At 45.2% G+C, this 72,089-nt stretch overlaps 1 protein-coding gene, 1 long non-coding RNA gene and 1 other non-coding gene across 3 annotated transcripts; 1 reads left to right on the forward strand and 2 right to left on the reverse strand.

Moving 5' to 3' along the window:
* Positions 1–2,945: 2,945 nt before the first annotated feature.
* Positions 2,946–19,120, forward strand: LOC120997851. The gene is made up of 3 exons (XR_005778237.1): positions 2,946–3,413; positions 18,266–18,269; positions 19,101–19,120. It is a non-coding gene; the product is annotated as an uncharacterized LOC120997851 (long non-coding RNA).
* On the reverse strand, positions 12,664–57,916 carry KPNA4 (karyopherin subunit alpha 4). Its single transcript, XM_040428170.1, has 17 exons — positions 57,605–57,916; positions 32,838–32,882; positions 31,951–32,040; positions 31,454–31,483; positions 31,162–31,214; positions 30,138–30,233; positions 29,975–30,060; positions 28,857–28,943; positions 28,509–28,678; positions 28,026–28,070; positions 27,807–27,938; positions 23,572–23,700; positions 23,014–23,118; positions 22,856–22,927; positions 18,580–18,742; positions 17,450–17,544; positions 12,664–14,533 (listed from the first exon to the last, which is right to left on the reverse strand). The coding sequence occupies exons 1-17, from the start codon at positions 57,671–57,673 to the stop codon at positions 14,435–14,437; spliced, it is 1,566 nt and encodes a 521-aa protein (XP_040284104.1). The 5' UTR covers positions 57,674–57,916; the 3' UTR covers positions 12,664–14,434.
* Positions 28,156–28,447, reverse strand: LOC121000221. The gene has a single exon (XR_005778845.1).
* Positions 57,917–72,089: the final 14,173 nt, after the last annotated feature.

The following is a 72,089-nucleotide window of genomic DNA, read 5'->3' on the forward strand; positions in this document are numbered from 1 at the left end:
CATTAATTCCGGATCCGGCCTTGCGGCAAGTGTTCCGGATTTTTGGCCGGAGCAAAAAGCGCAGCATGCTGCGGTATTTTCTCCGGCCAAAAAAACGTTCCGTTCCGGAACTGAAGACATCCTGATGCATCCTGAACGGATTTCTCTCCATTCAGAATGCATTAGGATAATCCTGATCAGGATTCTTCCGGCATAGAGCCCCGACGACGGAACTCTATGCCGGAAGACAAGAACGCAAGTGTGAAAGAGCCCTTAGTGAGAAGATACGGAAAGGGGACAGTGCTGCTAGTTGGTGAGGGGTAGAACGATGGAGATAATAATGCTGCAATGTTGTATTTGGTGTTTCTGGGGAGGTATCTTGAGCTGCATTTTTCACTGGTGAGGTTTCCACTCTTTTAAATGATCTTGTCTAGAACATTGGCCTTTAAAAATCTAACTTTTTGCCATGTAACCATAGAATACTTAGAGCACATTTTATGGGATTGTCTGCTAGTTACACCATTTTGGGAATCTACAGCGGTCCTCCTTTTGGTCGGCTATGGACTAGAACTCATTTTAAAAATAAACCCATTCTATGTCCACAAAAAGGGGTTTAGAAATTAAAATACCAGGCCATTTCTTCAGTTCTATTGACACCCTATGGCATCACCGTTGTTCTCATTCCATCTAAGTGTTGCTCCTTTCTGTGACCAGCCCATTCCTTGCTGCTTTGATTGACGGGGCTTGGTAGTGGCACACCAGTCTTAGGATACTTTCACACTCGCGTTTTGGCTTTCTGTTTGTGAGATCCGTCATGGGTTCTCACAAGCGGTCCAAATTGGATCAGTTTTGCCCTAATGCATTCTGAATATAAAAGGATCCGCTCAGAATGCATTAGTTCGCCTCCAGAGCGGACTGGAGACTGATCTGAGGCAGACACCAAAACGCTTGCTGTCCGCTTGACAAAACTGAGCCAAACGGAAAATGGATCCGTTACATTGTGTGCCAGGACGGATCAATTTTCTATGACACAATAGAAAACGGATCAGTTTCCCATTGACTTTCAATGGAGTTCATGATGGATCCGTCTTGGCTATGTTACAGATAATACAAACGGATCCATTCATGACGGATGCATGCAGTTTTATTATCGTAACTGATTCGTTTTTACGGATCCGCCCGAAACGCGATTGTGAAAGTAGCCTTAGCATAAACTTCCTTACCCCCCTGCAGCAATGCTCCATCAAATGCCCTACTATTGGGGTATTCTTCCCTAGAAGAAGCATAGCTCCATAATATGGCATCACTGGCCCATGGCCCATATTTTTAGATGTAATCAGACATGGGGGGACCTCTATGTCCCCATCCAGAAATCACAGGCACATGTAGATACGATAGGGCACCATCAACATCTATGGGAGTATTATTAAAGCTTTAAATAACTTATAGGCAGTAGTGTGCATACATATAAAACACCATATAACTAAATTTTACTTTTTTTTTTTTGTACGCGATTTTTGGTGCAACCATCTTGTCTGAGCTGCTGATAAAGAGGACACATCACCACATGTTCAAGCAAATTATTTTATTCCCTCCCCCATACAACCAATCTGGTATTATAACTGTTTTGTGCAGTTCTTGTTATGTTCCTGCTAGAAATTTGAGTAGCATGTATTGGGAGATACCAGTTTGGGGTGTGTCCATACACTCACACTGTCCAATCAGTGGTGACACTTTCAGACTGAGAGGAGACATCCCTTTGAGAAGGGGAACGGCAACACCCAGTGGTCAAGATGAAAACTACAGGATAGATTATATATACACACACACAAATAAAAATTTGATTTAAACGGTATGCCATTTTGCTGTTGACATTCCCTTTAAGTCCCCTTAGGAAACATTTTCCTCGTCTTAAGGCCCCTTGCAGACTAGCGTGAGCGGATTAGGTCCAGATGCGTTACGGATGCGTTCAGTGAAAAAAGGCGGATTCAGTGCGGGCACAATGCGTTCGCATCACGCATTGCAGCAGCACGGAAAACTCACTCGTGTGAAAGGGGCCTAAAAGATGGGACCCATGAAGCATAAACATGATGTAAAACCAGGAGTAAAAGTATTAAAGTACAAAAGATACAGGTTTGCAGACAGTTCTGTTTTGACTAAATATACTCTTTATTTTTGCCAATATTAACTCACATTAATGGGTAAAGTTTGTAATTAGCTCCACTGTCAAATAAAAGGAAAAAACATGGTTAATTGGGTTATCAATTTGAGATTTTTACAATGTGGCCAGTGGACATCATGACCAAGTTCACTAGATACAGCAACTATACACATGATATATTCTGCTTAGGTCGAGACAGCCTTCACAAGTATGCTTGTTTCATCAGCATGCCACATTAAAGGGCGCAATGTCCATGCAAATATACATAAAAGGTTTAGAATAGGGTTAAAAAGTCATCAAAAACACTAGATGCTAGGGCTGCCGGCTCGTGAGAATATCATACATACTCTATAACATAGGATTTATAGGTAGGCTATTTAAAAAGAGTAAGTGTTGAAATGGGTGGGCACCTATGAGATTAACATGGGACAGGATTATTGTGTTGTCGGCCATAAATAGAAATACTTATCTAACCTACTTAACTTGGAAAGTTTCATAAAACTATGGCCTAAATACAATCTATTTAGCTACACCTAATGTAACAGTAGAATCGGCTTACATCCCCAGTCTGGTAGTCGAGTAAATCAATTCCATCTACGCCATGTGGATTGAGAAGCCACACCCTACACATCCGCAGCAATTACTGCAGACCACCAAATCCAAACCTGGATTAAAGCCCCAAAAACGGATTTACTTCTACTTGCTGTTCCTTGCTCTCATTTTCTATCTTCAGACATTAGAAGATAGCATTATCCTGGTCTGAGCAGGCATGAGATATCCACTAAAGATAGTGGGATTTTCAAGAATTTAAACCTTGGATATATGGAATTGTGAAAGTTACAAGCCAATGGGGCATGGTGCCTGAAAGGACTGTGGCCCCTTTATTTTCAGATTAGGTAGATACCTCAATGACATATCTGTGAAAAAGTGCACAAATCCTATAATCTCCCCAAAGTAACATGAGAAGGTGTCTGGCACCCCTGGATTCTGTTTAGAGTTTCTGAAAGCAAACTCCATATTTATTATCCATGTTACAGAACGATTTAGCCAGAGTTTTGTCGGCACCAAGATTTTATCCCTCCAACTGGGGGTAAAAAACAAAACAAAAAACATCTTCTATCCTGTAATCTGAGCTATTCACATTGCTGCTATCGACTACCTACTGTGGATGACCAGCCTTCTCCCACTCATCCAACAGGAACTCCCAGCACAATATCAGTCAAGCAGCTGAATTCCATCCAATATGCAGCTTACATAGCAATTGCCCCTTCAGGTTATTCCTTGCCTGCCCCCCCCCCCCCCCAAAACCGCTGGCCACCGTTTGACAGATCGCAGCTGTACTGTATTGCCAAACTGAAAGTGCTGCCCACCCGCTTCAGTACGGGCTCCTCGGCAGCCAAGTGACTCTTCCCCCGCTTCCACCTCAGCTGCTATTGGCTGGGAGGGAGAGGGCATCACTGCCATTGGCTGCCTGTGTATTTCAGCCTAGCAGAGCCTGCAGAGGCAGAAAAGAATGCGCTAGGGGATTTAACATCAGAAAACATCGTTGCGCGCCCCTCCCCCTGCCACCACGCCTAGAGGAAGAAGGCACGAGGACAGAGCACATCAGAACTGTAAGTACCTTTTCTATCTGCGATGCACCACGAACCAGCACCCCCTGCGTTACATGCACCCCTGACCAGCGCATTCTGTGTTACAAGCAGAATAAGTAGTATTCGTTGCACACACCAACACCCACAGGGTTATTTCACAAAAGGGTGAAGAGTTTGGAGAAGTCAGGAGAAGTGACCAATATAGGACAACATCGCTGATTTGAAAAAAATTCTCCAATTACGCTTACTTTCCGATTCAGTTGTTCCCTTCTCCAAACTCTTCACCCTTTTGTGAATAAGCCTGTGAGCGTCTGTTCATTGGTCTTCTTTAGTGACATGTTTAACATATGGGGTTATTTACACAGCCCTGGTGTTTGCTGAAGCTGCTTTAAACTATAAAGAAAAGTTTGAGAGTGTTTCTCTCTCAGGTCTGAAGCAATACCGTGGACGAAAGGAAAACTCTAGAAAGCTTGTCTTTTAAGTATTAGGTTAGTACAATAAAAAGGTATCCCTGCATACCGCAATGCGCTCGTATTTTGTAATTTTATTTATATATACTTATTTAGTTTTTTTTCAGTAGTATGATTAAGTGGTGAAAATTAGTGCCGCCCCCCCCCCCCCCCCACATTTTTGACTGTGGTATGTTATGTGTCCCCCACCCCCTTATATATTGTTTCTAGAGTCACCACTGCAGCTATATCTCAAACCATGGAAAGTCTCTCCTGCAGTAAACTAGACTCCGCTTTGTTAAAAGGACAATACCATCAAGTATATTTACCACATTAACAGCCTGTATGTGCATGTTCTATGTACATTTTTATTTATAAAAGATGGGTAAATGGCTGTCAGATAATTTTTGATGTCACTTAATGTATTCTACTTCCTGCCCTGGGTCTTAAAGGGTTATACCCATCTCAGACATTGATGGCATATATCGCTAGGATATGCAATCAATGTCACAAAGGTGCTCACCACTGGGACCCGCTCTTATGTCCAGGACAAGGCCCCAAAAGCAAAAGAACACGCAGGACATGCCCTCCATTCACTGCTATTGGAGTTCCGAAAATAGTGAGTGCTCGATTATGTTCAGAATCCCTATTGCAGTGAACAGGGAGCGCACCGCACATGCACGGACAACTCTCACTTAACCACCATGGAACTGCCAGAAAGCACCAACCCAGCAATCTGATATTTTTGAAACTCCCATGGTGGTGAATGGGGGTTAGCTGTGCTTGCGCTGTGCGATCGCCTTCACTTTGGGGGCCCGTACTGGAGATCGGAGCGGGTCTATGGTGGGACCTGCACCTATCCGATATTGATAGCACATCCTAGCAATATGTCAATGTGAGATTGGAATACCCCTTTAACTTTCTCTTCAGTGACCAGAGAGGAAAGGGGGATTAGTGACTTAATTAGAACATTACACTGATAAATGCAATGCTCTTTTGTGGGCGTATTTATTAAAGGGAACCTGTCACCTAGAAAACACATAGTAAACCGCCAGCAGTACCTTATTGCAGCCTGTAGTACGATTATAGAGATGAGCGAGTTTCATATTTTGAAATTTGTTCACGCTTCGTTTACTGGTATAAGCTGAACTGTATTATGGATTCTGTTACCCCAGAACGATAATGCAATTCTATGACGGAATGCCTCTATAGGTATTCCGTTATGCATTCAGTCATAGAATTGCATTATCGTCCGTGGTAACAGAATCCATAAAACAATTCACCTTTTAGCAGTAAACCAATTTTAGAACCTGAAATTCGCTCATCTCTACTTATAAAGGTCTGTCTTTTCTGTACAATGCACCAAAAGTCCAAAAAGCGACCTTTATTCAACTGGCCGCGCTATGTAAACGATATTCTTGAAGTCAAGTGGGCAGCGGCTTTCTTAGCTGAAGTCAAGCGCACCCGCCCCCTTTCTCTCCCCTTAGCATTTGATTGATAGAATGTCCAATTCCTTCACCGCCGGGCGCTTCAGACTCATGTGCGCGTGTCTGAACATTGAGCCTCTAAACTCTCTCACAGCAGATTTGAACAGTTCACAGGCACCGGCATTGCAGGGACACCGCACACGCCAAAGACTACGTTTGAGCGTCCAGTAGTGACGGAATTGGAAATCCTATCAAACGTTAAGAGGCAGGAAAGGGGCCGGGGCACGATTGACTTCAAGAGTATCACTTACATAACACAGCCAATTGAATAAAAGTCTTTTTTCAGGTTTTTGGTGCATTGTACCAAAAATACAGTTTTCTATTCATACTACAGACTGCTGACGGTTTGATGTGTTTTCTAGTAAAGTTTAAAAAAACAAAACAAAAACCACTACCTTTCTGACGGAGTTGTCCCTTTAACACCAAGAAGAGGAAGTTGTGGTTTTTAATGAGAGAATATCCTCACCTTGGTTCACTTACAGTCCATTGCATCAGAACATCGAGTGTTCTTTTATTTGCCCCCACCTACCTTAACATTTAATGGACCACTGACATATTTACATATTCACAAAGTTATGGAAGGTACCTTAACTAGATGTATGGAACAAACTTCAGAAGTGCATCTAACCTTCGCATAAAGTGTTTGTGGAGTAGAAGCTACAACTGCTCCATGAACAGGAGCGATCCCCCCACCACAAGTGTTCTCTCAGTTGTCTTAAAGAGGTTTTCCAGTAACTTCTTTTTATCTCTGTCCACAGCCTGCTTTCTGAATCAGAAAATTCACACTTACAGTACCTACTGCATCCACGCTGTTGCCTGGAGTGTTTACCGCCAGAGCGCGCAGAGAAACAGCGCAGCGAGGAGCAGGTTACTATGAATTTTCTATTTCAGGAGCAGTTACTCAGTCAATTTCAGTTACCATTCTGCTGCATGTTAAAACAGATTTACTAGAAGCTGCTGTGTCCCTTGGAGGCACCATGTATAGACATGTCTATCTTCATGGGGCATATGTCTCATTTGGAAAAGATGAACCTCCTTTTAGCCATTCCAATCAGGTTAAAATATCTAACCAAATATTTGTCCATTTACCTACATTAAAGAAGTTATATCGTGAAACAAAACTATCACTATACGACTGCAACCCAACAGCTAGCGTGAAGACCACCACCATGTGTTAAGGTTTGGTCACACAATTTGTGGCAGTGCAGGAAGTGTGTGTGACCCAAGCTGGACTGTAAGGCCTTTGCAAGCTAGATATGCACACATCAGTCAAGTCATTTACAAACAACCATTTCTATAACAGCAATGGAGAGAACATTAAGACTTCTACAAATTAGGCTACTTTCACATTTGCGTTTTTTGCAGGACAGACATGGATTTTATTTATTTTATGCACTACTATATTCCGCAGCGCTTTACAGACATTAGCTTCCAACAGTCCCCAATGGGGCTCACAATCTAAGCAAAAACGCTTCCATTACAATAATACAACCGCATGCATCAGTCATGAACGGATCCGGTTGTATTATTCTGTCCGCGATGGGAGCGCAACCAAACGGAACTGAATGCATTTTGATGCATTCAGTTTTGTCCACCTTTACAATGAATAGGGACAAAACTGAAGTGTTTTCTTCCGCCATTGAGATCCTGTGATGAATCTCAATAGCGGAATTGAAACGCTAAATGTGAAAGTAGCCTAACTAGGATTTCAAAGAAAGCAACCGGTTGGACAGAGCAAGCTATAACTACAGGTAGCTGCTCGCCCCAAGTGAAAAATTGCATTTGTGCAAGATTTTGTAATTTCCCCATATAGGAGGGTAACTGGAGGGAACACAAACAACCTATGGTCTTGAAGGTAGAATAGTGGCGCCATTATATGTTTTACAGACTATAAGTAACCCTACTGTACATCAATGCGATTGTAAGGACTAGTCTGTAAATGTATAAGGTGTAGCAGTAGCCACCAGAATTGGTTTTATCCTGGTGTGTAAGGTCATTGTCTAGAACTATTCATTAGAGCCTGCAAAATAAAGCCGGGCAGAATTGATATACACATCAACTTGCAGAATCAGCTATGGGCCTAGTTAATAGGGTGACAAATTAATGTTCTTTACTGGTACATGCACAAACGTATTTTCTTTCCGTGTCCGTTCAGTTTTTTTGCGGACTACATGCAGAACCATTCATTTCAATGGTTCAGCCAAAAAAAATAAAAAATTAAACATGTCCTATTATTGTTCGTAATTATGCGCAAGGATAGTACTGTTCTTTTAGGGGCCAGCTGTTCTGTTCCGCAAAATACAGAATGCACACGGACATCATCCGTATTTTGTTGCAGATCGCAAAATACATATGGCCGTGTGCATGAGCCCTAATACTGAGAGATTTTCTAATATTGATGATCTTCAGGACATGCACACACTGCACCATCCATTGGATAGCGTCTGTGCTTAGTATATGGGACTGAGCTGCACCTACCGAACATGAACGATAAATATGATGTCACAGGAACAGGCCACAGACCAGTCAAACAGCTGATTGACAGGGGTCTCACGAGTTGGACCCCCAGCAAGCAGATACTGATGATCTATCCTGAGGATGTCAGTTTTAAATACTCAGACAACCTTTTTAATGAAGTTCTTCTGTAGCACCTATAAAATTTCTGCCAGTTAAAACTAGATAGTAGCACATATCCTTTTTCATTCTATTTTCTGTACATGATTATGGAAGCTGCCATCTTTCCAGAGCTGCTGTTTTCAGCCTTTAGAGATATGCTTTACAGGAGCTGCATGGGCCATACACAAAACACTGGCTTCCATGAGGGAGATTTCTAGACATCTGATGCGCAGAAGTCATTGTACAAGGGAAGAATAGATAAGCTTTGACAAACATCTATTGTCAAAGGTGACTCCTAGGTCATCCATATATAGGTGATCAGCCTCTTTGTAATAATCCTGCCTTTGATGACATGAATGCTGAAAACTGATCTCCTCAGACCAGAAGTACCACCCACGCATGCGCAGTTTACAAATTTATGCCCGGCTGACTGCAGGAGCCCGAGACGTGTTTGTGCAGTCTCAAGCGGCGCACCGCGCAGGCACCAGACTGGCATGATCCCAAGGAATGGTAAATATGTAAATCATAGTCAGGAGGGGACTGGAAAGAGGCAGGCATTGCTTGACTTGAAGCAAGGAGGCCGCTGCCCCCTTGACTTCAAGCTCACTGCAAACAGAGCACTCGGAGATATATATATAAAAAAAACATTTCACAAGTATGGATTGACGAATTTCTAGCTCACACACTATCAATTACAGACTGGGGGCTGCTATAAGGTAATGCTGGCAGTTTTATATCACTTTTGGAGGTGACAGGTTCCCTTTAAGCTTCGTGGCCAGTGTTCAAACTGCAGGATGTAGAGTAAAAAATTTTTATGTATAGCGCGATATAAAAATAAATAATCTCAACACTTGACTTTAACAATAGGTTGTTTTCTGATGACACTCCCTCTTTAAAGCATTACCCCCATCATAACATTTACAGCATACCCATAGTAATAAACATGCGTCGCTCTTTTCAGAACACCTATAGAAGTCAATGGCGTGAGTTGTGCATGCATAGCTAAATCTCCATTTACAGCATCCCACTTGAAATAGGTCCCAGAGGTATACCATGATTATGTCAAATGTTAAGATGGGGATAATCCTGTATTATTTAAAGAGGACCTTTCACTACTCTACAAACTAAAAACTAACTATATCAGTGGGCAGAGCGGCGCCCAGGGGTCCCCCTGCACTTACTAGTATGTCTGGGCGCCGCTCCGTTCGCCCGGTATAGGCTCCGGTGTCTGCGCTCCTTCTGTTGTACTGGAGTGATTTCTTGTATGAGGCGTGTCCCTTGCTGCACCGCTGGCCAATCGCAGCGCACAGCTCATAACCTGGTTATGAGCTGTGCGCTGCGATTGGCCAGCGCTACAGCAAGGGACACGCCTCATACAAGTAATCACTCCAGTACAGCAGAGGGAGCGCAGACACCGGAGCCTATACCGGGCGAACGGAGCGGCGCCCAGACATACTAGTAAGTGCAGGGGGACCCCTGGGCGCCACTCTGCCCACTGATATAGTTAGTTTTTAGAGTAGTGAAAGGTCCTCTTTAAAGACTATGGGCCAGATGTATCATTAGCTCAAGTCATAATAATGGAGTGAAAAAGTCACTAATTTTTGTGCAATCGCTAAAACGACGCAAAAATTAGCAACTTTTATTGGCTCTGCATAGCGCAGAGCCAATAAAAGTTGCTAATTTTTGCGTCGTTTTAGCGATAGCGATTGCGCGTGTCCCTTGCTGCCAGTTTTCTGAAAGTGGGCGTATTTTCTTATGTAAATGAATCTAGACATATTTACTATTGCGTCAATTTAAAAAGTCACAAAAAATCGTGCAAAAAAAATTGCGCAATTTCCCTCGTGAGGACCATGTTTATGCGACTTTCATAAAGACGTGCAACTTTTGTAAAGCCGCTTACTGAAGGATAAACTGCTAACGTCAAACCACATTTATCACAGTAATAAAGGACCATTAATAAATCTGACTTTGGACATATGTAAAAGTGGAGTAAGATGTAAGGCCTCATGCACACAGCCGTTGTTTTGGCAGCTCAGATGCGGACCCAATCACTTCAATGGGGCCGCAAAAGATGCGGACAGCACTCCGTGTGCTGTCTGCATCAGTTGCTCCATTCCGTGGCCCCGCTTTGCGGACAAGAATAGGCATTTATATTAAAAGGCTGTCCGTGCCGTTCCACAAATTGCGGAACGCACACAGACGCCATCCGTGTTTTGCGGATCCACAATTTGCAGACCGCAAAACACACCACGGTTGTGTGCATGAGGCCCAAGTGTACTGATAAATCTGGCCCTAAGTGCTCTTTTGGGGCCAATTTTTTTTTTAATGCTTGCATTTACTCATTTGGGTCTAAAAATAATTTTCAATTGGTCTTTATTAAAAATATTGAGCCGTTCTGTCCCAAAGGTTAACCGTTTTTCTAGCTGTGTGCATCCTACTATCACTTTATCACTATTATCAGTAAGATAAGGATTGAGCTTTGATGAGTGTTTATAGTGTGAGGAGATAAGAAATTGTTGATCCTGCCAGTAGAGCATCTCCGCTCTGTACAAAAAAATAATTCTATATTTTTTTTTATAAATACCAAATGAAAAAAAAAAGAAAAGATTTTTAGCTCATGAGTACAATGCACCATTAAAACAAAAATTGCCTCTAAAAAGGAGTACATAGCCTTTAAATGAACCGAAAGCACCAACTTCCGATAAAGATCACAGACCATAACTGTGGGTGCACATTGACTATATACTTTGGAATCCATGTACATAAACTAAATGGGTAAAAAACTTGCCTGTCAACCACCCCCCAAAAAAATAGTCCCCTTAAACATGGAGGCATATTTACTATTGCATATGTGCCAGTTTTGGGAGCATTTTGCACTGAAGAACAGCATGCATGCTTTTCATCACATTTACCAACTTTAATAAGCTGTTGGTGCATTTTTTGGAGCAAACTACATCAACTTATAAGCGGCATTAATTTAGGCCGGGTTCACTTCACTTTTTAGCAAGTGATGCAAACTAACCATAATTGATGCTCAAAATAACTGATCTGTTTTTTCCCCCTGCTCTTCTGACATCAGAAAGCTAAATAGTGATGTGAACCTGGTCTTACACGAGACCGTTTGGGCAAACAGAAGTCTAGCGTAAATCTGGCGCAGCATTTCAGATACTCCAAATTTATAAAAAGGTCCTTTCGCCAGAGTAGTAAATTTGTCTTGAGATTGTGATTCGTGTTCTTAGTGTAAAGTGCGCCACTATTAGTAAATCTGGCCCATGCAGGCAGCATGTTCTAGAGCAGGAGGAGCTGATGAGAGCATGGATATAGTGGTCGGAAAAGATTCATTTAAGTCTATGCCATTTCTATACTTAAGAGCCCCATATGGCCGGTCCTATCAATGACTGACAGTGTTCACTGTAAGACTGTAGACAGAGCCGTCCACATGGCAAGCAGATAAGCAGGAATTTTAATTATATGAGTTACACAGAATCTTTTCCAATAAAAAGTATATCAATCTGATCAGCTTCTCCTGATCTTTAACATAGTGTATACAACGTTCCCATTACAAAGCACTACCTTCTCTCCAGGATTGTCTTATTTATGGCCTATCCTCGGGATAGGTCATCAATATGGGGTTGGCAGGGATCCGCCTCCCGGCACTCACCGATCACTTGTTTGAGGAAGCCGCAGTGTTCACTGGAGCGCTCTAGTGAGTGCCACAGCCTCCATGCAGTTTACCAAGCACACTGGATAGCAGCTATGCTAGATACTGCAGCTCAGAAGGCAGCCCCCCACCGATCAGATAATGATGATTTATCCTGAGGGTAGGCCAGTATCAAAACAGACAGCCCCCTTTAATGAGCAGATATTCCTTGCGCTGTACAATGAGTCCATAAAATCTAAGGCTGGGTTCACACTTGAGCGTTTTACAGCGCGTTCAAACGCGCTGTAAAACGCTCAACACATGAAAACCAATGCTTCCCTATGGCCCTGGTTCTCACTTGAGCGTTTTACAGCGCGTTTAAACGCGCTGAAAAACGCCCTACGCTCAAACAAGTTCTTGAGCTTCTTTGGGGCGTTTTGACGCGCGTTTGTGGCCATAGGACACTGCAGTCAATCACACAAACGCGCGTTTACTATTGCAAAAAACGTGCATAAAAACACGCGACAAAAACGCGCATATAAAATATGCTCAGGTCTGAACCCAGCCTAAATGTTGTAGGTAAAGTTTTTGTGCATGAGAAGTTACTACACAATATCTAGTACCCATTTTTATTTTGCAGGCCCTTAAACACAACCATCATGAAGTAGGTTCTAAAATTTCTCTTCTGCAGAAAAGAAAAAAAAAAAAAAAAAGACAAAAAAAAAGCAATCAGAAATTGTGTCTTCAGGATTATTCTTTATTTCCCACGACAGTCTAGCTTGTCTTCTACATGAATATGTTTACAAGCTAGCTTCTGTTTCTAGATTTAAACTGTAACCATGTCTCAGATGATTAGGAATGCTGCAAAAATACTCTAATCCAACAAAGTAAGATTCACAAAATAATTGTATCCACTCTACAGTGTTTTACCAGTTATCTTTAACACAAAGGTAGATATTGATGCTAATGGTGGCTATAGTTCTAGGTTGTTCATGCAACACTTGTGCTCAGAGGGAAGGCACAGCATTTCCTACAATGAGCCACCTTATTAAGAGTTCTGGTATTTCTAGAAATCCCTGTTGCTTTTAATTTAGTGTGCATTACCTCAGAACGAGGCAGTCTTCCAATTAAAAGTCACTTGCATCTCCTCAATGCAAGTTTTAAAAAATACAAAGTTATCTCCCTAAAGTGGCTCAAAATAGATTGTTCATGGCTGCCTACATCTATAGATAAAAGACTAAAACAACGCAAGGGCTTAGGCAGGTGAAAGGTGTTGAAACCATGAATCAGTTTGTACATCTAAATCACACCTCCTAATAATCTGAACGTAGCAGTACAAATGCACCAAATATCGTTTGAGAAGTGTCCATATCATTTTCATAGAAAACAAATGTTTGAGAACTAATAGGATTGAACACAGCACAGTGTCTACCACAACTGAAACATCAGTACAGGACTCTAAATGTATCTAAGGAAAAAAAGAAAACTATGCTGCTCGTTGCCACATGCAAATATACTCATGAAAATGAAAGGATTGCGTGAAACCATCTTTTTTTCTGTATGGCATCTCATGAACTGGGGAGAAACAGAAAATAAGGGGGAACGTCTACTTTTCATGCGTATCTTTTTGTATACAAAATCAGCATTGATGATATGGAACAGTTTGCATAACATCGTACATTTATCTGGTGCAGGTGCACAGGGTTGCCTTCTTCAATTTCCTTCTTTTCTAAGCAACTTAAAATATACAAGCCATACAAGTTAAACTAAAATAAAAAAATAAAAAGGAAAGTAAAAAAAAAAAAAAAAAAAAAAAAAAAGCACACAGGCTGCAGAGTAAACCAAAATCTGCTGCTATAGCGGTCTTTGTTTTGATGTCCAGTGTAAGGTAACACTTATGAACTTAGTTTTCTAGGTTTAGGATCAACCCTCTGAAGGCGATTCAAGCTTGCATGCGTCCACATACAGCACCACACCCATACTCTCGTACACACGCCACTCCTGGACTGGGAGTCTGCTTCATGAGTGAATTGCCTCACATTTGTAAAAATGAGCCTAGCTCCACGACAGTGTCCGGGACATTCATTCATTGCTGTCCATTCATACGGAGCTTCTTAGCAAGGCCTGGGCTCATTCTCCTTGGACTTGTGTGGGCATCCTACCCATATGTTTTTCTTTAATGCTTACAAGGCTTGATGATGACAGTACTGCATTTTCCTCATTTGCTCTGTTAGATCAATGATCCCTCTCAGGCACTGAAGATCTTTGACCTGTAGCCCTTTTCCTCTGCACAACCTATATAAGCATTCGGTGTGAAGTTTTCATTACATTTGCCACTCATTCTCACTCGCACCCACTCGCCATCTTGACATCATTTGGTCTTTACGGTCATCCAAATGAAGTCCTCACATTTCTGTCTCCGATTAATGCAGCAGCAGATCCCATGAGCCAAGCTTGATGGATCAAACCAGTTTCAGCGCTGCACTGTACCTAACTTCCAACCATTCTTCCTAAAACTGGAACCCTTCTGCTGGTACATTGGCAGCCGAATTGAAATTGAATGTTCCACCTTGTATTGTCTCAGGAACAAGGCTAGAATCTTCATCAATCTAAGGAGGAAACAAAAAGGCATGATTACAGTGTGAACAGGCACAATTCATTTTCTAGTATTTGTAATAACTTCCAAGAAAGTAGATGCAGTTAAAGGGCAACTTTTGTATACATTTTCGTTAACCTGTCCCTAATGCCCTAACACTTTATGTAATATAGTTTTAATGTTTTTGTATTTTTACTACACTTTTCCCTACCTAAAGCACAAGTTTCGCTGTGCACTTAAAATCTACTTCTCTGTACACCGCTGACTTCTCAGCGGTGCACGGAGTACGGGCTGTACACATTTTATTGATGGGAGCGCAGAGCATTGAGTACAGGCAGGAGCAGCAATATGCAACCATGTGCTATGCCGGGATTAGCTGAGAGGGCTCCTGACTGCCTGCTTCGCTAAGCTAAGAGCTGACAAGCAGAACTCTTAGCTTAGTGAAGTGGGCACAGACAGGAGCCCTCTCAGCTAATCCTGGCATAGCACATGGTTACAGGATCTGTCTTGCTCCGCATCCCAGGACTGAAAGCAAACTGCAGCATGCCGCGGTTTGCTCTCTGGTATGAGAACAGAACGCATTTTGGAGCATTCCATTCAGTTACTTTTGCCCCCATTGACAATGGGGACAAAATCGGAAGTGTTTTTTTTTCCGGTATTGACACCCTATTAACGCTAGTGTGAAAGTAGCCTAACGGGGAGGAGGGGGGATGGAAAAAAAAAAGACCACCTAGTGCCAATTAAAATAATTTCTACAAGTGGCACACAGTGCCAATGCTTAAATTACAAAACAACTGCAAATCAGGCAGAGCGGACAAGAACCTAGATGACAGGTTTTGCACTATATGCAGCACTGGACCCATGTTTGCATTTCCAACACAGACCACATTTTTTGTGGTAACCCTTTTATCCATTGTTTGCCTTTAGTCAATGAACTTACCTCCGGAGTCAGATACAGGCGTGTTAATTCCTGTTAAATTCAATGTGTGCACGTGAGCCATTTAGTAGGGAAATTCTATTGTAGGCTTTACTGGGGTGTGATGGCAACAGAAAGCAGCACCTATATGATGCATCACAGACCAACTAAAGGGTCAGTTAGCTTGAGTGATTACAGTTTGAGTTTTCAAACAATCGTTCAAATTTGAGAAGTTACCATAGAATGGAATTGCATTCAGCAATCGATCCATGGAAAAGAAACAAATTTATTTATTGCTGGCGTTTCAGGAAAGTCTGCCAGACTGAAAGATTCTTAGTTGCCACCACATCCCCTTGTCTAAGCAGAAACCTGACAGTCATCACCAGTGTAAATGCTCTAAGGGTGAACATGCAATGATTGCAATAACGAGCATACAGCAAAAACTCTAAGGCTTCTTGGAAAGGTAGTGCAAGAAAAAACAGAATTGGTTTAGAGGATCGGGGTAATTGGGGGGATGAGCACTTCTATGAATGCCCATTCCAGATAACTACTCCATGTAAGGCTACTTTCACACTGGCGTTTTGGTTTCCATTTGCGAGATCTGTTCAGGGCTCTCACAAGCGTCCAAAACGGATCAGTTTTGCGCCAAATGCATTCTGAATGGAAAAAGATCCGCTCAGAATGCCTCAGTTTGCCTCCGTTCTGTCTCCATTCTGCTTTGGAGGCGGACACCAAAACGCTGCATCCATCTGATGAAACTGAGCCAAACAGATCTATCCTGGCACACAATGCAAGTCAATGAGGACGGATCAGTTTTCTATGACACAATCCAGCACAATAGAAAACGGATCCGTCCTCCATTGACTTTCAATGGTGTTCAAGACTGATCTGTCTTGGCTATGTTAAAAGATAATACAAACTGATCCGTTCTGATCGGATGCAGACGTTGTATTATCATGACAGATCCACACCAAATGAGTGTGAAAGTTGCCTAAAAAGGTGCTGCAGATACCCAGCAGATTATTCACCGGGGAGCGCTTCAAGCTGATTGCTCTGCGTAAACAGGAATGTGCTTCCATCAAATAATCAAACTCTGCTACTATGACCATTCATCCCTACAAAGAGTTATCCTCAGCAGAGATGACCGCTTTATGTAAATGCAGCCATCACCTCCGCCCAATGATCAGGTAATTATAGGGAAAATTGAAATGGCCCTTTAGGCTGGGAAGTAACACGCATGCAGTTTTATCCTGTTTTTCAGGCCAAAGCCAGAAGGAAAGGGGGAATGTAAAAGGACCCTTATTTCTCCTGCTGAGGCCATTTCTGGCATCAAACAGAAGGGCATATTTCCAGCCTTACACGCCTAAGGCTTCAGTACCAATTATTTTTCTTCTAGACACTGAATATTGGGGGTGTATGATCCTCTGGGGCAATGATTAAAGAGTAACTAAACGTTTCTACAGCCTTCCTTTAAAGTGTCCTAAATAGCCTAAAAACGTTTTGCAATATACTTTATAAAATTAGAAATACAGCGGCCCCCTGTGAAATCATGTCAGCCCTGTACTAGAATACATTTTAAGACAATAGCACCCACAACTTTGGGTGCCTATTTGAGCAAGAAAACTGCATTTCTGATTAATAAAAAGTACATTATAAAAATAATTTTTGCCCATTTAGAACATTTTAAAAAGGAAGGTTGTAGAAAAGTTCAGTCACAACAGCTGTAATAAGTTTCTACTTATTAATGTGCAGTTTTAAATACTGCCATTTCTATCTTCCAGTGAAAGCAGTACACAAATATGGCAAAAACAAGACTCATCTGCTCTATGCTGTAGAAAACGGCTACTGGAATCTCATCTGCCAGAACAAGACCTTTGATAATAGTATCCAAGTTCAGAATATTTGTAGTTCTTGAAACTGGTCTACCCTGACGGATCACATCACACAATACATTTACAGTATGGAGTGAGTGCCAGTTCAATCACCACCAGGCAAGGCCCTATGGCCACTTACATCATCTGATGAGAAAAACTGGTCGATTATTTCAAACGCCAGTTTGTAGATATCTTCATTCTCATGACTCTGCAGCTGTTCGATTTTTTCCAGGCCTGTAAAGATGGACGCACCAGGTTATTGTAAATGCCCTATACACCTTGTGCTGCAGTAGTAACTATTAGCAAAGTTATAAGCACCAACAATACAGAGCAATGGATGCCTGCAACAGTTTATTTTGTTGGCGTCTGTCCAATCAGTCCTGGCAGTGCCAGTCTGTAGGAGCAAACTATTGCCAAGAGGAATGTTAACATCCAGTTCTCAAAAGATACCTACATTTCCAGGAGGAATAACAGGGGGGGGATGCTACAAAACTGTTATATCATGGGGAATAAAAGAACGTAAGCAGAGGTTCCAGTTCTTTAAAGAGGACCTGTCATCTCTCCTGATATGTCTGTTTTAGCAACAACGTGCATTTTCCATTTAATAATTCTGGAGCATTTATTATTAGGACTATGTTGTACCGATCTTTTGTTATTATGCTAGTAAAAGTTACAAATGAAATGCCAGAGGTTTGCAAAGAATGTCCAGCTGGGTGTTACCAATTGGTGGAGGTGTCCCTTCAGTCTGACACTGGCAGCAATGATTTGATGGTATCCAATTGTGCAGGGACTGGTAATACTCAGCTGGACCTTCTTTGCAAACAGCTAGCAAGTAATTCATAATTTCTTGTAGGAATAACATTATGGCACATCACAGAGTCCTAAGAAATGATGCTCCATAATTATTACATGGGGAATGCAAGTAGTTGCTCAAGCAGACATGTCAGGAGAGGAGACAGGTCCTATTTAAATCTGTAAAAACCATAAACATTAACATGCTTCAACGCGACGCTATATTATCAGTTCCCAAAAACCAGCCACACTGAGCATTTAACCCACCACACTACCACCAGTCAGCATTACTTGCACTGCAGTAACCAACGCATCTACATCCACACACGTGTAACCATGTCAAGTACTACAGCCCGGTTCATGCGACTATAGCCTGAGCTTCTTTCTATCTGAAAGTGTGGAATCGGGACCTAATGGACACCTATAGCTTGTCTACAGTTAGAGTAAGCCGAGAACAAGGTAAAGATAAGTACTTACCTCCACATTCTTCAATAAGATTGGCTATAGTTTCCGCCTCGTCATCTGCCATTTTTAATATGTTGCTCAATCCATCTAACACTACTTGTATGACTTGGGCATCTTTCACAGTCAACAGGCTGCAGAATGGTGGAATCACATTTTGTTGGATAAGATATGCAACCTAGAAAAAGACCATTCATTTTGATTACCAAAGAGTCGGGAAGACCTGGATTACATCGAAAAAGCTTTTAAAAACGTAGTCTTGCTAACAAGGCAGATTCTAAAACTACTATATAGCCCACAATCATTTAGACATTAACAGTTATTTCCTAGGTAGCAAAAATGTACAGCTAAGGCTACTTTCACACCTGCGTTCAGGTGTCCGCTCGTGAGCTCCGTTTGAAGGGGCTCACGAGCGGTCCTGAACGCAGCTGTCCAGCCCTGATGCATTCTCAATGGAGGCGGATCCAGTGAGAATGCATCCGCCTGCCAGCGCTCAGCCTCCGCTCAGTGAGCGGACACCTGAACGCTGCTTGCAGCGTTCGGGTGTCCGCCTGGCCGTGCGGATCCGTCCAGACATACAATGTAAGTCAATGGGGACGGATCCGCTTGAAGATGACACCATATGGCTCAATCTTCAAGCGGACCCGTCCCCCATTGACTTTTAATGTAAAGTCTGAACGGATCTGCTCAGGCTACTTTCAGACTTAGAAAATTTTCTAAGTTATAATGCAGACGGATCCGGTCTGAACGGATGCGAACGTCTGCATTATAGGAGCGGATCCGTCTGATGAAACATCAGACGGATCCGCTCCGAACGCTAGTGTGAAAGTAGCCTAAAGTGTTTGTTTTATGTAAATAAAATGTAATACTTCACTAAAAAGTTCTGTGACTTCTCCCAACTGAGGGGTAAATGGCAGTCTACAGCATCCTCCGAGACATGCAACAGCACAAGGAAACCTGTCCTCCTAATCAGAGCTCAGCAGATTGGTATATAGTTTTATGGGAAAAGGTTCAGTGAAACTTGTAATTTATTCATTTAAGTTCCTGCTCATTCCAGACTTTGACATCAAGGAGGCGGTCAAATCAGTGATTGACAGCCTTCTTTCTATGATGGAGAGTTGTCGATCACTAACAGAACTGCTTCCTTGACTTTAAAGCTCAGAATGAACAGGACATTGAATGAGTAACTATGCAGTTTCCTTAACTTGGAAACAGCATTGCTTGCTGTGCTTCGCTGTTCCCAAAGCTACCATGCACTGCAATGCGAGCTACTAAAACAGCGGAACATTGGCCTGCTGTTTCCCGGCCTCCTGGTGGTTGGCGCTTAGTCCCAGCTCGCCTTCGTAACAGCAAGACGGGACAACCCCTTAAATGTATCATAGGCAAGTCAGACAGAATGTTTCCTAACAAAGATTTGTCTATATTGGACGGAGTTAGAGCAAATTTTTAGCAATAAGAAATAAAAAATAAAATCCCTGTCCACACTCCACATCTGCTTAACCCCTTAAGGACACAGCCTTATTTCAACTTAAGGACCAGGCCATTTTTAGAAAATCTGACCAGTGTCACTTTAAGTGCTGATAACTTTAACGCTTTGTCTTATCCAGGCCATTCTGAGATTGTTTTTTCGTCACATATTGTACTTCATGACACTGGTAAAATGAAGTAAAAAAAAAATTTTTTTTTTGCATAAAATACCTAATTTACTAAAAATTTGGAAAAATTTGCAGATTTCAAAGTTTGTTTCTCTACTTCTGTAATACATAGTAATAGCCCCAAAAATTGTGATGACTTTACATTCCCCATATGTCTACTTCATGTTTGAATTATTTTGGGAATGATTTTATTTTTTTGGGGATGTTACAAGGCTTAGAAGTTTAGAAGCAAATCTTGAAATTTTTCTGAAATTTACAAAAACCCAATTTTTAGTGACCAGTTCAGGTCTGAAGTCACTTTGCGAGGCTTACATAATAGAAACCACCCAAAAATGACCCCATCTAAGAAACTACACCCCTCAAGGTATTCAAAACTGATTTTACAAACTTTGTTTACCCTTTAGGTGTTGCACAAGATTTAATGGAAAATAGATACAATTTCAAAATTTCACTTTTTTTTAGCAGATTTTCCATTTTAATACTTTTTTTTCCAGTTACAAAGCAAGGGTTAACAGCCAAACAAAACTCATTATTTATGGCCCTGATTCTGTAGTTTACAGAAACACCCCATATGTGGTCGTAAACTGCTGTACGGGCACACGGCAGGGCGCAGAAGGAAAGGAATGCCATACGGTTTTTGGAAGGCAGGTTTTGCTGGACTGGTTTTTAGACACCATGTCCCATTTGAAGCCCCCCTGATGCACCCCTAAAGTAGACACTCCAGAAAAGTTTTAGAAACTACGGGATAGGGTGGAAGTTTTGTTGGTACTAGCTTAGGGTACATATGATTTTTGGTTGCTCTATATTACACTTTTTGTGCGGCAAGGTAACAAGAAATAGCTTTTTTGGCACATTTTTTTTTTTGTTATTTACAACATTCATCTGACAGGTTAGATCATGTGGTAATTTCATAGAGCAGGTTGTCACAGACACGGCGATACATAAATAAAATTGTATACATATTAGGTAAGTTTTACACAATGATTTCATTTTTAAAACAAAAAGTTTTAGTGTCTCCATAATCTAAGAGCCATAGTTTTTTCAGTTTTTTCATTATCTTAAGTAGGGTCTCATTTTTTGCGGGATGAGATGATAGTTTGATTGGCACTATTTTGGGGTGCATATGATTTTTTGATTGCTTGCCATTACACTTTGTGACGTAAGATGACAAAGAAATTGCATTTTTTACACCTTTTTTATTTTTTTACGGTGGTCACCTGAGGGGTTCGGTCATGTGATATTTTTATAGAGCCGGTCGATACGGACGCGGCGATACCTAATATGTATACCTTTTTTTTATTTATGTAAGTTTTACACAATTTTATTTTTGAAACAAAAAAAAATAAAAATCATGTTTTAGTGTTTCCATAGTCTAAGAGCCATAGTTTTTTCAGTTTTTGGGCGATTATCTTGGGTAGGGTATGATTTTTGCGGGATAAGATGACGGTTTGATTGTTACAATTTTGGCGTACATGCGACTTTTTTGATCACTTTTATTACCTTTTTTGGGAAGTAAGGTGGGCAAAATTTCAATTTCATCATAGTTTATTTTTTATTTTTATGGCGTTCACCGTTCGGGTAAAGTAACATGACCGTTTTATAGATCAGGTCGTTACAGACGAGGCGATACCAAACATGTGTAGGGAATTTAATGTCATTTTTAATCAGTGATAAATTTTAGATTTTTACTTTTTCACTTTTTTTGACCCAGACCCACTTGGTTCTTGAAGATCCAGTGGGTCTAGTGTCTGTATAATACAGTACAATATATAGTGTACTGTATTTTACTTACACTTTGTCTGAACAGATCTATGCCTTTAGGACAGATCTGTTCAGCACCATGGACAGCAGGATGCCTGAGACTGCGTCCTGTTGCCATGGGAACCTTCCCCGTCTGCTCAGTAGTGGCCAGAACTGCGCAGATGGGGGAAGGGTAAGGAGGGGGACTCTGGGAGCTTTCTCCCTCTCCATCGGGGGGCTGCAAAGGCACAGCAGCCCCCCGATGGGAGAGGGAGGGAGCTCCCTGAGCCGTTAACCTTTTCCATACAGCCGGGCGGCAGTGATCGGAACACCACATGACGTACTGATACGTCATGTGTCCTTAAGGGGTTAAACAGTAAGATGGTCAAGAGGGGGGGCGGGGTGTACAAGGACCAAGACACTTCCTTGTTCCTGCTGGGACTGGAAGCAGACAAACTGCGGAGAGGCCAGGCAACCCCTTTAATGCTGATCTCAGTTAATCAAAAGCATGGGGAGAAGAATGTATGTACTAGGTAAGGTTTCTGAGATTTACTATTATACATTACATACATGTATTAAACCAACATGGAGAATTGCATTCCATCAAGTCACCTATAAGGGTAAATGCACACGTTCAGGAGAATCCGCACTGAAATCTGCAGATGTTTGCAGGAAATCTGAACGGACAATCGCATCAACTGGTGTGGATTTTCCACTCCTGATTGAAGCGAATGGCAAAAATCTGGTCTGGATTATAAAATTCACACTGCATGTCAAAATCCGCATTGTGTACATAAGCATTTCAAATTCTCAGAATTCAATGTGCATGACCTACAGTGTGGAAAAACTGCACGTGTGCATTTAGCCTAAAAGTATTATCACACCACAGTACTCACTTGGTCTTTTCTTCCACTAATTGTTAAATTGCTAATAGCCCATGCCGCTTCTTTCTGGGTCCCAAAATCACCCTATTTGGAAAGAAACACAGACTCCATTAAAGGATTATACACAAGCAATGAGATGCCTGCTGCTCTAACTCTGCACACGGCTTTACCTTATCCAGCAGGTGTATGATCATCGGTACAAGGTTGGCATCAATAACCGCTTGCACTTGTTGCTGGTTGCCTGCTGTGATGTTCGACAAAAACCATACAGCCTCCTGAAAGAATTAAAACCGGTTTTAATGAATAAAAGTGTTGCACAAATCAATTTAAAGGATTAAAATGCACAACCAGCTGAAACTATCAATGATATGGGAAAAAGCCTTCACACTGTTCAAGATCTCCTTTCTGTACATATACAGGGGCACCTGTGAGCTCTCCAGATATGTCTGATTTCATAAATACATGGGAACCTGTGAGGCGACCACCACAAATTGCATTGAAAAGAGATCTTCAAGAGGGTAGTCTACTCAAGGACAACTGCCAGTATGCATAACATACAGAGGAACTGAAAATCTGTCACAGGAAATCTATTCTGGATAATGGGGTGGTCTTTAGGATGGGTTTCACTGTAACTGTATTCCTCATGACCCAATTCTGGAATAGGTTTTCTAATAACTGTTCCTCTGTTGACAGTATCAGACTGTGTCCAGTAAGCAGTAATTACATACCTTGTTAATCTTCTCTTTGACATGAGTAAGCAATGCTGGAAAGTGTGAAAGTGCATCACAGTTCAGGACAACCTGGGTCTGCTCATCTGTTCCAGTGACTATATTACCCACAGCTCTCAAGGCAGCAGTCTAAGAGGGGAAAAACATACAAGTCCACATAATGAAGCCATCAGTCCAGAGTCATTGTAATGTAAAAGCTATACATATACACTACTGAAAAATATTGCTGACAAGCAAGAAGCACTTAGAGCGGCAAGCACAGAATGATGGAAAAGGGGTTTTTTAGGCAGTTGAAATTGCTAGAAAACAATACAAATGGGCACAGAATAAGGCCTCATGCACACGACTGTTTTGGTCCGCATCCGAGCCGCAGTTTTTGCGGTTTGGATGCGGACCCATTCACTTCAATGGGGCCGCAAAAGATGCAGACAGCAGTCCGTGTGCTGTCCGCATCAGTTGCTCCATTCCGTGGTCCGCAAAAAAATAAAATAAAAAATAACCTGTCCTATTCTTGTCTGTTTTGCAGACACAATGGCCAGTTATATCAATGGCTGTCCATGCAGTTCCAGAACGCACACGGACGCCAGTTTTTTGCAGACTGCAAAACACACAATGGTAGTGTGCATGAGGCTTAAAGGGTGTATTAGACGGGCAGATTTTCTGTCCGATAATCACTAACAACCATTCGTATGAAGGCTCGTTAGCAATCATCTTGCAGTGTAATACTGCCACCGATTGCACTATGAACGATCAAGATTTGCCAGTGGCATATTGTGCAGTCTAATTACGATCTGTTACCGGCCAACCACTGTACAGCATGGGGACGAGCAATGGCATACCATGTTGGAGGATATTAATGCATGTAATAGCAACGGTCTCCTCAGCAAGCGAGCAGGCGATTGCCAGGAGGGAACGCTTCCCTTCCGACAATAGTCTGCATGATCGGGGTGTCTAATACAGCCTTAATTGAGAGCAAAGTACTGCTCTTAGTGTGTAAAGCAGGCTACGCAGCAACTAAGGAGTCACATGCTACTCGCATTCAATTTTAGTTTTCTATTAATAGGTTAAAGGAACCTGTCAACGTTGTGCCCTGCCAGAGCTGCAGGCAGCATGTTCTAGAGCAGGAGGAGCTGAGCAGATTGATGTATAGTTTTATGGGAAAAGATTTCAAACTCATTCTGAGTGCTAAATTCAAGGAGGCGGTCCTATCAGTGATTGACAGCCATCTCTGGCTACATAGACGAAAGGCTGTTAGTCACTGATGGCACCGCCTCATGGCTTCAAAGCCCAGAATGAGCAGGAATATGAATGTATAAAATTACATGTTATACTGAATCTTTTCCAACAAAAGCTATATATGAATCTGCTCAGCTTCTCCTGCTATAACATGCTGCCTACAGATCAGTTAGCATTTTTATAGTGACATGTTACCTTTAAATGCCATTTTTTATCCCCTTTTAAGCATAACTTCCATGAAATTTTACGTCACTGAGTAGCCCTAACTTTACATGCTGCAACTTAAAGGGTGGATTCACAAGTTCGTTTACGATAGACAAATCCACATCTCTGCAGTGCAAAATGATGCCATGTGTGAATCCACTCTAAAGGCCACGTTCCCGTTTCATTTTCAGCCTTGATTTTAAAAAGGTATATGCTAGCAAAAGCTCCCAATACAATAAACTGAGGCTATGACAGATGTCTTTACAGTGGCATCTTTCAGAGGCTAAAATGGCATCCATGTAACAGAGGTCATGAGCTTTTCACGATTTATCCGTTAAAAAGATAAATTACAAAACTTTTAGGAGGCAACTCATTCAACCGTTATCCATGAACTATAATCACATCATTTTACTGTATAAATAGTGAAAAAGCTATTGGAAAAGGTTACACAGATATCTGATAGAGGTCATACAGTGGCATCTGTCACACATAGGCTACCATGTTGAAAAGCTTTTTACATTTTTTTTTACACTTACTCTGCAGGATGAAAATGTAGACTACTACATTATTCTCCATCCTCTCATTCTATTTTATACCAGTCAGTCTGAGACCAAAATTATACTCTTTGGGCCTCCATCCAGCTAATGGACCCCCTATAGGGCATGCCTAACACTCATGCACATTGGTTCACTTCAATGGGGCTGCAAAAGATGCAGACAACACTCCGTGTGCTGTCCACATCCGTTACTCTGTTCCGTGGGGACGCAAAAAGAATTTCAATCCGTTTTGCGGACAAGAATAAGAATGTCTATTATGGGCGGCATGTTCCGTAAATTGTAGAACGCACACGGGTGGTATCTGTTTTGCGGACAGCAAAACACTGCACGGTCATGTGCTTGAGCCTTTAGGGCATTGTTCACATGACCAAGTGTTGCGATTTCTGCAGAAAAATTGCATTGTTACCACTTGAAATCTGCAGCAGATTGTGTTTTTGGTAGTGAAAATTACGGCTGATTTGATATTTCAACTCTGCACTAAAAAGAATGAAATCTACAATAAAAATACTCAGCATAAATTTACATGCTGCAGTTTTAAAAATGTGAACACCTCTACACTGCGTGCAGAATTATTAGGCAAATGAGTATTTTGACCACATCATCCTCTTTATGCATGTTGTCTTACTCCAAGCTGTATAGGCTCGAAAGCCTACTACCAATTAAGCATATTAGGTGATGTGCATTTCTGTAATGAGAAGGGGTGTGGTCTAATGACATCAACACCCTATATTAGGTGTGCATAATTATTAGGCAACTTCCTTTCCTTTGGCAAAATGGGTCAAAAGAAGGACTTGACAGGCTCAGAAAAGTCAAAAATAGTGAGATATCTTGCAGAGGGATGCAGCACTCTTAAAATTGCAAAGCTTCTGAAGCGTGATCATCGAACAATCAAGCGTTTCATTCAAAATAGTCAACAGGGTCGCAAGAAGCGTGTGGAAAAACCAAGGCGCAAAATAACTGCCCATGAACTGAGAAAAGTCAAGCGTGCAGCTGCCAAGATGCCACTTGCCACCAGTTTGGCCATATTTCAGAGCTGCAACATCACTGGAGTGCCCAAAAGCACAAGGTGTGCAATACTCAGAGACATGGCCAAGGTAAGAAAGGCTGAAAGACGACCACCACTGAACAAGACACACAAGCTGAAACGTCAAGACTGGGCCAAGAAATATCTCAAGACTGATTTTTCTAAGGTTTTATGGACTGATGAAATGAGAGTGAGTCTTGATGGGCCAGATGGATGGGCCCGTGGCTGGATTGGTAAATGGGAGAGAGCTCCAGTCCGACTCAGACGCCAGCAAGGTGGGAGGTGGAGTACTGGTTTGGGCTGGTATCATCAAAGATGAGCTTGTGGGGCCTTTTCGGGTTGAGGATGGAGTCAAGCTCAACTCCCAGTCCTACTGCCAGTTTCTGGAAGACACCTTCTTCAAGCAGTGGTACAGGAAGAAGTCTGCATCCTTCAAGAAAAATATGATTTTCATGCAGGACAATGCTCCATCACACGCGTCCAAGTACTCCACAGCGTGGCTGGCAAGAAAGGGTATAAAAGAAGAAAATCTAATGACATGGCCTCCTTGTTCACCTGATCTGAACCCCATTGAGAACCTGTGGTCCATCATCAAATGTGAGATTTACAAGGAGGGAAAACAGTACACCTCTCTGAACAGTGTCTGGGAGGCTGTGGTTGCTGCTGCACGCAATGTTGATGGTGAACAGATCAAAACACTGACAGAATCCATGGATGGCAGGCTTTTGAGTGTCCTTGCAAAGAAAGGTGGCTATATTGGTCACTGATTTGTTTTTGTTTTGTTTTTGAATGTCAGAAATGTATATTTGTGAATGTTGAGATGTTATATTGGTTTCACTGGTAAAAATAAATAATTGAAATGGGTAAATATTTGTTTTTTGTTAAGTTGCCTAATATTTATGCACAGTAATAGTCACCTGCACACACAGATATCCCTCTAAAATAGCTAAAACTAAAAACAAACTAAAAACTACTTCCAAAAATATTCAGCTTGGATATTAATGAGTTTTTTGGGTTCATTGAGAACATGGTTGTTGTTCAATAATAAAATTAATCCTCAAAAATACAACTTGCCTAATAATTCTGCACTCCCTGTATTTCCAAGAAAATCAGCGATGGCAAATTTGCAGCACTTCTGTCACATGTGGACATACCCATAAATGTGAACCCAGCTTAAGAATGAGAGTGTTCCGTGCTGTAGCACCAAGACTTACCTGCACTTTTACTTCTGGGTTGCTTAGAAGAGGAACCAGGTTGGTCACAATCCCAGAGTCTATTACCATCTGAATTTGCTCATTCCCAGCATCTGTTAGATAGGAGAGCGCCCACACTGTGTCCACCAAAATCTAGGGATAGAAACCAACCATAAGAATTTTTCTACATACTATAAGAACATAATTATACAAAATAAATCGGACAAACCAGAAACTTACATTTACATCGGTGTGGTGAATGAGAACACAAAGTGCTGGCAGAATCTGCAAAACAAACCACCACTATTCAAGGACGTGTATAAATATATAAAAGCAAAAGTAAGACGCTACAAGAGTTATTCAGTGCTGGCTGGATCAGATCACAGGTCTGACTTACGCAAACCTGTCAGAGAAGGGTACGCAGGTTATTTAGGAGACCTAACGTAGGGCTCTAATCACTGGAATTGTTGCAGTAAGGCCCCTCTTCTTACAACATTCCTCAGATGCACTCCGAAATCAGCAATACTCTGTAATTTCAGAGTCCCCTTGTAATAACCCAATACACACACTCACACATACACACAGAATTAGCCATTACAGAAATAATGTACATAACTATATACACTCACCAATACCCTAAATTCTCTATTTCATCATATCCAGAACCAGCAGTCAATATATTATATGCCACTTTTGACTGGCCCCTAAATAAAACGCATTTACCTCCTGAATGGTCTCCATAGGCGGTGGAGGGTCTTTATGCCGACACAAGTTTACCATCACCCAAGTGACATTTCTCAAAAATGTAATGGGTATAGATGGGTTGATGAAAGATAGCAAAGGCTTCACCACGCCAAGGCTGATGACATAATCCCTGCATTGTGGCCCATCACCTGATGAGAAATCAGAACAATTCATGTGAGGCTACATTTACATATTGCCATCAGCAAAATAAAGAAACCAAAATCAGACCACGAGTCCTATAGGAGACAAATTCTGTACAGCACTGTCAATAAGTTGGCGTTCCATCAAAAATCAATCGACGCAGAATAAGCTGGCGAGAACACTTACCAATTATGTTGCCCAGTGCCCACACAGCTTGCTCACAAACATTCTGATGAGGAGAATGCAACAATCTTAAGAACAGAGGAACAGCATCTAAAAGAAAGAGCCAAGAGTTAAACTAGGAAACTCAATCACCTATAGACACAGTAAATAGCTACCACGCAGCACCATTTGTTCTTGCGGGTGTTCTTTGTATCTGATGCAGATATTTACTCTAGATAAAATACACACAATACATAGCCACTTGCGGACTACGCATAAACTTTCGGACAAGCTGCACACAACAATGCAAGGACGTTCCTTGCAGAGTTAGCAGCTACATGGCGATTGTGTCCATCAATGTATACACAGTGCTCAATGAGCGCTAAGCATGCAGATCAGGCAGCAGCAATGTTGCTCCCTGCTTGGGTCAATGTTATCGTTGGCGGGCAGATATCGGTACAAAATGCTGCGTTTTAGCAGAGGCAGATCAGCTCTGTAATGAGGCTGAACAGCCTTTGCTTTTAAAGACTTATCTCCTGTATTTTTTGCCCTATAAGACACACTCCCTTCCCCCCCAAAGAGGAGAAAATGGCAGTGTGTCTTATGGGGTGAATACTTCTTAGTACTTCCTTTATGGAAGAGCTCATTTATACAGGAGAATCGGGAAGCGATTAATGCAACGCTTCCCCGGCTCTGTACTTGCCGCTTCCTGATCCTCGTCCGCTTGCTGTGACCTCACGCTCAGCGGTGTCAGGTCCCAGCACAGCGTGCGGCAGGAAGAAGAGTGCTAGATAAAACCTAGGTGTGTCTTATGTGCAAGGGCATCTTATAGGATGAAAAATACAGTATATAGTTGTTATACTTTATTCTACCGCAAAGTTATCACTTTTGCCTACCAATACTGAGCTAACTTACTGCCATGTAAAGGTAGCCCAATTCTGCACTCAATTGCAAGGCTTTCACTACATTATACTGCATACTTTGTAGACTAGATTATGTGGTTATGTGCCAGGCATGTCCCCAGAACAGAAACATGGATATAAGCAAGAGTCTGAAGAAGGCTTTATAGGATATAGCCTGGTGGTAATACAGACAGGTGGTTAAATAATAATATTAGAGTTACACCACTCTTCTATACTGACGTGATTGGACCACAGCTTGTGTTTGCTCAGATGTTCCTGAAGCAATGTTGGTGAGAGCCCACGCAGCTTCAAACTGGAGGGATGGACTAAGGAAAAGAAAATAAAATTAGTCAAGTGCAAATTATTGGCTTCAATAAAACAAAAAGAACAGAAGAGCACTTACTTGTCATCTCTTTCTAGACAGTGGACCAAAATTGGCAAAATTCCCGATTTTATGAGATCATCAATTGGTGGATTACGATCGCTGGACAAAAGTTTCCTGATAACAAATGGCCAAGTTAGTAAAAAATCCAGTTCAGCCTTGGAAATTAAAGTTATAATATATGTCATCAGTAGGTTTTTCACTGTAAATACAGTTTTGATAATTTGCCCATATTAATGGGTAATTCCCATCCGTATCCAGGCTGCTGTGAATGGAAAGGTGGTCGCTTATGCACAGCTCTCTTCATTCAATTTTGTAGGCGTAACAATGCAGTACCCAAAAAGCCAACCCAAACCAGTCGATGAGATTTCACTGTTCTCTCTTCACACATCAATATCAGCATCTTATTGCCAGCAGCTTCAGCAGGAGGCTAAGATCCCATGTGTCTGAGATATCTTAGGATCTTGCTACTGAAGCTGCTCTGACGGTCCTCATTTGACAGTGTCAAAGCAGAGAACGGTCACAACCAGTGGACAATGGGCAGGTAGCACCCAGCTGATGACAGCATACAGCAGACTAACCTGCATAGAGGGCACCAAGAATAACTGCAGGCTTAGCAGCAGTAACTGGGGAACTAGAAGAACAAAGGTAATACAATAGGTGCCTTTTTTGGGTGATGACAGGTCCTCTAAAGTCAGCAGTGAGTTTTCTAAGGATATACTGGACCAGGAGATGAAAATAAGAATTCCAAATATATTTGCTGCACCATTAAACACTGTAAAGACGATTACCAATAAGTAGGAAAAAAAAACATGACCCACGGAAGCATTACCAAAAAAACACTGCTGATAGGACAATCGGTATCTCAGGGAGGCTACAAAGAGGCCCGCAGCAATAGTACAGGTACATATAGTCACATATGTAGACTGGCAGTTTTCATACAAGTAAAGGCACAGGCTTGGCTCACTGCCCACCATCAGCAATTTGGACAGTCGGGTAAAAATTTTGTAAGGGGTTGGGGACTTAATTTCCATAAACATTTTACCTTGCGGCCTGAACAGCACTGAGCTGAATACCTTGATGGTCACTGGATGCATTCTGAAACAAGACAGATTGTTAAAAATTAGCACAGATTTCTCAGCTGAAATGTTCTCATAGTAAATTACTGTATTATCCATAACAATTATGGAGCATCTTATAACTCTTCTTTCTGCTGCCCCGTTATTACTCCTAGAAATGTTGTTTTATGGGGAATACAATTTACTAGACTACACATGTCAGGAGAGGAGACTGGGCCTTTAACCAGATGCCACTACTAATTCATCATTTCATATTACCTGCACAATTGCTTCCAAAGATGTATTTTGCTATAGGGACAAAACAAAAAACGGTTAGATTATATATAGGCAAAAATGCTCGCTTATAGGACAATTTTCACACTTCTAACAAATAAAACCTGCATTATTAAATGATAAAAATAAATAACTCTACACACATTTTCTATTAGATCTGCCACCTAGCAAAAATGCCACCCTGCTCTGCATGCAATTTCACGTCAAAAGCAAAGTTTTAATGTTTTTTACTGAATATAACCCAAACAGAGCCTTGTCATGTCCATCAGTGAGAAATTTCTGCTCAACTGAACCTTGGCTCTGAGAATAGCAGTGTATCCGCAGTGAGGCCATCACCTAACATACCAAAGTATCAATGTTGGCAGCCTAATGATAGACCGCAGCAGCAAAGACACAAGTGTGACTGCTGCCCCACCACCCCATGTGCATTGCTAACCTGCACCATGCCAAGTATTAGTACAGAGCATTCCCACAGTACTCACCACTTTGAAATCCGCATCCACATCAGAGTCCTCACAAGCATCGTCATGGGGAACATTTCTTCTTTTTAACAGATGCTCATCTCTTTTATTCTACATGAAAACAGTGAAATCCATGTCATCACCAGGAGGAGATCATGAAGATCATCAAGCAAATCATTTCTAAGTCTAAGGCTTCTTGCAATACACGGGCACCGTTCCGTGTGCATTCCGCATCACGGATGCGGACCGATTCACTTCAATGGGTCCACAAATCCTGAGATGCAGAATGGTGCGGAACGCTAGGGAAGCACTACGTTCCGTGGGGTTTCGTCCCGTAAAAAGATAGAACATGTCCTTTTTGCGGAACGTCCGGATCGCGGACCCATTAAAGTGAATGGGTCCACGATCCGCTGCCCCACGGTGGGTGTTTGTGCATTGCAGCCCGCAAGAGGCCTAAGAATTTGCTAAATGTGTAAAGTTATGAAGTCTCGCAGCAGTTTAATAAATATGGCCAAGAATGATGACGAGGTACTTTACTCCCAAAATAGTAGCGTGAAAGTTGAAAATTATGGAGCACGCAATATTTCCGACATTTAGCGGTCCTTGCCACTCTTTGAAACTGGCAAGAAAAGGAAGAGGGGGGGGGGGGGAAGGGTGCCTGATTTACTACAACTTATGCCAGAAACTGTGGTAAGTTGGAGCTCAAGTCTGTGGCAGCTGAGTTTACATCGCACGGCAGGGGGGAGCTGTACCCAAGTTATTAAGAGGCATCCGACTTACTTCCCATGCAGGGAAATCAAGACTGGCGTATGGGAACGTTTAATGTTTGGCCAGGACATCGTACGACTTCAGAACATAACATACAAATGTTTAGTCATAACACTGATTAGTGGAAATATATGCTATACCTTTCTTAGCTCCACCACAACTTCATTCCTCTGTCTTCTCATGCTCTGAAAAAAGAAAAAAGGAAAATGTTTAAAGCCAGAAGAAATGCTGCCTCTTTATATTCAATTCACAACCTCTGAAATGTACATCATTTGGACTTCTAAGTAAGCCTCTGGTCCCATATAGATATCTTCATCTGCTTTTCTATGGGATCATCCCCTCACATCCTTTAAAGGGAACCTGTCACCTGGATTTTGGGTATAGAGCTGAGGACATGGGTTGCTAGATGGCCTCTAGCACATCCGCAATACCCAGTCCCCATAGCTCTGTGTGCTTTTATTGTGTAAAAAAAAAAACAGATTTGATACATATGCAAATTAACCTGAGATGAGTCTGTCTGACTTCTCACATACAGGACTCATCTCAGGTTAATTTGCATATGCAGGTTATAGGGCAAATGGAAAAAGGTTATTTTACAGAGACCACCATTTAAAAAAGGAGATTTTTGTGAAACTCACCTGTAAAATCTTTTTCTCGTAATTTCCATTGGGGGACACAGACCATGGGGTATAGCTTAGAGATATTACTAGGAGGGACACTATGCAAAAAAAGAAGCTCCTCCTCCTCGGGCTATACCCCCAGGCACCTCCAGGAGAACTTCAGTCGTTGCAAAAGCAGTAGGAGAAGGAGAACGGAAACAAAACATTATGGAAACCATCACACAGCACACCCTAAGGCGTAAACCAAAAAAGGGGGCGGGAGCTGTGTCCCCCAATGGAAATTACGAGAAAAAGATTTTACAGGTGAGTTTCACAAAAATCTCCTTTTCTCGTTCATTCCATTGGGGGACACAGACCATGGGACGTCCCAAAGCAGTCCATGGGGTGGGAAAAAAGAACAAATCCAACACCGCCAGGAATAAACGTCCAGTAGTCAAACCGGAACCACAGCCTGCAATACCCTGCGCCCAAGAGCAGCATCAGCCGAGGCCAGAGAGTGTAACTGATAAAACTTTGTGAAAGTATGTAAGGACGACCAAGTGGCCGCCTTACACAACTGGGAAACGGATGCGCGATTGCGTCTAGCCCAGGAAGCACCCACTGCCCTTGTGGAGTGAGCGGTAATCCGCGACGGCGGAACGTGGCCGCGAGCGCGATATGCCGCAGCAATAGCGGAACGGATCCACCGCGCCACGGTGACCTTGGAAGCCGCCAGGCCCTTACGGGACCCTTCAGGAATCACAAAGAGAGTCTGAACGCCGGAAGGAAGCGGTAGCCCCCAGGTACACCTTCAGGGCCCTGACGACGTCCAGGGAGTGGAGAGCGCATTCCTTGGGGTTCACCGGAGAAGGACAAAAAGAGGGCAGGACAAGATCCTCGTTAAGGTGGAAGGGAGAAACCACCTTGGGCAAAAAAGAAGGCACCGGTCTGAGCACCACCTTATCCTGGTGAAAGACCAGAAAAGGTTCCCGGCAGGAAAGTGCGGCCAGCTCCGAAACTCGCCTGATGGAGGTTATGGCCACCAGAAAAACTACCTTCCAGGTGAGTAAAACCAGAGAGATCTCCCTCAGAGGTTCAAAAGGCGCCGCCTGAAGGGCGCGCAGAACCAAGTTGAGATCCCAGGGGGGCAAGGGAGGCACATACGGAGGAACCGAATGCGCCACCCCCTGCAGGAAGGTTTTTACAGGTCTCAAAAAGGCAATGGACCTCTGAAAAAAGATAGCCAAAGCAGAAACCTGACCCTTTAAAGAACTGAGCGACAGACCCATGTCGAGGCCGGACTGGAGAAAAGACAGCACCACTGGGACAGAGAAACGTAGGGGCGAGTAGCCCGATTTCTCACAAAACACCAGGAAGGCCTTGCAGGTGCGATAATAGATTCGTGAAGAAGCCGGCTTTCGAGCCCTGATCATGGTTCTTACCACCGCATCAGAGAAGCCTCTCTTCCTCAGGATGGCGGTCTCAACAGCCACGCCGTTAAACGCAGCTGCCGTGAATTCTGGTGGAAGAGCGGCCCCTGAGACAAGAGATCCTCTCTGTCGGGCAGAGGCCACGGGACGTCCGCCAACATACGAGCGACGCTGGAGAACCAGGCGCGACGAGGCCAATCCGGAGCGACGAGAATGGTTGGTATCCCCTCCGCCTCGATCTTGCGCAGCACCTTCGGCAACAGAGGAATCGGAGGGAAGACGTAAAGGAGGCTGAACCGCTGCCATGGAAATACCAGCGCGTCCACCCCGTCCGCCCGTGGGTCTCGAGCGCGGGCAAGATACATCGGCACCTTGTGGTTGAGCCGGGAAGCCATCAAATCTACGTCCGGACGGCCCCATCGGTGGCAGATGTCCTCGAACACCTCCGGATGGAGAGACCACTCTCCCGGATCCACCTTGGTGCGACTCAGAAAATCCGCCGTCCAATTGTCGACTCCCGGGATGTACACTGCCGACAATACTGGAACATGAGACTCCGCCCATAAGAGGATCCTCGCTACTTCCCGCATTACTGCCCGACTGCGAGTCCCGCCCTGATGGTTGACATAAGCCACAGCCGTGGCATTGTCCGACTGAACCCGCACCGGGCGAGTCGCCAGGAGAGGAGTCCAATGGGAGAGGGAGTGGAAAATCGCCCTCAATTCCAAAACGTTTATCGGGAGACGGGATTCCTCCGTCGACCAGACACCCTGAACTGTGAGGTTCCGGAGAACACCTCCCCAACCGATGAGGCTGGCGTCGGTGGTGACTATCGTCCAGGAGAACGGAAGGAAGGACTTTCCTGACGATAGGTTCAGGGGAGACTGCCACCAAGGGAGAGACGCTCGAACTTGCCGGGACAGACGAACAGGAGTGTCTAGACCCCGAGGGTTCTTGTTCCAGAGGGCAAGGATCATCTGTTGTAGCGGACGAGTGTGAAATTGGGCGTACGGAATCGCCTCGAAAGAGGAGACCATAAGGCCCAGCACCCGCATGCACTCCCGAATGGTGGGACGTGGAGAGCGTAGAAGGAGCACCATTGCCAGACGAATCTGGGAAGCCTTGGAATCTGGAAGAAACACCCGAGAAATCGAGGTGTCCAAGATCATCCCCAGGAACGAGAGTCTCTGGGAGGGGTGCAGAGAGGACTTGGGGAGATTGATCAGCCATCCGAACCGTTCCAGGGATTGAACCGTGATTCGGATGCTGTCCTCGGCCTGTGGAAGAGACGGAGCTTTTATCAAGATGTCGTCTAGGTATGGTAACAAAGAGATGCCCCTGGTGCGAAGAAGCGCCATGAGAGGCGCCAGAATCTTCGTAAAAACTCGAGGGGCGGTTGCCAACCCAAAAGGTAGGGCGACGAACTGGTAATGACGCCCCCCTATGGCAAAGCGCAGAAAGCGATGGTGGGACTCTGCAATAGGGACGTGCAAGTAGGCGTCTTGAATGTCCACAGACGCGAGAAATTCTCCTGGAAGCAGAGAAGCAATAACGGAGCGAAGGGACTCCATGCGAAACTTCCGCACCCGTAGAAACTTGTTGAGAAGTTTTAGATCCAAGATTGGACGCACTGACCCCTCTTTCTTTGGAACAACGAACAGGTTTGAGTAAAAACCTGTCCCTTGCTCTTCTGGGGGAACGGGGGAAATGACACCACGGTCCAGAAGAGAGGAGACCGCAAAAAAGAGGTCCGAGGCCCTGGCTGGATCCCCCGGAACGCGAGAAGGGAAAAAACGTTCCGGCGGGCTGGACGCGAACTCCAACTTGTAGCCGGACGTCACCACTTCCAGAGCCCAGGCGTCCTGAACGTGAGCCCTCCAGACCTGTTGAAAGGAGAGCAGACGGCCCCCCACCACGAGGGGTGGGGGCACCCCTTCATGCGGAGGGTTGCTTGGGAGCAGGAGGACGGGCTGACTGCGCCCGAGGCCGCCAAGAAGGCTGGGGCTTGAAGAAAGGCTTCTTGCGGGAGTCCTGGGACCCCCCTGCCGATGAGGACGACGGCGTCCTGGCAGTGGAGAAGCGACGAAAGGACTGGCCCCGGAAACCTGAAGGCCGAGACCGAAAGGGACGCTTGGTCCTGGGCTGGGGTAGATGAGTGCTCTTGCCCCCTGTTGCGGCAGAAATGAATTCATCTAGTTGAGCCCCAAAGAGCCTGGACCCTTCAAAGGGAAGGTTAGCGAGGGATCGCTTGGATGAGGCATCAGCATCCCACACCTTCAGCCAGACCTCCCTGCGCTGAATGACAGAGAGGGCCGAAATACGGGCAAAGAGGGAGCCGATGTCCATTGAAGCCTCACAGAGATATTTAGACGCTTGAGACATCTGGATGATAAAATCCAGAGTATCTGCAGAGGCGTCCTGCTCTGACAGATCCTGGTGGTGGCGCTGCAACCACGTTGTAAGGGCTCTGGCGACCCAAGCCGACGCAAAGGCCGGTCGCAGGGAAGCGCCCGCCAGCGAGAAGATGGACTTGGAAAGTGAATCCAAACGTCTGTCCAGCGCATCCTGCAGAGAGGAACCGTCTAGGACGGGAAGGGCCGTGTTCTTGGCTAACCTGGCCACCGGAGGATCTACCTTAGGGGAAGAAGTCCACTTTTCCACTGTGTCAGCTGGAAAAGGATAAAGCGTATCCATACGCTTGGTGGCCGAAAATTTTTGATTAGGTCGATCCCAAGCTTTTGATAGGACCGCAGTGAATTCCTCGTGAATAGGGAACACGGCGGACTCCTGTTTCTTGGGTGGAAAAAGGGAGAACTCCCGACTAGTGGAGGGAGGAGAATCCCCTTGTATATTAAAAGTGTCACGGACAGCTGCCACCAACTCGGTTACCATGGTGGAAAGCTTAGGCAGGGGTTCCCGCTCCGTGACTTCGTCCGATCCGGACAATTCCCCATCGGATTTGCGCTCCCTGCGAGGGGGAGAGTCAACCGGGCATGCCTCAAGGCGAGGGGGAGAAGCGGAGTCATCCGAGGAGGAATGCTGCCGCTCACGCTGCCTTTTAGAAGTCAGACGCCCTCTGTGAGAGTCGCTGAGAGGGGATGGAGTGGTGGATGCCACTGGAGTAGTAGCCGCCATGCGCTCCATGAAGGACATGGCTGCCTTGGCAACTAAGGCCAGATCAGCTGCCGCATTAGACATGGCGGAGGCCCAGGCGGGTACCGCTGGATCCGCAGGGGCAGAGGGAGGACCGGGCTGAGCAAGAGAAGGAGGCTGATCCTGTCCGGGAGCAGGGCATGAGTCACAGGAACCAGTGACAGAAAAAGGCCTAAGGCATATTTTACATGACTCCAGTGGAGCCTGAGAGGAAGCCTTGGAAGGCTTAGGGGCCCCAGGTTTAGGCATGATGGTATTCCAAAAAAGATTTCCTACCAGGTTGCTGCAATTCCTACCACCCAGGCAACAGCAGAAGTCTCCGGTCACCGAGAACTGAGGAGCTGCACGGCCGCAATCCAGCAGAGTCTCCGGCGTAGGGAGAGACAGAGCTGGACGCCGAGGCTCCGCCCCCTTGGACGCGTCATTGCGGCGCGAAATAAGCGCGCGCGCGCATTTCAAATACACCCCTTCGCCAGATACGGCGCAGCGGGGGTTAATATCGGGAGGAGCAGGCCGGCGGGAGCTGCAGAGAGCGCAGCGGCCATAAGATAAAATACACTCCTTCAGTGCCAAGATTGCCGCCGATGCGGCCATAGTCTGAGCTGCAGGCAGGTATCAGTGGAATCACCAGCCCTCCCCAGAAAGGCCCCCTCCCAACGGGAAAAAATGCCCCCAGCCGGTCCTTCTCTAGCTCACCTCAGGTCACAGAGCGCCAGACAGACGACATGAAGGGGTGGGGGGAGGGGGGGAAAGGAGGGAGATTGAAGCAGGCAATACTTATCTGCACAGCATGCTCCCTCGATGTCCAGACCAGCAGGGATTCACCTCTTCAGACGTCTGACTCCAATCAAGGAGAGCAGTGCTCTGGTGGAGGGTAGGCAGCAGGTGTCCCAGCAGCTGGTGGGATGCCAGAGCTAACATGTCGAGTCTGGATCCACTTTTCTTCTGTGGGGGAAAGGGAGGTAGCCAGGAACCTTCAGAAGACCGTGGCAGACCCTCCACAGGGGCCAGGAAAGCGCAATGCTGACCTGCGTCCCCATCTGAAACCAGAAAAAAATAACAAACAGGAGAAGAATAAATGTCAACCTCCTTGAACGGACACTAAGCAAAGACTGGAGTTCTCCTGGAGGTGCCTGGGGGTATAGCCCGAGGAGGAGGAGCTTCTTTTTTTGCATAGTGTCCCTCCTAGTAATATCTCTAAGCTATACCCCATGGTCTGTGTCCCCCAATGGAATGAACGAGAAAACATATGTATCAAATCTCTTTTTACACACAATAAAAGCACACAGAGCTATGAGGACTGGGTATTGCGGATGTGCTAGAGGCCATCTAGCAACCCGTCCTCAGGTCTATACACAAAATCCAAGTGACAGGTTCCCTTTAAGCTGGGGCTAAGTGGAAAGCACGCAACAAGACGTCACAATCTCAATTATTCTATACTGGAAGAGGGAACCCCTTTGTGACATACTTGGGCTTTATAGGGCAAATGGAAAAAGGTTATTTTACAGAGACCATTTAAAAAACAGAAGTCACCTTCTGTGACACGTAATGCATCAGCAGGCCAGTTTCTACAAAGGCTCTGCCCTTGTTCATACAGCGGGGATCACCCTATGACAAACTCCAATGACACATCTGGATAGGTAAAAGATCTGAAATTGTGTGTCAGTTACTTATACGTACTTTACAACACGGGATGACGGATATAGAAGTAAAGATAAACCAGTCTGACCCGACAGGATTACCGTCACTGCTCATTTAAGCAGTGGAATACATAGCACTCCCATAAAACAAACACTTGGAATCTCTGTGCCAATACAACAGTGCAGAGCACGGTATAAAAAGAAAATCCTTAGGCTGCATTCATGTCAGTTCTGTCCCACGTCATGAGGTGTATATTAGAAGTTTGCTTATGAAAGATCTTGTACAGTGGCATCTGTCAATGTAGGGTCCCATTGAAAAAAAAAATGGAAATTAAAAAAAAAAGAAGTTACATGCTGCATGCACGTCCGCCCCTCCATTCACCACTATGGGATTGTGTAGCCGAACCAGAGGTGAACGGAGGATGGCCTTCCAGACAGGGCTGCTCTCCCTTCACCAGGAGTTCCTATTCTGGAGATAGGAATGGGTGCCAGAGGTGGGACCTGCACCTGACAGTGGCATATCCTAGAGATGTCATCAATGTATTGTAGTACCCCAGAGATAGGGGTACTACAATAAGGCTTTGCAATCTTCTTCATGTTATGTCACTTTACATGCAATACACTTTGCACACCAGCAGATGGGGTACAGTTGGCAGTGCATGACAACAACAGGCATGGGACTTCATTCCTCCCCCTTGGTAGGAGTGGTCTGGTCCAAAACTTCCTGCTGAGCGAGTTAAGAGTCAGTTTAGAGAGGAAAGTGAGGGAGCATGCAATCCACCTCTCGCTCCTCCAGGCCATGTGAACCAGAGGTGGCTCATCTAGAAGGAAGTCATTGCCCCAGAGAGACTACATGATCCTAGGTTGCAGAAGATTTGTAAACTACAGCTATCAGGACTCCACTGCAAGGTGGTGGGTAACACATTAATACACCATCACAACAGTTCAGGACAGGCATAGCTATAGGCCTGCATCATATAGTGGACACCTACAGCAAAAAGGTACCAGAGTAAAGCTGTAGGACAGGAAATTCAGAGAAAGACAGCTAGCAAATTTCTGAGGGTTGTCTTCTGCTTTTGCGCTCCAAAAATAAAGATGTTCTTTTGCTCTACAACCTCTGCCTGGTTCCTTCACAACATCACCATTTTTACTGCACCGAACCCCAGGCAGCGATGACCTGAGGTGGGACACCATGACATCTCATCATGGGCACTACCCCTCCCATCCTCTGCAAAGAATCCTCAGGTGCTCGCTGCAGCATGATTATGGGAACACCCCTTATGCCAGGGCTCGACAAATCCCGGGCGCCAGGTCGCCATGGCGACCAGGAATTTGGTCCTGGCGCTTGGGTATTTGTCAGCCCGTTTTCAAATATGCGCTCTCGGCGCGCACCATGGTTTCCTGAGCGGCACAGTGGAGAAGGAGAGGAGTCCCTCCCTCCCCACTGTGCGCGGCTGCCGCTGGCCACTAAGAACAGGGTAGGAGGAGGAGGGGAGGGACTGTGGCCACTGCGCCACCAATGAATGTGCCGGCCATATCCCGGCCCCTATGACTGCACGCTGTGATCCGCGCGATTAACCCCTCAGTTGAGGGGTTATTCGCGCGGATCACAGCGTCCTGTCAGAGGTCGGGGGCCGGGTTCTTCAGTTTCGACTCTCTGCATTGGTGGCAGTGGGCAGTTCCGATCGGAGTCCCAGCAGTGTAATGCTGGGGCTCCGATCGGTTACCATGGCAGCCAGGAGTCACGCTACTGAAGTCCTGGCTGCGATGGTATGTTAGTAAGCAGCATTATACTCACGTGCGCCGTGATCGCCGGGAGCTCCTTCTTCTCATAGGTCTGTGCGGCTCATTGCTAATGCTTATAGCATTAGCAATGCGCCGCACAGACCTATGAGAAGAAGGAGCTCCCGGCGATCACGGCGCACGTGAGTATAATGCTGCTCACTAACATACCATCGCAGCCAGGACTTCAGTAGCGTGACTCCTGGCTGCCATGGTAACCGATCGGAGCCCCAGCATTACACTGCTGGGACTCCGATCGGAACTGCCCACTGCCAGTGCCACCAATGATGGGGGGAGGAGGAGGAGGGGGACCCTGTGGCCACTGCCACCAATGATTAATACTGGGGAGGGAGGCTGGAGGGGCTGATCAGAGGCTGGAGGGGGGCTGATCAGAGGCTGGAGGGGGGCTGATCAGAGGCTGATCAGAGGCTGGGGGGGCTGATCAGGGGCTGATCAGAGGCTGGGGGGGCTGATCAGAGGCTGGGGGGGCTGATCAGAGGCTGGGGGGGCTGATCAGAGGCTGGGGGGGCGGATCAGAGGCTGGGGGGGCTGATCAGAGGCTGGGGGGGCTGATCAGAGGCTGGGGGGGCTGATCAGAGGCTGGGGGGGCTGATCAGAGGCTGGGGGGGCTGATCAGAGGCTGGGGGGGCTGATCAGAGGCTGGGGGGGCTGATCAGAGGCTGGGGGGGCTGATCAGAGGCTGGGGGGGCTGATCAGAGGCTGGGGGGGCTGATCAGAGGCTGGGGGGGCTGATCAGAGGCTGGGGGGGCTGATCAGAGGCTGGGGGGGCTGATCAGAGGCTGGGGGGGCTGATCAGAGGCTGGGGGGGCTGATCAGAGGCTGGGGGGGCTGATCAGAGGCTGGGGGGGGGGGCTGATCAGAGGCTGGGGGGGGGGCTGATCAGAGGCTGGGGGGGGGGCTGATCAGAGGCTGGGGGGGGGGCTGATCAGAGGCTGGGGGGGCTGATCAGAGGCTGGGGGGGGGGGCTGATCAGAGGCTGGGGGGGGGGGCTGATCAGAGGCTGGGGGGGGGGGGCTGATCAGAGGCTGGGGGGGGGGGGCTGATCAGAGGCTGGGGGGGGGGGGGCTGATCAGAGGCTGGGGGGGGGGGGCTGATCAGAGGCTGGGGGGGGGGCTGATCAGAGGCTGGGGGGGGGGGCTGATCAGAGGCTGGGGGGGGGGGGCTGATCAGAGGCTGGGGGGGGGCTGATCAGAGGCGGGGGGGGGGGCTGATCAGAGGCGGGGGGGGGGGGCTGATCAGAGGCTGGGGGGGGGGGCTGATCAGAGGCTGGCTGCCATGGTCAGCTCCCTGCTGTTGTGTGCACAAAGCACAGGACAGCAGGGAGAGTGTAAAGTCCTATTCACCCTAATAGAGCTCTATTAGGGTGAATATGACAAGGGTTCTAGCCCTTAAGGAGGCTAATAGTTATTAAATAAAGTAAAAAAAAAAAAAGTTTGAACACCCCCCCCACACCCCCAAATATAGAAAACGATATATTGCGATATACATGCTTAAAATTATATCGCAATATAGATTTTATGACGCGGCTCCGCCTGGCTCCTAACTTTTTTAGCTGGCTCCTAGATTCCAAGGAAATTTGTCAAGCCCTGCCTTATGCAGTACTTTAAACATCATGGGATTGACAAAGCGTAGTACACTTTTCCATTCTTTCCCTGACATGTTAAACATAGGGCAAAAACATCATGCGAACACTTATACTGGTGTGCAGGCCCCAAGCAGAAGTACCCATGCAGTTTAGGATGCCTGTACATGTACCCGCCATGGACCATGCAGCAAACACACCTGGTTTAATCACAAGTTACTGTGGTGTGGCAATGCGGTCATCAGCCCTTGTCACTTAGCAAGGTGAAGCACATTGCAACTATGGCCCAGATTTACTAATCCTGTAGCTGGCATAAGAGCAGATCGGTTGTCTAGAGCTGCACCAGATTTATCACAGGGGCTCAGGCTGGATGATACATGTAGTGCAGTGACAGACAATTATTTATACCTCTATACCAACTATTGGATGGCTTACTGAAACTGATTTTTACACCAAAATTATGGTTTCATTTTGGTGTCAAGCATGTAAAAAAAAAAAAATAAACATTAGTCCATCTGAGCCTGTGTGTCTTATCTATCCAAGCTGCACAGTTATAGGGGTTGTCCCATTATAAAAGGCTTATCCCTATCCCCATTTGGTGGACTGGTCACACATGCGCACCATCGCTCCACTCAACTATGGGACTGCTGGAGATGGCTGAGTACAAGCACTAGGCTATCTCCATCACTCCTATAGAGATGACTGGAGCAGCAGTAAGCACTGCACCATTTAGACGGGGAACGCTGGACCTCCGTTCTCCCGAGTGGCAAGGGGCTCAGCAGTTGGACCCCAGTCAAACAATTATCTTCTAGACAGGGAACAAGTCTTTATAATGGGACAAATCCTTTAAAAAAAAAAAAAAAAAACAACTGGCAATTTGCTGTTCAATAGTACAGCTTTGTTCATGCATTGCACAACCACTAAGGGCATGACTATGCATGGAAGAAACGCTGTGGAGCTGCAGTCATTGATTTTCATGCGTCAGATCTGCAGCGTGGTACAGTCCCAGCAAAGTTAAGGAATTTTTAGCAATGCTCATCCACACCCTACAGAAAATATATACATTACAGAAATTGACAGTGCAGATTTTAAATTAGCAGCATTTTACTTTATGCTATGGATTCTCATTCTGGTTTGCATCCTTTGTAATGCAAAGTAAAATCTGCATTCAAATCAGCATTTCTGCAAAAAAAAAAAAAAATTGGGGTGTGTTTTTTGCCTTGGATTTCCAGAAGAAAAGCTGCAGCATTCAGTCATGTGGACATACACTAAACGTATAGCCACAAGGAAAAGTTCCCGTAATTGAAAAACCCCCTCAATTTAGTGTTCAGCTTTACTGGACAAGATCCATAGTCCTCAAGTACACCATGTCCTCCAGCAGGAGCCAGGCGCAGGAGGCATGAGTGCGCAGTATAAATTTAGACAGACTGAAATCTGATAACGTACGGCATGATGTTCAAAATAGACAATTGTACTAAAACCAGGGATGATACCGGGAGGGAAGGCATGACACTTCAAATACAGTGTCTCAGGGCTGGAAGTTATTGCGTCAAACGGGCACTGGGACCAGTGGTGCCCAGTTTCCACTCTATTAGATCAAGCCTATATTCACATGTAGCAGTTAGAACCACACTGGGCCTTTTCCCAGTGGTTGTTGTGTTTACAGGTTAAAACGTGTTAAATGTTTTACCCGTTTAAAAATATATATATTAGGGTGGGTTCACCTGTGCGTTCTGGACTCCGTTATGGCTTTCCGTTATAACGGAATCCATAAGACAGAAGGACGGATCCGTTACACTGCCCCATAGACTTCTATTAAGACGGATCAAAACGGAATGCCTCTTGAAGGCTTCCGTTTTGACTTCCGTCTTATGGATTCAGTTATAACGCAAAACCATAACTGAATCCAGAACGCAGATGTGAACCCACCCTTAAAAAACAAAAAAAACGTATCTTTGCCAATGTGAATGTTTGCACCTCAGCTGCAATGTGTGAATATTCCCTAAGGCTGGGCGCACACATTGCACCTGTGATTTGGCAGTGATCTGACAGGCAGAGAGTTTTTCCTCAAAAGCGTTTGCAGCTAAAAAGCAGTTTGACTGTTAACCCCTTAAGTACTGGGCCCATTTCTTGTTTGGCATTTGTTTTTTTCTCCCCACATTCCAACAGACATACCTTTTTTAATTTTCTGTTTATATTGCCTTGAGGGCTTATTTTTTGTTTTATTACTTTAAGAAAATAAAAAAACTTTGGAAAAATAAAAAAATTCTTTGCATCGCTATTTTCTGACAGCCATAACTTATATTTCCACCCACAGAGCTTGTTTTTACTGGTACCATTTTTGTGGTTCGTATGACTTTTTGATCACTGAAATATTTTTTTAGGGGAAAAGGAGACTAAAAATTGGTGAATCGTGTGCTTTTAATTTTTTTCCTTCCTTACAGTGTTTGCCGCACAAGAAATAAAAAAAATATTTTAATAAAATTCAGGCAGTTTCGGACACAGCAATACCGGATGTTTATTTTTATTACTGTTTATATATTTTTTTAAATGTAATTTGGAAAAGGGGAGATTTAAACTTTAATTTAAACATTTTAAATTTTACATCAAATTAACCCCCTTAGGGGGCAATAACCTGGAATCTTTTGTTGCCTTGTCTCATTACAGAATCCACATGAACATCTACTGTATATCTGACATGTTTTGCCATGACATTCCTCACGGGCAATGGAGTCGCTTTAGATTTGTAGCATAGTGGAAATTGGGCACTACTTGCCTCTGATGCTGCAGTATTAGCTTGCCTATTACACGGGTCATTTTGTTGAGAAGTTACCACAGAACACGGGAAAGCGGACAACCAGCTAATACCTTACAGTCCTGTAACAGCGAAATTTCATCCTCAGGGCTGCTCCAATCAGCATCCATTCTTGCACAGCCAACGGACAGCTAAGGGTACTTTCACACTGGGGTTAAAGTTTTCCGGTATTGAGTTCAGTCATAGGCGCTCAATACCGGAAAAAAAAGCGCTTCCATTTTATCCTAATGCATTTTGATTGGAGAGCATTCCGTTCAGTATGCATCAGGATGGCTTCAGTTCAGTCCCTCTTACGGTATTTGCATGCAGTACTTTTAGTCTGCCCGCCTCTCGGCGTGCGCTGCCACCGAAACTCAGCCCCTATTATAGTCAATGGGGATGGAGCAGCAGTCCAGGGGCATACGTGAACTAGCAGCAGGCCAGATCAGACAGGCTGTTCACCCGCCGGAACAGCCTGCCGGAGATCCCTGCCACTAGTGTGAAACTAGCATTAGGTTTTATATTCCCTGTGGATTACAATACAAGTTATTCTCAAAAAGGGAAGAGAAAAAATAAAAACTAAAAACCACACAAACAGCAAATAGAAGCACATTTATTATGGGGTACCCATGCTGCTAAATTTGAACGTGGCCTAAATCGGGCCCACTTCTACATAACTAGTGTGTGTTGCTGATTTTCATTGCAGATGTATGAAGGCTCAGGTGATTCAATTGATACACGTGGCATTTATCATGTAGAGGAAGTTTATACAAGGCCCTTACTAATGTACTGCGATTGTCCATATTGTCTCCTTTGCTGGCTGGATTCATTTTTCTATCATATTATACACCGCTCATTTCCAGGGTTACAACCACCCTGTAATCCATCAGTGGTGGCCGTGGCTGCACACTATAGGAAAAAAGTGCTGGCCTCTCTGGTGGCCGGCACCGTGGTAGTGCACATAGGCTGGTGCTTTTTCCTATAGTGTGCAAGCAGTAGCATGACCTCTGATGGATTGCAGGGTGGATACGAGCAGTGTATAATTTGATGGAAAAAGGAATCCAGCCAGCAAAGGAAGCAGTATGGACAATCACAATAACTTTCTCTACCTGATAAATGCAGTTTGCCGAAGGAACACAACCCCTTTAACTATTGTGATGCTGCACATGCTTTGTTCAGGCTTCTGGAAATAAAGTGTGAGCACTGCAGAATGAGAACATCTATGCAAACTGCTTACGTGCTTTGCATTTAGCCTCCCAATTTTCAAGATCCTTGTGTGTGGGTAATGAATAGAAAGCATTATTACATCTAGCAGCTATCCTGCTGGATGTAATAGAGGAGTAAGACCTAAGGCCTATTGCACACGACCGTATGGCTTTTTCAGTGTTTTGCGATCCGTTTTTCACGGATCCGTTGTTCCGTTTTTTGTTTCCGTTGTGTTTCCGTTTCTGTTCCGTTTTTCCGTTCCGTTTTTCCGTATGGCATATACAGTATACAGTAATTACATAGATAAAATTGGGCTGGGCATAACATTTTCAATAGATGGTTCAGCAAAAAACGGAACGGAAACGGAAGACATACGGATGCATTTCCGTATGTGTTCCGTTTTTTTGCGGACCCATTGACTTTAATGGAGCCACGGACTGTGATTTGCGGGCAATAATAGGACATGTTCTATGTTAAAACGGAACGGAAAAACGGAAATACGGAAACGGAATGCATACGGAGTACATTCCGTTTTTTTTGCGGAACCATTGAAATGAATGGTTCCGTATACTGACCGTATACGGAACGCAAAAAACGGCCAGTAAACGGGGAAAAAAAAGTCCGTGTGCAATAGGCCTAAAGCACATCTGCTCGTCAGTATTGAGCTTACACCTCCAGTGTACTGCCGTATAGGCCACACATGCATGTGGATTTCTCCCCTAGAAGCACCGAGACTAGGGGAGTTCATATACAAATGGAGCCCAAAAGGCACCACAATTTTTTTCTCTTTTGGCGAGAGAAAGATAGCTTTAAGAAATTGGTGGTATTAAAAGCTAGAGTAGAGGCTGTAGGCTCGCTCCAGTCATGTTCAAGGGGTTGTCGCACGGAAGAAAACTTTTTTTTTCAAAGCAGCAACTGAACTGGGATTAGCTGATCATATTCGATAACTGGATTAGTGGTCGACGAATCCAGTTATTGAATAATCGGCCGATTTGTTGCTATGCGGGCGGCCAGGCGCTATGCCTGCGGGTCCTTGAACTTTAAATCAGTGCATGTTTATTACCTTACAATGAGGCTCCAGTAACAGTTACGTGACGTGCCTGTTCTATTCATAGTGGGCGGAGCAGGCGCGTCACATGAGTAAGTGACGTTACGCCGCCCACTCTGCCCGTTACCGAAGCTTCATTGTAAGGTAATAAAGATAGGCTGATTTAGAGTTAAAGTAAAAGTCACTGCCACTTAAGTTAGTCTACTGCTGTGAGAGGTGGGGCCAGGGGACCTGTGAATGGCGCCTTTTACGGGGGAGGGGTTCCTGTGAATGGCGCCTTTTACGGGGGAGGGGTTCCTGTGAATGGCGCCTTTTACGGGGGAGGGGTTCCTGTGAATGACACATATCGCATAAGATGGCCCCCATAACAGGGGCCATCCACAGATGGCCCCCATAACAGGGGCCATCCACAGATGGCCCCCATAACAGGGGCCATCCACAGATGGCCCCCATAACAGGGGCCATCCACAGATGGCCCCCATAACAGGGGCCATCCACAGATGGCCCCCATAACAGGGGCCATCCACAGATGGCCCCCATAACAGGGGCCATCCACAGATGGCCCCCATAACAGGGGCCATCCACAGATGGCCCCCATAACAGGGGCCATCCACAGATGGCCCCCATAACAGGGGCCATCCACAGATGGCCCCCATAACAGGGGCCATCCACAGATGGCCCCCATAACAGGGGCCATCCACAGATGGCCCCCATAACAGGGGCCATCCACAGATGGCCCCCATAACAGGGGCCATCCACAGATGGCCCCCATAACTTTGTTTTAATATGGCATTTGAACATAATTTTTCAAGTAAAATCATATAAACCCCTTTTTTGTCATTGGTGTTTTTCCCCGAATAATTGATGAAATTATCGACAACTAATCGATTATTCAAATAATTGTTAGCTACAGCCCTAATTAGGATACTTTACAATGGAAAATAACAGCTGATCGGCAGGGGTCCTGGGTCCCCCGCCAATCAGATGCTGATGATCTATCCAGAGGATAGATCAGTTTAAACAAAGTGCAGAACCCCTTTAAAGAACGGTTATATTATGGGGAATACGAGTATTTACTTAGAAATTAAGAATGGTGACAGGAGCTCCCAAATATGTCTGAAACATGGCTTAAATTAGGTGTTCTTCTCTGTTAAGTCAGGAAACCCATAATTTTATTTGTTCTAATCAATCATTTAAAAAAAGATGGGTTTATTGCTGTTACATACAGACAAACCTGTGAGAAGATTTCTCCAAGAGTTGTGGGCGACGATGAATTGTGCATGGTATACACCAGGGATGCTCAACCTGCGGCCCTCCAGCTGTTGTAAAACTACAACTCCCACCATGCCCTGCTGTAGGCTGATAGCTGTAAGATGTTTGGGCATGCCTGGTATACACTGTGCTGTGCTCAGCAGGTCCACACATGCTCGACTGCCACCCTGTTCACACTTTGCGGTCCTGCAGTTCTAGTGATCAGTTGGGGGCAAAGCAATCAGATGCTTCTCATCTATCCTTTTATTGCTGTCATTGCTGGGAAAATACCTTTCAAGTTTTCATATTCAATCCAGAACCTCCATTACTTATCTTGTCCACATCTTCAGTGGTGTTACTCAGGCACCCGCTCTGCTCATTGCATCTATACCACTTGATGCATCCCAGCCAGCTTTTTCATGTACATACTATTTATATGGAAGCTCGTTCTATCGGTTCCACATCCATGGGACAGTTTATGGCCGATATGCGTTCGACATCCATATTTGTGCATGGGGTCTTAGGCTTCATTCACACAACCGTATTTTATATCAGTGTCCAATAAGCATTTTTGTGGATTACACAGGGAACCATTCATTTCGATGGGTCAAAAAATAAAATAAAAAAAATGCATATATTTGTCCGTTCTGCAAATTATAGTTCTAACCATCTCAGAATTCTACATATTCACTACTAATGGGGTTATCCAGGAATTTATAATAATGACCTATCCCCAGGACAAGTCATTAATATCATTGGCAGGGGGTCTCTTTACAGGCCATGTGACATCACCAAACATCGGTCACATGACCTAGCTGCAGCGCAGCCCCATTCAAGTCAACGGGGCCGAGCTGCAATACCAAGCACTGCCACTATACCATGTACGGCGCTGCTTTTGGCGAGCCCCCAGGAGGCCATGTGCTCACCAGAGGTAGAGTGCTGAAGCTTCCCAAAACAGCTGATCAGAGGGGTGCCAGGACTCAGACCCCCACTGATGTGATACTGATGAGTCATTAATATTTCCAGGATACCCGTGTAGGTCAGAATGCTCATATCAGTGATAAGTCTAGGCCCAACACTTCAGTACAAACATCTAATGTGGCAGATAGTGAAGAATGTACCACGAGTATAAAGTGCTACTCTGCCATAGCTTGCGGATACCTCATCTATTTACAGTAACCAGATGCATAATAATCCTTCATAAGAGGTCCATGCATGTTCTCCATTACACCAACAGGCTCACACCCACAGCAGCAGCGCCTGCCAACGGTACAATGCGAGCTTCTAAAATAATTCCTATGGATTAGGGCTCACTCAGACGGCCGTATGCTGTCCGCAAAAATACTGAATGCTATCCGTTTTTTTGCGGATCCGCAAAAAAACGGATCTGCAAAAAAACGGATAGCATTCAGTATTTTTGCGGACCCATAGACTTCAATGGGGCCATGTCCTGATTTTCACGGACAAGTATAGGACATGTTTCATTTTTTTTGCGGATCCGCAAAAAAACGGATAGCATTCAGTATTTTTGCGGACAGCATACGGCCGTCTGAATGAGCCCTAAAGGAAATCTAAATTTTGTGATCTTTGATTCAGGACCATGCCACATTTAAAAGGGAATCGGTCACTGGGATTGTGTGTATAGAGCTAAGGACATGGGTTGCTAGATGGCCGCTAGCACATCCGCAATACCCACTCCCCATAGCTCTGTGTGCTTTTATTGTGTTAAAAAAAAAAAAAAAAACACGACTTGTTACATATGCAAATTAACCTGAGATGAGTCATGTCCCTGACTCATCTCATGTACAGGACTCATCTCAGGTTAATTTGCATATGTAACAAATCGTTTTTTTGGTTTTTTTAAACAGTAAATGCACAAAGAGCTATGGGGACTGGGTATTGCGGATGTGCTAGAGGCCATCTAGCAACCCATGTCCTCAGCTCTATACCCAAAATCCTGGTGACAGGTTCCCTTTAAAGGGTTTCTTACTTTTATAATATGTAAATGAGCCTCTAGGAGCAGGGGGGGGGGCATTGCTCCTGCACCTAAAGGCTCCCGTCTCCCAGCTCAAGTCACACCTTCCAAGTGTTGATTGACAGGGCCACGCATCATTCACATCCTTCTGCCTACCCTGTAGAAATCTTGCGCCGTTCAGTATTCTGTGCAGGCGCGGTGAGGAAGCTGGCAGCCTGCTAGCGCCCTTCCTCACCAAGATTTCCCCAGGGCAGGCAGAAGGATGTGAACGACTAGGTTCCTCAGACATTTCCTATTGGCTGACAACCCCCTTTTTTCAAACAGAGGATGCGGCAGCTACCAGCAAGTCCGCCCAACTTGCTGGTAGTGAAGAAATTTACATAATAAAAGTAAGTTTTTTACTGTAATTACTGCACAGCCTGAGGTAAGAGGGGCATATATGGAATGTGCTTACATTAACAAATATAGTAAGTCAAAAACTGAAAATTGGGGGTTCGGGGGGTGACAGAAGCCCTTAAAGTAGGGGCTCATTTTTTTCGCTATGAGATGACTGTTTAATTGGTACTATTTTAGGTTGCATATGACTGATCGCTTGGTATTGCACGTTGTGATCCAAGTTGACAAAAATGGCTTTTTTGACAGTTATTTTATTCTATCTTTTTTACAGTGTTCATCTGAGGTGTTAGGACATGTGGTATTTTTATAGAGCAGGTTCCTACGGACGTGGCAATACCCAATATGTATACTTATTTATATTTTATTTAAGTTTTACACAATAACAGCATTTCTGAAACAAAAAAAAATAATATATAAAATCATGTTTTAGTGTCTATATTCTGAGAGCCATAGTTTTTTTTATTTTTTGGGCGATTGTCTTAGGTAGGGGAACATTTTTTGCGTGATCATGTGACCGTTAGATTTGTACTATTCTGGGGGGCATAAGCCTTTTTGATCGCTTGGTGTTGCACTTTTATTGATGTAAGGTGACAAAAAATGTTTAGGACAGTTATTTTATTTTTCGGACGGTGTTCACCCGATGGGTTAGATCATTGATATTTTTATAGAGTCGGTCGATACAGACATGGCGATACCCAATATGTCTACTTTTTATATATTTTTTTTACTTTATTTTGGGTAAAGGACTTTTTTTTTTTTTTAACTTGAAAACTTAAAAGGGTTGTCCGGGTTCAGAGCTGAACCCGGATATACCTCCATTTTCACCCAGGCAGCCCCCTGATTTTGGCATCAGAGCATCTCATGCTCTGATGCACTCCCTTGCCCTGCGCTAGATCGCGCAGGGCAAGGGCTCTTTTGTTTACAACACACTGCCGGGCGGAACCTTCCGCCAGCAGTGGGTTTAGTGACAGCTCTGATAGGCGGGCTGTAGCGCTGCCCTAGCCAGAAGCTCGCCCTTTTGGGAATCTGATCCCATTTACAGTGTAATACACTTACAGCTTCCTGCCTGTGAGATCCAGTCATGGAAGGCAGCCACGATGCCCAAGGAAGGCATCGGGCTGTCTTCCCTGCCATCAAGTCCCCGTCACAACAACGCGGGGACCCGACTGGATCCTGCACGTGCCGCTGTCAGCGCTGACCGCTGCAGTGCAAAGGTTAATGCGCCGGCATCCGTGTTTTCACGGATGCCGGCGCATACAGCAGGGGTCCGCTTCAGTGTCTGCCGGACACCTGCCGCTGATCCGGCGGGCGCAGCTCCTGCCCGCCGTACATGTACAGCGCGGGTCCTTAAGGGGTTAAAAGCCCGAGAAGAGCTTGGGCAAAACTTAAAGGGTTTTTTCAGAGATATACAAGTTAAAATCCAGCAATCCCCATGCCTCCAGTCTGTGGTGCTCTCCACTTCCTGTTCTGGATTGACAGGCCAGAAATGTCAGCTTTTACACCATGTAGGAATACCCCATGGAATCATCTGCAAGGAAAACGAGAATGTTCATTCTGCATGAAAGAGACTGATATGAACAGTGCCAGCCCACAGGTATATCTGCCCCCAAAACCAGCCTCAGTAGATGGAGAAAGCCACTGCTATAGTCTTCCAAAAACTTGCCCAATACTTATCTCTACAGACAGGCACTGGTGGAGAAGTCAGGGCACCCCATACATGAGATGGGTGGCAGCTGGTCCCACCAAAATTTGCAGATTCAGACAACATACATCTGATGTCCATGGCCAACTTTAACGGGTACTCCAGTTATATCATGTAATATAATAGTGGGGGTCTGACCAGTGGGATACCCACTGATCATGAGAACGGGCACCCTGTATCCCATGGGGACACCCAAAATGAGTGGAGCGGAGGTGGCATACAAGCACCAATCCAAACTGTTTCTATAGTCTGGGAGGACGTCAGTTACCTCGTATCTAAGGCTACTTTCACACTAGCATGGATCAGTCATGGATCTGCAAAAACTCTTCCGTTACAATAATACAACCGCATGCATCCTTCATGAACGGATCCGGTTGTATTATGTCCTCTATAGCCATGACGGATCCGTCTTGAACACCATTGAAAGTCAATGAGGGACTGAGCAATTTTCTGTTGTGTCAGAAAACGGATCCGTCCCCATTGACTTACATTGTGTGCCAGGATGGATCCGTTTGGCTCCGCTTCGTCAAGCGGACAGTAAAATGCTGCAGGTAGCGTTTTGGTGTCCGCCTCCAGAGCGGAATGGAGACTGAACTGATGCATTCTGAGCGGATCCTTTTCCATTCAGAATGCAAACTGATCCATTTTGGACCACTTGTGAGAGCCTATGACGGATCTCAGACGGAAAGCCAAAACGCCAGTGTGAAAGTAGCCTAAGCCGTCAGACAATGCCAGCTGCTGCTATCTGTGCTCCTACATACCAGCCACATCCATGACCACATCTACAGTAGTTGGTGCATATGCACAAAGGATCCCGAATTATCAACCCACAAACATGAGAATTTAGGGGACATTTTATATAATAAAGCCTCCACACCTTGTGGACTGTGTGGATCCACAAAATACAGATACTGCCTGCAAAAAAGCGAATCGACCGCAGAGGGTTGCATGCATGCATGCATGCATGCATGCATGCATGAGGGCTAAAACCCTATACTGGTGCCATCTGGTCACAGGACACTACAAATCTTTTATTTTAAATATCGCACATGTTTACAAATGTGTCACGAGATCTCGGAGCAGAACAGCCTCAGGCCTAGAAGCCTGCACAGAAATATAGCAGAATGGAAAGACTCGCACCGCTTCTGGCTGACAATCACAGATGAAAATCACTGACCAAACACTGACCGTGGCAATAAGGCCTCAGGGCTGTACCTCGATATGTATTTAAAGGGGTTCTGGATTTTAGATAAATTATGTTAACAACAAGTCCGGAAACTTTCACTGTCTCATTTTACAGTTTACAAAAGCTGCGCTTACTATCAGTGAATGGAGACACCTGCCTGCATTAAAGGTTTTTTCCCACCCCAGTCTTTCATGGCAGAGACAGGAATAACCCCAGTAAACGACAACCAGGGGCAGTCACGGAAGAGGCAGAGCGCCTGGTGCGCCGCCGGTTCTGTAATTCCCCTAGCAGTGAATGGGAGCTGCACATGGTCTCCGTAAGTACAGTAGTAGTGCGGCTCGCAGTCACTGCTATAAGAGTCCGAAGTTAGAAATAGTGGAGCCCCAGACGCTCGGTGCCTCTGCCCCTCCGGCCACTTCCTGGGAGGCTGAGAGGGGAACACCCCCTTAAACAGCTGGGAACTGCACCCCACTGCTTCACTCAGCTGTAAGTCAGGCTACACTTTCCTCGTATCCTCTGAGCTGACCAAGATGGCTCCAGGGTGACACAATGGCCCATGTTTACTAAGCAGTTTACAATGGTTTGGGGAATAAGCCTTCCCACACAAAGTCAGATGTACCAAATTTACAACTTTTCAGGTCGCCTGGTGTGGACTGCAAGGGGATGCTAACCGAATTTATGAAGAAAGTCTTAAAGGGCTTCTGTCACCCCACTAAAGTCATTTTTTTTTTGGCTAGGTAAATTCCTTATACTGCGATATATGAATATATAATGCTCTTACTCACTTTCCTTAAGCAGTTTCTTAAAAAAAAAAACTAACTTTTATAATATGTAAAGTAGGGCTTCTACTTGCTGGTAGCCGCCGCAAACCCCCCCTTCCCCTCTTGTTGATTGACAGGGCCAGCCGCGATCTCCTCCTCCGGCTGGCCCTGTCAGCATTTCAAATCCCGCGCCTGTCTTCATTCGGCGCAGGCGCTTTGAGATAAGGAGGCTCGCCTCCTCAGCACTCCCTCAATGAGCCTGCGCCGATGACGTCTTCTCTTTCGGTGACGTCATTGGTGCAGGCCCACTGAGGAGGCGAGCCTCCTTATCTCAGAGCGCCTGCGCCAAATGAAGACAGGTGCAGGATTTTTGAAATGCTGATAGGGCCAGCCGGAGGAGGAAAGCACTGCTGGCCCTGTCAATCAACAAGAGGAGGGGGCGTTTTTTGCGGCGGCTACCAGCAAGTAGACGCCCTACTTGCTGGTAGAGAGCTCATTTACATATTATAAAAGTTCGTTTTTTGAAGAAACTGCTTAAGGAAAGTGAGTAAGAGCATTATATATTCATATATCGCAGTATAAGGAATTTAACTAGCCCAAAAAAAAGTAATATATGACTTTAGTGGGGTGACAGAAGCCCTTTAAAATAGTGAAAACATACACTCGCTCATTACAGGCATATGAAGACAGGTGCACATTTCATGTATTTGGTGCAAATTATGTCAATTTTCTCCTTTAAAAGTGTTGTGTCACAAAACATTCGACATTTTTCAAACCAACACCTGAATCTCAATAATTCTGTAACCGCACATAACTAAAAACTTAGTACAGCCTGTGAGCTACTCAATCCACCTGTACAGCGCCACCTGCTGGCTCTTTCCCTTATTTTTTTTGTCCGTCTCACTGGGCTGGTCGAACATGCGCAGTATAAATCTTCTACGGTCACAAGCCATGTGTTAGAGGAAGAGACCAGCAGCAGCAGAAAGGACATGCCCCCTGAGAAGCCAAGCAGAGCAAACAGGCCTGGCTCTTTTTACATCAATCATGGCATACCCCTTTACGCCTCATGCACACCATATCCAATTATCAGTCCTCAAAAACTGATCCTTAAAATATGGATAGCTTCTGTGGATAACTTGCAGTATTCGAGATGGTTTAACTGTGTTTAAAGGGGCTGTGCGCCTATTGGAGGAGGCATACTTACCTGCTTCCTGGATGTAAATGTCCTGTTTGAGGCCACCACTGGCTGCAGCAGTGACCTGCTCCCCTTGAGACATGCCAAATGGTCACCACTGCAGCCTGTGAATGGCTGCAGCAAACAGAGTGAGGTCTACTCAGGGGAGGAGCTTCCCAACCCCCCAACAGTGCAGAATAGGTCATCAGTATGTGCTCAGTGGGGGTCCGACTCCCTAGGAATTGATGAGGCCTGGAAATAAAGGTTACCAAACTTACTACATCAAACACTGCTGGGTAAACCCCCCTACCGCTCACAAGCACGCCCCCATTTACCCAGCAGTGGGGCCTGCAGGACGTGTACCACCCGGACCAACATGGCTGACCCACTGGGTGCAATATCCTTAAAGTCCTAAACTGCAGGGCGATGAAGACCGCAGGGTGGAATAAGAGCGGCGTCCTGCGGTTAGCCAGCTGCTGTAAAACTGCAACTCTCAGCGGATGCCATGGCATGCTGGGAGTTATAGTCTACCACTACGAGGGGGCTGGGTTGGAGACAAACACAGCTTCATTCCTGACACGTTATCTCTCCGCCCATCGACACGCGTGTTCTAGGCTGTGACCGCGGCCCGGCTTCGTCGGCTCGTGGAAGACCCTGCTTATCAGTGAGCACAGCAAGCCATTATCTGGAGGGGACAAGCACTGGGGGTGCGGTGACACCAAGGACGTCACCGGCCTGCGCCATATGGATCTACACACACACACAACACGTATGTATACCTGAATGTGGGAAGGAGTGAGATCATGAAGTGATGGGGCAGAGGGCCCACTACTATAACCGCACTCAATATGCTGACCACAGAAGGACGCCCCCTACAGGCGGATGTGGATAGGGCAGGCCGGGATCCGCGGCACACCTATACTAGGAGCACTGGGCGACTAGGCCCAGAAACAGGCAGGCGTCTCCCGGGCCCAAGCAGGGCGGCGGGTCACCAGGGGCCACTCCCGCACTGCGCCGATGGAAGAGCGGGAGCCGCCCTCCTGAAGCTCGGACGGGAGTCGGTTCCCATCACGCCGCCGCGCCCCTTTCTCCCTCCAGGCCTGGCCCCACATTCCTCCGTCTGGCCCCGGCGGCTGCGACGTCACAGCTGGGACCGTAAGCGCTCGGCGCGGGGCCGGCAGCAGGCGGCGCAGGCGCGGGGAACTACCTCTAAGTCGCGGCCTTTGTTCTTGAAATTCTTCAGCCGCTGGTTATCCAGCTTGTCGTTGTCCGCCATGATGGGAGCGCCGGGGCCTCTCTCAGCCGCCCGTCTGTGTCAGAGAACGAGAAGGCTCCGGTGGACGGAGCTCGTGCTAGCCTCGTACGCCTCACGGAGCCTGGACCAGGACCGCTGTAGCAACGTCTCTCCGGTAAGCGCCGCAGCAACCCCGCTGTGTCCAGCCGCTAGTCTGGGCGGAATGCCGGTAACAAGAAAGCCTCGAACTGGTGAAGATGACTCAGCCCACACACAGGAATCCCCGGCGCTGATTGGTGGCTCGCTGACCCTGGGTGGGGCCAATATTGCGCAAGCCTTCCGGCTGCTGCTTAGTCCGCCGACCAGGTAGAGCGCTAGATGAGGTCCGGTCGGTGGGGATAGGGGAGGGACAGGAATGGCTCGGCGTGTGCGCATCACTTCCGGAGGTGTACTACGCAGGCGCAGCTGGGGGCGGGGCTGATGACGAGATTTGGCTGCAGGTGTGAGAATATATGCGAACCTCCCGGGCTGCAGTGTCCGTGCGGTCTGCCCTGTCCAGTCACATATGTACCGGTGCTGTGCAACCGGATGTGGCCAAAAACGGGTCGGGCCTCAAACTGCAGCGCTCAGACCGGTCACTATACAAATCTGACGTTCTGAGAAGCAGGGGCCCAAGCCCCAATACATATGTGCCATATTCCCCAAGTATCTGCCCTAAAGACACACACACAAGCTCGCCCTAGGACTAGACATATTTTACTTGCTGCCTGGACACTAGCATACAGCCCTATGTACCTCTCACATCCAGTGCCTCCCCGGTGATGTCTCCTCTGATGTAGACGTTTTCTTTCCCCATCTTCTCCATTCCGGCCAGACAACTTCTTTCAACCGCATCTAGTCTCTGCAGAGTTTACCAGTCATCTTAGGTTCCTCACTTTTCTAATATCATCATCCTCCCCACCCTGGTACCCCAACAGTATTATCCTGGTGCTGCCCAGAATACTGTGCTCCCCAATGCCCCTAAATACCATACCACAGAAATTATACTGCCATACAGATTAGTCCACCTATAGTCATATAAAAGTCCTACTTATAGCAGTAATTCCCTCCCAGAGTGCACTTCTTAGTAATACTGACCCCTACAATGCCCCCAATAATGATAACTACTCCCCAAGAGTGCCCCTGCTAGTGATGGTGCCCTCCACATTGTGCCCAATAATAATAGCTACCATATTGTGCCCAGCAGTAATAAGGCTCTCTATAGTATTAATAAGGCCCCCCTGTAGTACTTATCCACCATTATAGTGTCCCCAGTAGGGGGCACCACAGGAGGGCATCTCTGCGCAATGCGTGTGAGTGAGAGATTGTACAAGTGTGCGGTAAAACTACAAGAATACAAATAACATGTATCGGTATTAAGATTGGGTAGCATGTACTATAACATTACATTAACACTGAAGCATATGGTAAAATGGCTGCCTGTACATGGGATTGCACGTCTATTCATGTCTGCGTCTATAGAGAGAGTAGTTTACTCATTCTGACTGAGACATGGCTGACAGGATTAACGTCGGACACGCATGTATACATGGAAGGGTTTCATCTGCTCCGGGCTGACAGAAGGAGAGAGCGGTAAGAAGAGAGGAGGAGGTCTGGCTGTGTTTGTGAGCGATAGATGGTGTAACTCTGGGCATCTAACTATCAAAGAGACGCTTTGCTGTAAAGACATTGAGCTGTTATCATGAGACCTCACTATCTACCACGTGAGTGTACACAGGTTATTGTGTTAGCAGTCTACATGCCCCCCTCTGCCAATACTTTAGCTGCTTGTGACATTTTTCACACTGTGACCAGCGAACTCCAGACAAAACACCCCAGGCTCTCTTCTTGATCTCTGGAGACTTTAATCACGTGTCCCTGTCTTCAACTCTTCCCACCTTCACCCAGTATGTTAACTGCCACACCATAGACAATAGAACGCTGGAGCTATTGTATGCTAATACTAAATAGGCATACAGCTCCTCACCTCTCCCTCCACTGGGGGGCTCAGGCCACAATCTGGTTTATATTCAGCCTGTGTACAGACCCCTTGTATGCAGAGAACCAGCTGTGAGGCGCACAGTGAGAGGATGGTCTGAGGAGACTGAAGACGCTCAGCTGCACTGTGTGGGATGAGCTCTTTGCTCCTCATGGGGAGGACATCGACAACATTACTGACTGCATCACAGACTACATCAACTTCTGTGTGGACAACACTGTGCCAGTCATGAAGGTACAGTGTTTTTCTAATAATAAGCCTTGGATTAACCCAGAAATAAAGGCTCTCCTCAAGGAAAAGAAAAGAGCCTTTAAATTTGGAAACAAGGAGATGCTTAAAACTGTGCAGAAGGAGCTGAGAAGGAAGATCAGAGAGGGGAAAACCATCTACAGGAAGAAGATGGAGGACCAGCTGCAGCAGAATAACACTGCCTGAAAACCATCTCACTTCACAAACCGGGTCAAATCCATACTGCAGCTGATTTGGGGTAGTGATGTCCGGTTCATGAACGAATCGTTCATTTGAATCGATTCAGTTCAGTGAACCGGAGGAGTCGATTCACTTGAATGATCCGATCCGTTTGAAACGGCTCAGTCACAGCAGACAATGAATGCAGATGCTCAGCTCACCTCACGCTGGCAGCAGGAGCCTGAGGGAGGGACTCGGGAGGAGTCAGTAATATGATCTTAGAGTGGAAGCTGCTTCTGACAGCCCCGCCCACCAACCAATCAATCACCGACCAGAGCTGAGGGGGCGGGGCAAGCACAGCACAGTAGCAGCTCTGACTCGAGTCCTCGGAGTAGTACAGGGTCAGGGAGTCTAAATGAATCGAATGAGTCAAAAGAATCTAAAGATCCGACTCCGTTAGTGACTCATTCGATTCATTGAGTTAAAAGAGCCGTGAGTCAGACTGTAGAACAGGTTACACTGATTTGTACACTGACTTGTTGCAGCAGTGATAAGGAGCAGAGAGATAAGAGAAGGGACAGATGACACAGAGTTTAGATTACAGGATGAATTAAATTAACCCTTTAGAATCAAATTGGCTTCTCGGGAGATATATATGTTAAAGGCATCTCATTCAGTAGCTATATAACTAAGGGTGGGTTCACATGAGATGCCTTTAACATATATATCTCCTGAGAAGCCAATTTGATTCTAAAGGGTTAATTTAATTCATCCTGTAATCTAAACTCTGTGTCATCTGTCCCTTCTCTTATCTCTCTGCACCTGTCCCTTAATCTTATCACTGCTGCAACAAGAGCCGACAGCCTCAGTGTAACCTGTTCTACAGTCTGACAGCCTCAGTGTAACCTGTTCTACAGTTTGACTCACGGCTCTTTTAACTCAATGAATCGATTAAGTCACTAACGGAGTCGGATCTTTAGATTCTTGTGACTAATTCGATTCCTTTAGACTCCCTGACCCTGTACTAGTACTCAGAGAGGAGTCGAGTCAGATCTGCTACTGTGCTGTGCTTGCCTCGCCCCCTCAGCTCTGGTCGGTGATTGGTTGGTGGGCGGGGAGGGGCGGGGCTAGCACTTGCGAGTCAGCTCAGCAGTCTGACTCACCAAGTGAACCGAAGATCCGATTCATGAATCGGTTCATTTGAATGAGCTGATTCAAATGAACTGATTCACCTAAAAGAGCCGAACTTTCCATCACTAATTTGGGGTGGGTTAATGAGTTGAACAAGTTCTTCAATAGGCTTGACCAGATACCCACCCCTCCCCAGACCCAATCCCCCATGCTGCTACAAACACCCCCCCCCCATCTTCTTCCCCCACTACCATCACTGCATGTTCACCTCTTAGCAACCTACCACCACTCTCCCCCTTTACACCAGATGACTCCATCGTTCACCCCCCTCCCCACATGCCCACCTTATCCTTCACCACACTCCAGGTGAGGAAGGAACTACAGAAAATCAAGGTTCATAAAGCTGCAGGACCAGACGGCATCAGCTCCAGGCTCCTGAAGTGCTGCTCAGACCAACTGTGTGGTATTATGGGTCACATGTTCAACATGAGGCTGGGGAAGGTTCGACAGCTGTGGAAGACCTCCTGTGTGGTACCAGTACCAAAGACCTCAGCAGCTACAGGCCAGTAGCACGACTCAGAGTACAAACAGGGGACACAGGATTTTGTGGACTGGAGTCAGCAGAACCAGCTCCAGATCAACGCGGGCAAAACCAAGGAGCTGGTGGTGGATTTCCGCAGACACAGGCCCTCTGCTTTGGTTCCAGTGAAGATACAGGGAACGGACATTGAGGTGGTGGACTCTTATAAGTACCTGGGTGTTTACCTGAACAACAAACTGGACTGGAGCCATAACACTAATGCTCTTTTCAAAAAGGGTCAGAGCAGACTCTATCTGTTGAGGAGACTGAGGTCCTTTGGAGTGCAGGGGACGCTCCTAAAGACCTTCTTTGACTCAGTGGTGGCATCAGCCATATTCTATGGTGTGGTTTGTTTGGGGAGCAGCTTATCTGTGGCTGAGAGACAGAGATTAGATAAGCTCATTGAGAAGGCCAGCTCTGTCCTAAGTTGTCCCCTTGATCCAGTGCAGGAGGGTGGGTGACAGAAGAACTCTAGCAAAATTAATATCAATCACTGCTAGACAATGTCTCCCACCCCATGAACGAAGCTGTTGTGGAGCTGGAGAGCTCCTTCAGTGACAGACTGCTGCATCCTAGGTGCACGAAGGAACCTTATCGTAGCTCCTTCCTCCCAGCAGCGGTTAGGATTTATAACCACCACTGTTCCCAGATACCCTGTAGTGAATTTTTTAAGTTAATTCTGTGTTATGTTTTTCTTGTATTTTACTCTTTAATTTCTAATTACTCCTATTTTTGCTTCTGTTATCAATGTCACATTGATAACAGAAGCAAAAATAGGAGTAATTAGAAATTAAAGAGTAAAATACAAGAAAAACATAACACAGAATTAACTTAAAAAATTCACTACAGGGTATCTGCTGTTATGCCAAAATTTCCCCACTGAGAGACAATAAAGGGATTGTCTTCTTAGAACATATAATGTCCCCTATAGTGTCTAGTGCCCCAGTAGTTTAATGCCCTCCTGTGGTGCCGCCAATATGTATAATACCCTCCTGTAGTGCCTCTATAGGAATAATGCCCTCCTGCAGTGCCCCAGTACTAATAATGACCTCCTGTGGTGCCCCCAATAGGTATTATATCCTTTTGTAGTGCACCAGTAGTAATAAGGCCCTCCTGTGGTACCCCCAATAGATATAATACTTTCCTGTAGTGTCCCGGTAGTAATAAGGCCCTCCTGTGGTGCCCCAAATAGGTATAATGCCCTCCTGTAGTGCCCTAGTAGTAATAAGTCCCTCCTGTGGTGTCCCCAATAGGTATAATACCCCCCTGTAGTGCCCCGGTAGTAGTAATAAGGCTCTCCTGTGGTGCCCCATATAGGTATAATATCCTCCTGTAGTGCCCCAGTAGTAATAAGTCTCCCTCATTCTGCCCCTAGGTATACAGCCAGGTCCATAAATATTGGGACATCGACACAATTCTAACATTTTTGGCTCTATACACCACCACAATGGATTTGAAATGAAACGAACAAGATGTGCTTTAACTGCAGACTGTGAGCTTTAATTTGAGGGTATTTACATCCAAATCAGGTGAACGGTGTAGGAATTACAACAGTTTGCAGATGTGCCTCCCACTTGTTAAGGGAACAAAAGTAATGGGACATAATAATAATCATAAATCAAACTTTCACTTTTTAATACTTGGTTGCAAATCCTTTGCAGTCAATTACAGCCTGAAGTCTGGAACGCATAGACATCACCAGACCAGATTCAGTAAAACATGTATTTTATACATTTATATTCCTGCACGGTCCTATCAGTGACTGACAGCCTTCCCTCTATGACTGTGTATACAGAGATAGCTGTCAGTCACTGATAGGTCTGTCTCCCTGACTTCAAAGCTCAGAATGAGCAGATATTTAAAGAGGTTGTCCGGGTTCAGAGCTGAACCCGTACATACCCACAATTTCACTGAGGCAGCCCCCTGATGTTAGCATTGGAGCATTTCATGCTTTGATGCTCTTCCTTGCCCTGCGCCGAATCGCGCAGGTTAAGGCATTTTATGGATATCCGGCTCTCAATAGGGTAATCTTGGTGGAGGATTTAGCCTAGCAGTGAGCCAGGCACTAATGGGCGGGTTTCAGCACTGCCCTAGCCTGTAAAACGACTAGGGCAGCGCTAATGCCCGCCCATCAGAGTCGTTGACGTCATCGGGAACACTGCTAGGCGAAAGCCACCACCCAGCAGCATTGTTATAAACAAAAAAAAATTGCCCTGCGCGATATAACACGGAGGAGCACAGAGAGATATCACGGGGGAGCAGAGAGATATAACACAAGGGAGCACAGAGAGATAAAGGGGTGCACAGATAGATAACACGGAGGAGTACAGAGTGATTACATGGAGGAGCACAGAGAGATATCACGGGGAGCAGAGAGAGATAACACGGAGGAGCACAGAGAGATAACACGGAGTAGCAGAGAGAGATAACACAGGGCCAGAGAGAGAAAACACGGATGTGCACCGATAGATAACATGGAGGAGCAGAGAGAGATAACACAGAGGAGCAGAGAGAGATAACACGGAGGAGCACAGAAAGATAACACGGAGGAGCAGAGAGAGATAACACGGAGGAGCAGAGAGGGATAACACGGAGGAGCACAAAGAAATAACACGGAGGAGCAGAGAGAGATAACACAGAGGGGCACAGAGAGATAAGATGAAGGAACACAGGGGAGCACAGAAAGATAAAGGGGTGCACAGATGGATAACACGGAGGAGTACAGAGTGATAACATGGAGGAGCACAGAGAGATAACACGGAGGAGCACAGAGCAATAACACAGAGAGATAACATGGAGGAGCACAGAGAGATATCACAGGGGAGCAGAGAGAGATAACATGGAGGGGCACAGAGAAATAGCACGGAGGAGCACAGAGAGATAACACGAATCAGCACAGAGAGATAACACTGAGGAGCAGAGAGATAACACGGAGGAGCACAGAGTGATAACACAGAGGAGCAGAGAGAGATATCACAGTGTTACGGATGATATAGCAGATAGCTAGAAGTTATGGATAAACATCTGACTGGCTTGATCCCAAACTAAGGAGCATAAAGGTGACCCCTGTAAAACCCTAAGAGCTCACCCTGACTGCTAAGCACATACAAAAGGTCTTAGAGGTAAACGATTGCATGCCCTCGTACCTAGACTGTGTGACACCTGTAAACCCTATAATAGTGAGGGGACACGACCACCGGCTCCCTGCACTTAATACGGAGTGAGTCAGGGTCACCTAGAATCAAGCCAGCAAAGAAACACAATACAAGAAAGGACTTATCTGAACAAGCAGTAACAGAAGTCTCCAGCAGTGATCACTTCAAACCAGGAAGTAGTATAAACCGCAAAGTGAGGTAGTATGGGAGGGAATATAAAGGGAGGCAATTAGTGTGAATAGGTGACAGCTGGGATAAGGAAAGGAGATGACAAAGTGAAACCAAAACAAAGAACATCATGCAAGAGGTACAGAAGAACGTCTGCCAGACCTTCTCAGAGAGCTGGCGGTGACACACAGGGGAGCAGAGAGAGTTACCTGAGAATAGATAGATAACACTGAGTAGCACAGAGAGATAACACGAAGGAGCACAGAGAGATAACACGGAGGAGCACAGAGAGATAACACGAAGGCGCACAGAGTGATAACACAGAAGAGCAGAGAGAGATACCACGAAGGAGCACAGAGAGAGATAACACTGAGGAGCACAGAGCGATAACACGGGAGCACAGAGAGATAACACGGAGGAGCACAGAGAGATAACATGCAGGAGCAGAGAGAGATAACACGGAGGAGCACAGAGAGATAAGACAGGGGAGGACAGAGAGATAACACAGGGGAGGACAGAGAGATAACACGGAGGGGCACAGAGGGATAACACGGAGGAGCGGAGAGAGAGAACACAGATGAGAACAGATAGATAACACTGAGGAGCACAGAGAAATAACACGGAGGAGCACAGAGAGATAACACGGAGGAGCAGAGAGATAACACGGAGGAGCAAAGAGAGAAAACACGGAGGAGCAGAGAGATAACACGGAGGAGCACAGAGAGAGAACACGGGAGGACAGAGAGATAACACGTAGGAGCACAGAGATATAACACGGAGTAGCACAGAGAGATAACATGGAGGAGCAGAGAGAGAAAACACAGATGAGCAGAGATAGATAACACTGAGGAGCACAGAGAAATAACACGGAGGAGCACACAGAGAAAACACGGATGAGCAGAGAGATAACAAGGAGGAGCACAGAGAGATAACACGTAGGAGCACAAAGAGATAACACGTAGGAGCACAAAGAGATAACACGTAGGGGCACAAAGAGATAACACTGAGGAGCACAGAGAGATAACACGGAGGATCAGAGAGAGATAACACGGAGGATCAGAGAGAGATAACATGGAGGATCAGAGAGAGATAACACGGAGGAGCAGAGAGAGATAACACAGGGGAGGACAGAGAGATAACACGGAGGAGCACAGAGAGATAACACGGAGGAGCACAGAGAGATAACATGGAGGAGCAGAGAGAGATAACACGGAGGAGCAGAGAGAGATAACACGGAGGAGCACAGAGAGATAATACAGGGGAGGACAGAAAGATAACACGGAGGAGCACAGAGAGATAACACGGAGGAGCACAGAGAGATAACACGGAGAAGTTCAGAGAGAAAACATGGATGAGCACAGATAGATAACACGGAGGAGCACAGAGTGATAACACAGGTGAGCACAGAGAGATAACACGGAGAAGCAGAGAGAGATGACATGGAGGAGGAAGGAGAGATAACACAGAGGTGCAGAGAGAGATGACATGGAGGAGGACAGAGAGATAACACAGGAGAGCACAGAGAGAAAACACAGGTGAGTACAGAGAGGACCAGTGGCGTAGCGTGTAGGTGCCGGGGGTGTAGTTGCACCAGGCGCCATTTTTTTGTCGGGGGTGTCAGGCAGCAGACATTTCCCCTCTGTTCTGCCTGATAGACTTAAGGCTACTAGGCCTGAAGCCTATGAGGCAGTAGAGAGGTGCAGTAGATCGCAATGACATCACTGTGGCTTGATGATGAGGCGCAGGAGGGCACAGTGATGTGTTCATGACCGACTTTACCAGGATGCTTGAACTTAGGCCACAAACGGCATCGAAGAGCAGAAGAGAGGTGAGTATTTTATTTATTTTTTAATGTAAGTACCTTAAAGAGGACCTTTCATGTTTTTTTTTTAGTTTAATTAAATATCTTTCCTTGCGGGGTACCTTCCGCTGATGCTACCACCCTACCTGTTTTTTTTTCTTCAAATATCGCTCCTGAGCATCGGTACAGGGAGGAGGAGATGCCAGCGTTTATCAATGGGCATCTCCTTCTCCCTGGCTGTGCCTCGGTCCAATCATAGCGGAGAGTGTAACACCCCAGAGTTGTGTTACTACATGCCTCTACCCCGCTACTATCTTGTAAGAGCCCGTATATTGTCATCTGATGTAATTTATAATATGTCTTCACAAATGTGCATCTAAAACCATGTTAAAAACTATTGTTCCTGTCATTTTCCAGGTTCACCAGCAGGTGGCAGCAACTCCATTGGCAAGGTACTAGTTCCAGTTTATTATATCTGAGCTGGAATGGATTATTCCAGCTTAGCTCCCCCTCTGTGAGAGAAGTGGGCTGTTCCCACATCCTGCAGTCTTGGTGGAGAAGGAAGTTAGAGTCAATGTAGCCTCCCCCTGCTAAGGGAAGGCTGTGTGATAGCATTCAGGAGAATCCCTGCATAGGGAAGACAGCAAGGATCTTGTCTCGGCTGAGACTTGATCATATACACAGTCTGAGCACCTTCAGTCTCAGCTGGATGAAGAGAAGCAGAAACCACAGACAACCTCCAGAGTTCCAGGAAGAGAGAATCCCCTGAGAAACCATCTGAGAGATAAGTCCAGAGACCTAGGAGAAGCCTTTCCCCCCCTGTTAGTGTGTCCCCATAAAGCAGAAGTTATAGAAAAGTGCAGAAGAATAATTCCTGTCACAATTACAGAGCTACCAAGCAGACGACTTATCCTGCAAGCTCCAAGTTTAAAGCAGAAGCATTCATTTCCTGCCAATGATTGCTAAAACCTGCTGGGACTAGAAACCAAAGCTGTATACTGCTTGGATACAAGTTATCTTCAGTAAAGAAACGTTTGAACTTCATCTAAAGGTCTGGATATCATTTCTGCTCTAGTACTCCTACTATCACTACACTCAAATTTATTGCAAGTGAGCCAGGAACCAGGAGTCCAGCCATACCCAGGTCGGAGACACCGTGACACAATTATATCCACCATACAGAGACATTATAGGCCATTACACCACTCAGGCATTCCTAATCTGGGACGTGCATTATAACACCTTGGAAGGGCCCTGGAATAGTTCCCTGCGCATGCTGCAATTGGCGCCACAAACAAATACAGAACATTACCAACACGTATCCTGGCCTATTGCAAGAGCGTCACAGCCAAGGAGAAAAAAAAGCTCACCTTCTCCCTGGCTGTTACGCTCTCTGCTGTGATTAGATCGCGGCACAGCCAGGGACAAGGAGACGCCCATTGAGAAACCCTGGTGTCTCCTCCCCCCTGTACCGATACTCAGGATTAACATACTGAGCTGAAAAACTGCAGGGGTGCACAGCAGGGCGTATGAGCGATATTTGAAAAAAACAGGCAGGTTGGCAGCATCAGCGGGGGATACCCAGAAAGGAAAGGTATTTATTAACCTCTTCAGGACACAGGGCGTACTGGTACGCCCTGATGTCCTGGTAATTAAGGACACAGGGCGTACGGGTACATCCTGTGTATTTCCGATCACCGCCGTACTAAATGCGCGGGGCTAAATGCGGCTAAATGCGCGGGGGCCCCCCGTGTCGGCGATCGCCGCAAACCGCAGGTCAATTCAGACCTGCGGTTTGCGGCGGCGATCGGGCGTGCCATCGGGTCCCCATGTGGCTGTAGGGGGGACCCGATGGCATGGAAGGCAGCGCGATGCCTAAGGAAGGCATCGCGCTGCCTTCCGGTGACGAGCCTGTGAGATCCAGCCCCCTGAATCTCACAGGCCGGAAGCTGTATGAGTAATACACACAGTATTACTCATACAGCCAATGCATTCCAATACAGAAGTATTGGAATGCATTGTAAAGAATTAGACCCCCAAAAGTTTAAGTCCCAAAGTGGGACAAAAAATAAACTGCAAAAAAAGTTGAAAAAATAAAGTTTTCCCCACAAAAAATGAAAAGTTTCAAGTAAAAATAAACAAAAACGTAATTTTCCCCAAATAAAGTAAAAAAAAAAGGTAAAAAATAGGGGAAAAATAAAAAGTATACATATTAGGTATGCTAAATAAACCATTTTTTGTCACCTTACATCACAAAAAGTACAACAGCAAGCGATCAAAAAGGCGTTTGCCCACCAAAATAGTACGAATCTAACTGTCACCTCATCCCGCAAAAAATGAGCCCCTACCTGAGACAATCGCCCAAAAAATAAAAAAAACTATGGCTCAGAATATGGAGTCACTAAAACATAATTTCTTTTGTTTTAAAAAAGCTGTTATTGTGTAAAACTTACATAAATAAAAAAAAGTATACATATTAGGTATCGCCGCGTCCGTATCGACCGGCTCTATAAAAATATCACATGACCTAACCCCTCAGATGAACACCGTAAAAAATAAAAACTGTGCTAAATAAACCATTTTTTGTCACCTTACATCACAAAAAGTGTAATAGTAAGCGATCAAAAAGTCATATGCACCCCAAAATAGTGGCAATCAAACCATCATCTCATCCTGCAAAAAATGAGACCCTATTTAAGATAATCGCCCAAAAACTGAAAAAACTATGGATCTCAGAATATGGAGACACTAAAACATGATTTTTTTTGTTTCAAAAATGATATTATTGTGTAAAACTTACATAAATAGAAAAAAGTATACATATTAGGTATCGCCACGTCCATATCGACTGGCTCTATAAAAATATCACATGACCTAACCCCTCAGATGAACACCGTAAAAAATAAAAAATAAAACTGTGCTAAATAAACCATTTTTTGTCACCTTACATCACAAAAAGTGTAATAGCAAGCGATCAAAAAGTCACACGCACCCCAAAATAGTGCAAATAAAACCGTCATCTCATCCCACAAAAATCATACCCTACCCAAGGTAATCACCCAAAAACTGAAAAAATTATGGCTCTCAGACTATGGAAGCACTAAAACATTATTTTTTTTGCTTCAAAAATGAAATCATTGTGTAAAACTTACATAAATAAAAAAAAGTATACATATTAGGTATCGCCGTGTCCGTGACAACCTGGTCTATAAAAATATCACATTATCTAACCTGTCAGATGAATATTGTAAATAACAAAAAAAAAACGGTGCCAAAACAGCTATTTCTTGTTACCTTGCCTCACAAAAAGTGTAATATAGAGCAACCAAAATCATATGTACCCTAAACTAGTACCAACAATACTGCCACCCTATCCCGTAGTTTCTAAAATGGGGTCACTTTTTTGGAGTTTCTACTCTAGGGGTGCATCAGGGGGGCTTCAAATGGGACACGGTGTCCAAAAAAACAGTCCAGCAAAATCTGCCTTCCAAAAACCGTATGGCATTCCTTTCCTTCTGCGCCCTGCCGTGTGCCCGTACAGCAGTTTATGACCACATATGGGGCGTTTCTGTAAACTACAGAATCAGGGCCATAAATATTGAGTTTTGTTTGGCTGTTAACCTTTGCCTTGTTACTGAGAAAAATGGATTAAAATGGAAAATTTGCCAAAAAATTAAAATTCTGAAATTTCATCTCCATTTGCCAATAACTCTTGTGGAACACCTAAAGGGTTAACGACGTTTGTAAAATCTGTTTTGAATACAGTGAGGGGTGTAGTTTCTTAGATGGGGGTCACTTTTATGGAGTTTCTACTCTAGGGGTGCATCAGGGGGGCTTTAAATGGGACATGGTGTCAAAAAAAACAGTCCAGCAAATTCTGCCTTCCAAAAACCGTATGGCATTCCTTTCCTTCTGCGCACTGCCGTGTACCCGAACAGCGGTTTCCGACCACATATGGGGTGTTTCTGTAAACTACAGAATCAGGGCCATAAATAGAGTTTGGTTTGGCTGTTAACCCTTGCTTTGTAACTGGAAAAAAAATATTAAAATGGAAAATCTGCAAAAAAAGTGAAATTTTGAAATTGTATCTCTATTTTCCATTAATTCTTGTGGAACACCTAAACAGTTAACGACGTTTGTAAAATCTGTTTTGAATACCTTAAGGGGTGTAGTTTCTTAGATTGGGTCACGTTTATGGAGTTTCTACTCTAGGGGTGCATCAGGGGGGCTTCAAATGGGACATGGTGTAAAAAAAAAGTCCAGCAAAACCTGCCTTCCAAAAACCGTATGGCATTCCTTTCCTTCTGCGCCGTGCCGTGTGCCCGTACAGCGGTTTACGACCACATATGGGGTGTTTCTGTAAACTACAGAATCAGGGCCATAAATATTGAGTTTGGTTTGGCTGTTAACCCTTGCTTTGTAACTGGAAAAAAATTATTAAAATGGAAAATCTGCCAAAAAAGTGAAATTTTGAAATTGTATCTCTATTTTCCATTAATTCTTGTGGAAGACCTAAAGGGTTAACAAAGTTTGTAAAATCAGTTTTGAATACCTTGAGGGGTGTAGTTTCTAGAATGGGGTCATTTATGGGTGGTTTCTATTATGTAAGCCTCGCAAAGTGACTTCAGACCCGAACTGGTCCCTAAAAATTGGGTTTTTGAAAATTTCAGAAAAATTTCAAGATTTGCTTCTAAACTTCTAAGCCTTGTAACATCCCCAAAAAATAAAATATCATTCCCAAAATGATCCAAACATGAAGTAGACATATGGGGAATGTAAAGTAATAACTATTTTTGGAGGTATTACTATGTATTATAGAAGTAGAGAAATTGAAACTTAGAAATTTGGTATTTTTTACAAATTTTTGGTAAATTTGGTATTTTTTTTATAAATAAAAATGAATTTTTTTACTTCATTTTACCAGTGTCATAAGGTACAATATGTGACGAAAAAACAATCTCAGAATGGCCTGGATAAGTTAAAGCGTTTTAAAGTTATCAGCACTTAAAGTGACACTGGTCAGATTTGCAAAAAATGGCCTGGTCCTTACGGTGAAATAAGGCTGTGTCCTGAAGGGGTTAAACAAAAAAAAAACATGAAAGGTCCTCTTTAGTGTTGATCGAGCACCAAAGTGTTTGGGTGCTCGGGTTGAACACCTCGGAAGCACAATGGAAGTC

The sequence above is a fragment of the Bufo bufo genome, chromosome 4 (genome assembly GCF_905171765.1).
Source record: "Bufo bufo chromosome 4, aBufBuf1.1, whole genome shotgun sequence".
Lineage (NCBI taxonomy): Eukaryota > Metazoa > Chordata > Amphibia > Anura > Bufonidae > Bufo > Bufo bufo.

Excerpts from the sequence above, each read along its gene's own strand:
- KPNA4 (XM_040428170.1), bottom strand. The coding sequence starts at position 57,673 with ATGGCGGACAACGACAAGCTGGATAACCAGCGGCTGAAGAATTTCAAG. Across the intron at positions 30,234-31,161 it reads AGTGCTGTTCAGGCCGCAAG|GAAACTTTTGTCCAGCGATC; the intron begins GTAAAATGTTTA and ends ATTTGTTATCAG. Across the intron at positions 28,944-29,974 it reads ACAAGCTGTGGTCCAATCAC|ATGCTGTTCCTCTGTTCTTA; the intron begins GTCAGTATAGAA and ends TCTTTCTTTTAG.